This window comes from Columba livia, unplaced genomic scaffold (assembly GCF_036013475.1).
Source record: "Columba livia isolate bColLiv1 breed racing homer unplaced genomic scaffold, bColLiv1.pat.W.v2 Scaffold_132, whole genome shotgun sequence".
In the NCBI taxonomy this organism is placed as follows: Eukaryota; Metazoa; Chordata; class Aves; order Columbiformes; family Columbidae; genus Columba; species Columba livia.
In genome coordinates this window covers 829,387-899,765 of record NW_027043028.1, presented here as the reverse complement: position 1 = coordinate 899,765, position 70,379 = coordinate 829,387, and the positions used below count along the sequence as shown (strand labels likewise).

Genomic DNA, 70,379 nt, shown 5'->3' with positions numbered 1-70,379 from the left:
GAACAGGAGGAACAGGAGGAGGAACAGGAGGAGGAACAGGAGGAGGAGGAACAGGAGGAACAGGAGGAGGAACAGGAGGAACAGGAGGAACAGGAGGAACAGGAGGAGGAACAGGAGGAACAGGAGGAGGAGGAACAGGAGGAAGGGGGGGGGAGCGGAGGGGAGGGGAGAGAGGAGAGAGGAGGGGAGAGAGGAGAGAGGAGAGATCATCATCCTGTCATTCTATCATTCTATTGTTCTGTGGTCTTCTGGGAGGCATGACCAGCCTGTGGGCCGAGGAGCCAGGTCTCGCTCAAATGCTCAGGGAACAGCCGATCGCCAGTGTTGGGGTCAGGAAGGAATTTTCCCCCGGGGCAGACTGGCCCTGGTCCCCGGGGTTTTTTTGCCTTCCTCTGCAGCATTGAGCATGACCACCTGTCAGAGCTCCTCTGGGCCCTTTTGGCTCGGTTCATGCCCACTGCTCTTGCCCTCCAAGGCACCACTCGTGCCCTGGCTTTCTCGGGTTCTTTCTCCCAGGGCAAGTTTGCAGCAGGAGCCAGCTCTCCTCCTTCTCCTTCTTCTATTAACATTTGTAATTTTAATAAAATAAATATAAATAAAAAAATAAAATAAAATTATGTTTCCAGTTGTATCTGTATCTATGGCAGTTGTATCTGTCTCTGAGACCTACCAGGATAAACTCTATTTTGAGGCTCTGGACCTTGATCCTCGTTGCCCCTTTTGGGGGAAGCCAGGAGGGGTTGTACAGTTTCCTACACTTGGCCTTGCTCAAACTCACTCCCCACTGCTCCAGGAAGAGCCCTGAGCCACGCATGAGGGATCTGCCTTCCCAGGGCCTGGGGTCAGGGTTTGGCCTTTAGCTGGTAAAACAAACCAAGGATTTTCTCCATAGCAGAATGACCTGTACAGTGCCTTTTCCTACCTGCAATTACATCCTTCAATTATCTTCTCTAACGAGTCCATGGAGAGACTTTGTCAATAATGACTCTCAGTGGGGTCAATCAGTGTTTCAAGGTACTTCGAGTTGCGCTTCTGACTTCCACCTCCTGAGCGATTTGTTCAGTCTCCTCTCAGTATCTGTAGTTCATGGACTAAAGGCCAAATACACCATGGGGCTCATTAAAATACAGAAAGTATTAATGAACTATTTCCCTTCCTGTAATTTTCTTCAAGTCTTCAAGACACTACAACTAATTTGAGCTGTTTCATAATGTAGCTAAGAAGGAAGATTTCAAAATGCACCTAGCAGTAATTATTCTTTATTTTGAAGGGCATATTATGTTCCTTTTTAGTTCAGTGAAGAGGTGGTAGTAGCGTTCTCTCGTTGATAACGATCCAGAATGTCTCCTCAGTAGGTCTGGACAGGTAGGAAAAGCAGTCCCTTGAGGTCCAACATGGTATGGACAACGCTCCTCCTCACCTGCCCAACCTTACCCTTTCTCCCATTGCCCCCTGGGACTTGTTCTCACTTTTCCTTACATCAGATTTGTTCACGCATCTGCAGCTGGATGTTACAGCTCCTTTGCACCATCTCCCACCTGCTCTTCATAGAGAACTGGCTGCACACAGGCACTGAAGGATTTCTGCTAATGACAAACAAAGAAAAGTGAGGCACAATTAAGTTTCATAAATAATAAATGCACTCCTGCACCATAAGTTAAGTACAAGCTGTCTCTAATAAGGTTGTCTTTCAACAAGGGATAATCTTATGAGAAATGTTTTAGGTAAGCAGATAAAAGAATAAAGATACAAACATAATTAAAGAGTTGACTAAGGAGACAATTAGACTACTGCAAAACAGGCAAACATTTAACTACCTGAAGTTCAAAACAGCAGCTGGCAAGTTGAGAGCAATCTGAATGAATAAAGAGTAAGAGAAAAAGAAAACTGGAGAATAATGAAAAGGGTCTTTGTCTAGAGAGTCTGCAACTGAAAACGGGACTTTAGAAACAGTCATTATATCAGGACAGGTGAAAATAGGTGAAAGATCACAGAAATTAAAGACACCATATAACAGGCAGAACAGTGGCAAGGATGTTGCAGGAGATCAACACATCTTTGGAATATCCCCTTTGAAAGGTCACAGGATTGGTAGAGGTCTCTTGTGAGTGAAAACAAACCAATGTTGCAGCCAAAAGTGCCAGCCAGGGAACCGCAAGCTGCACAAGAACACTTTGGTGAGGAGTGACCTGTCCAATGAGTCCACTTGGGTGACATTTATGGGCACCTAATAGAGTGTCTGAAAAACATCAGCATGGACTTAGCAAGGGTAATTAATGTCTCACAAAGTTGATTGCCTTCATGATGAAGTAACTGCATTTCTGCATGAGGGCAGAACAGTGGATGTCATTTACCTCAGCTTCAGCAAGGCTCTTGGCATTGTGTCCCTCAATGTTCTTGAACCCGAGATAGGCCATTACAGTCGGATGGGCTGACAAACAGATGGGTGAAAAACAGTTGGATATCAGGCTGACAGAGCAGTGGTGAAGGGGTCTCATGCCCAACCTCGAGACCACTGGGACTTACTGGGGGCTTGTGGGGCAGCACAGGGGACTCTGCTGAGACCTGGGCAGTTTAATACTTCAACAATCTGTGACCTTGAGGAGACAACTCCCACCACATTTGTTGATGATGCTAAGTTGAGAAACCTCGTAGGCAGGAGGGCTGTCAGGAACATCAGGACAGAGAAGGACAAATGGCAGGTCCTGCACCTGGCATAGACGAACCCCTGAAGATGTTGATAACTGGGAGGGAGTTCAGTGGAGGGTTGCTAAGATGCTCAGGGACTGGGACACTTGTTGGGAGGAGAAACTGAGGGAAAGGGCCTTGTTCAGCCTGGAGAAGAGAAGGCTTTGGGCATCTTGTAACAGCCTCTCTGTCCCTGCGGGGAGGTTTTTCCAGAAGGTGGAGCCAGTCTTGCTTGGCAGGAGGATAATAGACAATAGTCAGATGTTGAAATAAGGAAGGTTCAGGCTGCAGATAAGGAAAATATTCTTCTCAGTGAAGGCATCAAAGCGTTGGAGCAGCTTCCCCAGCTTTGTTGTGCTGCCTCTGTCCTTGGATGTTTTCCAGCCCCCACATGGTAAAGCCTTGAGCAACGTGGTCTCACTCCACAGCTGAACGTGCTGTGAGGAGAGGTCAGACCTGAGACCTCCTGAACTCCCATTCAGGAGAGTGGAAACCCGAATGGTGTTGTGGTGTCTTCCCCTCTGAGTCTTCCCCTGACGACAGCAGGGAATGTTCTCAGGTTCCCCATGACCATGGAAGTCAGTCAGTATAGTCAGACCAGCTGGAGCTTGATTGTCCTCTTGTGATGCTCAGCAATAAAAGCCATAAGAAGGGCCGAGGTGTGCAGGGGGCATTAATAATTAAGACGTTTGATGTGTTCTGACGTATTTACTGTGTTGTGGTAGGTATGCTATCTTGTGGAGAGGATAATGGAACATATCTCCCTCTTCCCTTAGAATCACAGAATGGTTTGGGTTGGAAGAGACCTTAAAGATCATGTAGTTCCAGCCCCCCTGACCCACATCTTCCTCAAGAAAAGGTTGTTCAAATCTCATTGCATTGATTTGACTGAAACTGAGTTAATTTTCTTCATGCAGTTAGAAACTTTTTTGCAGCTAGGATTAGGAACGACGCATACCAGGACACAGACAGAAATTCACACAGAGGCAGAGATCTTGTTCAGGAAGGAACGCAGAGCCTGGCCAAGCAGAGAGCTGACCTAGGCCTGGGCTGCCTTCTTTGTTCATCATTGACAACTTATAGGATTTACAGGTACGGGCCTGGACTAAGATGTTTACAAAAGGTGTTTTTCCACTAATTGTTATTAAGAACACACTAAACTCATGTGATGTTTGTCTCACTTGTTTTCCCGCTCATTCACAGACCAGGCCCAAGGACATTCACACATCCCATGCACTTGGGGGCGGTTATCCGGCCCAAGATACCATTCTCACAAATCTGGGCTATAACTTTTTACAATTACGAGAAATGTACTTCAAAGTAATCTGTCTAAGGCCCTTTATATGTTATTATGTTAGTATTATGTCTTTGACCGTCCAGATGGTCATGTTAGTATTGATCTTCCTTTATCATCCAGGTGGCTGGAACCGCACATCTTGCTTTCCCACAGTTTACTTTCCAACAGCTTCATCAGTACCACTAACGGCATTCGTTCCTGATCAGCCAGCCAACTTCCCACCAATCGCATCATCCAAGTCTTCAGTTCAGACATCAGAAACCTGCTCTAGGACTTTAGGATACCACATTCAAGAAGTTGCAAAAGTCCAGGTACACAACATGTCCTTCTTTCTCCTCTCACGCGGTTTCAGCCGTCCCTTTCTTGTCCTTCAATGGCCTCAGCCATCCCTTTCGTGTCCTTCAAGGACCTGGAGATGGTTGCAAGAGCATTTGCCTCATCACCTTCCCAAGGAATGAGGTGAAGCTGATCTACATGTAATAGTCCCAGTCTTCTTTCTTGTCCTTCTGGAAGCTGGGTTTGTTATTTGCCTTTTCTGAGGATCTTGGAATCTCCCTGCTCTCTCTGGATTTTCCAAGATGTTTGAGAGAGATCTCACAATGACTGCAGCCAGCTCTAATAGCACCTCTCTGGCCCTTCCCACACCAAAAGTTTTCTCCATATCTCACAGTTCCAGGGGAGTGCCAGGGGCACAGTAAACACCTGTCTAGCCCATCAGGCACTGTTTGGAAGAGAATCAGAAGTGAATTCTTCCTGAGTGCCCATGACTCCAATGGGGCCTCTGTGCCACTCACAGCTTTCCTGAGCATGTTTTAAGTGTCTCCCTCTCTGCAAACTTTCTGGTCCTCAGGCTGTAGATGGGGGGATTGAAAAGGAGCGTGAGGATGGGCTTTGTTAAACTATTCAAAAGGGTTGTTCTGGGCATCACAGAGACCAGGATGAGGGTGTTGTGGAAAACAGCAGCATTGGTGAGGAGAGAGGAACAGGTGGAGAATGTCTTCTACCTACCCATGGAGATCTGATACACACAGAGGATACCCACGTGAACAGGAAGAGGAGAATGGGAATGGAGAGAGCCTGAGTGTCACGGTGTCACTGCATGAGAGCTCCAGCAATGCGGTAAATCACAGAAATGGTCAGCTCTGCTGGGACCACAGAACTGTACCCAGCACATGACTGAAACGATTCCTGTAGATGACAGAGGAGCCCCTAGTGTGTCTGCCCACTGGAGACAGATGTCCCAGGTCATGAGTCTTGTACAGGGCAGGGGATGACACACAGCCCAGTACTGATCGCAGGATGTGGTCACCAGTGGTGAGCGCTGTGTACAAGGACAAGGTGCAGGAAACAGCACTAACACAATGATGAGCAGGGATGGTGCTGTCCCCAGCCACAAAGCTGCCCATCAGCTGGGATAGGGGAGTGGATATGCAGGAGGACTCCAGGGAGAACAAATGTCCCAAGAGGAAGTCCACGGGTTGTGCAAATGCTGTTTTGCCACCACCTGCACAATAATGAGGGATTTCCCAAACAAAAACACCATGCAGGTCGTGAGGGAGAGAAGGATTTCCTAAGGGATGGGAACATTCCCCATTCCTGGTAGGAGGGCACCTCTACAACTGCCCCATTGCATTTTCGCCGTGGAAGGTTTTAGGTCCCTCTTTTCCCCTTGCACTTGGTAGGGAACTTGTGAGGAAGGACTTTTGGTTCTTTTGTAGATGCTTGGGTATCAGTTAGAAAGACAAGTCATCGCAGGTACATTTTTGGTTTTTAAACTAAAAACAGAATAGAGCCCCATGTTCACATAGTCACAGGGTCACACTAGCAAAGTAGATAATGAAGTTGAAATGGGCTGTCCACATTCCTCTGTGGATAACATTATTAAAGTTAAAAAAAAAGAGGCAGAACAGAGAGACAACACAAACACAAAACTAATGACAACAACAACAAACTAATGAGAAAGGATGGACCTGTAATGAGTTACATTATGAGTCATATACTGAAACAGATGGACACTCTAGAGCTTCTGGAAGTCATCCAGGCATCAGTTTCCACACTGCATTCTGGAGCTCCTGGTTTCTCAAGCTGTAGATGAGAGGGTTCAATGTTGGAGGCACCAATGAGTACAGAACTGCCAGCACTAGATCCAGGGATGGCAAAGAGATGGAAGGGGATTTCAGGAAAGCAAACAAGCCAGTGCTGATAAACAGGGAGACCACGGCCAGGTGAGGGAGGCAGGTGGAAAAGGCTTTGTGCCGACCCTGCTCAGAGGGGATCCTCAGCACGGCCCTGAAGATCTGCACATAGGACACCACAATGAACACAAAACATCCTAAAACGACAAAAGTACTGAAAACAAGAAGTTTAAATTCCCTGAGATAGGTATCTGGGCAGGAGAGCTTAAGGATCTGGGGAAGTTCACAGAAGAACTGTTCAACGGTATTACCTTGGCAAAGTGGCAGTGAAAATGTATTGGCCGTGTGCAGCAGAGAATAGAGGAACCCAGTGGCCCAGGCAGCTGCTGCCATGTGGACACAAGCTCTGCTGCCCAGGAGGGTCCCGTAGTGCAGGGGTTTGCAGATGGCAACATAGCGGTCATAGGCCATGATGGTGAGAAGAAAAAACTCTGCTGAAATGAAGAACACAAAGAGAAAGAGCTGTACAGCACATCCTGCATAGGAGATGGCCCTGGTCTGCCAAAGGGAGTTGCCCATGGCTTTAGGGACAGTGGTAGAGATGGAGCCCAGGTCAATGACAGAGAGGTTGAGGAGGAAGAAGTACATGGGGGTGTGGAGGTGCTGGTCCCAGGCTATGGTGGTGATGATGAGGCCGTTGCCCAGGAGGGCAGCCAGGTAGATGCCCAGGAAGAGCCAGAAGTGCAAGAGCTGCAGCTCCCGTGTGTCTGTGAACGGCAGGAGGAGGAACTGGCTGATGGAGCTGCTGTTGGACATTGGCTGCCTGTGGGCATGAGGACCTGTGCAAGGAGGAAAAGATAGTGAAGGTTTAGATGAGGCTTCTCTGGGAATAATCAAACCCATTTCTCACAGACGCTCCCACCCTGTCACACAAAGAGACACTTTTATTTTTCCAGGAGATCGTCCTGGCTGAGCCCTCGTTGGTGCTTGATGAGTGTGCAATGAAGAGCAGGGTCTCTGCCCAGGGGCTCCTGAGGAGTCAGCCTGGCCCTGTGTGATCGGGTGGGCAGGGGCCAGTCCTGGGGTTCAGCTTTGTCAGCTGGAACCGCTCCTGGTGCAGAAGGGACTGTCAGCATCTGTACCCCAGGGCTGAGAAACTGAGTTGGAGAGGTTTGGTGTTTCTACAGCTTCTTCTCCCCTCCCACCCTGGGGAGTGTTGTTGGGTGTCAGAAACCCTCAGCATTTCTGCTGCACTCAGGGAGAACAGAGCGAGTCCTGCGAGACCAGAGGATGCCTGTGGGTCAGTGCAGAGTGAGGGCAGCTGCTCTGTCCCTCTGTCTTGCTCCAGCTGCCCTGGGCTGGCACCTTTCTGAGATGGGGGCTGATCACACTCCCATGTTACCCTGAAAAGCCACCAGGCACTGCTGAGAGCAGAGGGATCCACCTCAGACCATGACAGGTCTCATCCTTTCCTAAGGTCTCAGCACCCCACATTTAGCCCAGGACACACACAGCTCATTCCCCAGCCCCACAGACTGCATTGCCCACACCCCACAGGTCAGAGCAAAGCTGGGACACGTGTGCCCATGCACACACCTGCAGGAAAGGACCCACAAGATCAGGCTGTGGCTCTGCAGCTGAAACTGCCATCCCCAGAGAGCCTGACAGCAAGAACAAGATCCCAACAGCAGTGACCCAGAGCAGGGGAGCAAGAAGGAGAATGCGGTGAGGGTGGGTGTGAGAGATGCCAGGGCAGAGGCAGCCGGCCACTCAGACAGCGTCACCTTCCCCAGCTGTGCAGCACCTCCCAGACACCAACACTGCCGGGCAGCTGCTCTCAGCCCCTGTGCTCTGCAGAGGAACTGGAGCTCTGGCTGCACAGGAGCTGCTTCATGCCCTGGAGCCCCCGGCCCTGAGGGCAGAGGCTTTGCTGGGTGGGACAGGAGGCCAGGGGGCTGCTCACAGGAGGGATCTGCACTGCAGGGGATCACAGGGACTTTTCTCTGTTCTCCCTCCCATAACCATTCCGGGTTCGGTTTCCTCTCATTTCTGATCATTTCCCTGCTGCCTGGAGATTCTCCCCTGGGAGGTGTTTCCCTGTCCATGTCTCTTCCCTGTCAGTGCTCACAGACCATCCCACCCTCTGTGCCCTCCCCCTGGCCCTACAGATCCTGCCTGTTCACAGGGCACTGCCTGGGGGCATCTTCCTGTTTGCAGGCTGGAAAACAGATTACAGATTAAGTGTAAGGTGTCCAGCAAAGGTGATGCTGGTTCTGCATAGGCAGAGGAGAGCCAAGGCATGCCAGGATTCTCTTGAAGACCTACTGCAGTTCATGTGTCTCAAGTATTTGTTTAAAATTAAGAACTGCCTTAATCACCACCCATTCCCCAGAGTAGGAGACTGAAAACACAGACTCAGGGAGGTTCCTTATCTTTGTAGTACTCTTTGTCTTCTTCTCCTTGAAACCTCCTCTTGTCAATATTCTGGAATGAGCTGGAGCTGTGAGCAGCCCCGACCCACGGAGAACCCAGCAGCAGAAGGACCCTGCCCTGCCGGGGGTCGCTCGTCCCCCCACATCTTCTCCCCTCGGTGTTGTTGGGATCTCCCGGGCAGGCTGAGCGCTGACCCTGGCAGGCGGCAGAGTCCCTGCCCGGCACAGCCCTGGGGTGCAGGGACCCTGCTCTGCAGGACAGCCCTGGGCACCCCTGCCTGCACATTTACATTTACACCCCACAGCCACCCTGGGGAGAACGCAGCATTCACGTCTTGTCACTCTGACAGTGCAGAAGGCAATCCCTGCTCTGCAGCACATCCTCCCCTCTGATCAGAGAACCTCTGAGAGCTGTACTTACATCTCTCGCAGGCTCTGCAATGTGACAGCTTTCTGAGATCCTACCAAGATATGCAGATTCAATGCCCTGCAGCCACAGGCTTCATATCTGAGAGGATTTCATTTCCAGTGACATCTCAGCATCCTCCCAGCCCAGACTGCGTTTCCCTCTCTGTGCCTGGCTCCTGTGCCCTCGGTGCTGCAGGCAGAGCCCTCAGCCCTGCTGCGTGTGCAGAGGAGCTGCTCCTGGGCAGAGCTGTCTCTCTGCAGCGCTGCCGCTGCCATGAGCTCCCTGTGTCCCAGGAGCCCAGCCCAGCTCAGCAGCACAGGAGCAGCCCTTGATGTCCCTTTCTCTGTCCCCTCTGGGCTCCTCCAGGTGTCCCTGGGGCTCCAATGGCACAGCTTCAAAGTTGAAGTAATCAGTGATGTTGATTCTCTCTCCTCTTCAGAGACACTTCTTTCCAGCATTGTTTTTTTCATTTTAAAAAATAAATCGGTAAATCATATTTTCTTGTCCCATCATTAGACAGTACACCAGGAATATTACAGAAAAGGGTCTAATTTCTCCAAGCTAGGGGAGTAATATCTTCAGTTGAATGAACTTAGGCATTTTGTTCTGGTTTTACACTCCTAGGTCTAGAGAGACATTCATCAGTCTTTGGCCATGTCATGTCTGTGCTCTGATTCAAAGCCTTTGCACACATGGGCTCTTGGACACTTGGTACCAGGTTTCCTGTGGCAGGTCAGAGCTGGGCTGGTGCCACAGCTGGGGTGGTTCAGCCCAGATGTGAGGCAATGTCCTCAGCCAGGGACCTGACTGGGGAGCTGGAGCTGTCAGTGCTGCAGACAGAGCTGTGACACGGATGGAATGAACTGCCAGGCAGGGTGGCAGGAGTGAGTTCATCTGGTCTCAAGGACAGCAGCCTCCAAGCACACCAACAGTCCAGATCAAAACTCAGTCTAGACCTATAAGGCAATTCAAGGGCCCCATAATGAGATGTTACTACTGCAGGAACAGTTAAAGGAGAAACAAAGACACTGTGTGGACACTTATGAATTTAATATGTGAAACAACTGATATTCTCTGTATCTCTTGTCCTCCACCTTCACCAGCAAGGTCTCCCAGGCTTCTGTGACTGGAGGCAGAACAAGCAGCAGTGCATGGGGATCAAGTCAGGGGTCCCCGGAACTAACACAATCCTTTCCAGTCTATGGGACAGCGGGGGCAGCATCCCAGGAGCTGGGACAGCAGGACAATGTCACAGTGAGGCCACTCTCCCCCATCTTGGAAAGCTCATGGAGCCTGGGGGGACTCCCTGACCACTGGCAGCTCTCACACAGTGTGTGCACTTTTCAAAATGGCCAATGGGTGAGCAGGGGAACTAAGGGCTGTGCCCCAGAGCATGTCCACTGGGACCCCATTTCTGGGTGTCTGCAAGAGAAGGTGACAGGGTTTGCCCAGGGCAGATTGTGTCTGTCCATCCTCTTTGCTTTCTGTGAGGAAAGGACAGGGTTGTGGACGTGGGGAGAACAATAATGGCCCGTTACCTGGAAGTCAGCAAGGCATTCAGCATCATCCCCCACAACATTCTTGTGCCCAGGGCAGTAAATTCTTGTTTGTGTCAGTGTGTAAGTAGATGGTAAAACCAATCTGGATGGTTGGGCTTGGAAAGGTGCTGTAGAAAGGGAGAAACTTTCCAGTCCTGAGGACAGTCCAGCACTGGAAGCTGTTTCCCAGGAGTGAGCACCCACTCTGTCCCAGAAAGTGACCAAGATGTGTTTGGATCAAGCCCTGAGCAATCTGGTCTGACCCTGCTGTGAGCAGGAGGTTGGTCAAGACACCTCCCAAGGTCCCCTTGAGCCTGAATGACACTGTCCTTCCTTCCCCTTCATGTTTTCAATTTAGGGACAGCTCTCAGGTTCTCCCAGACCACAGGAATAATTTACATGTGCAGGGCTGCTTTACAAGTGCCTCCAAACAGTCCTGACCACAACTTTTGCATTCCTTTTCATTTGCCCCAATCCAGGGTCTTTTTTACTCTCCTAATGCCCTTGCAGAAAGAACATCCCACCTTGTTAATCATTTTAGAGCAGGTTGTTCAAGAGGTGTCAGCATCCATGTACCTAGTCTGCACATCAGCCAGGCAGCAAAGCCACCGTTACAGAAATGAAGACGAGGCACTTGACCAGCTCCTTGCACCCAGATATCAGCGTGACATGTCTGCTGAGATTCCCGGGAACACCTGAACTGTAAGAGCAGAGCATGTGAGTCCTGGTTGGGTATCCTGGCTTGTCTCCTGACCCATGTGGTGCTTCAGGCTGTGAAGAGAATCAAAACCAGCCATTGGACTGGGGTAGTTCCATTTTACACGTGTCACACGGGGCAGATGAAGGGGGCTCAGAACTCCAGACTCTGCTGCACTGTTGGGACTGCAGAGACTGGAAATGCAGGTGACAGTGTGTGTCAGTGCACACACATAAAGATTCTGGATTCCTTTGGGCCTTTACACTGACCTGGGATCTGTTCCTTGGCCTTCTTTGTCTCAAAAAGAAACTATTCTATGCAACCTCCACATCACACCACATAAGAAATAATTAATAGGTAGAAAAATAATGAAAGAGCACAATTTGGCGGTAATTCTGTCCAAGAGGTGTACTCTTTAAATGACTATAACAAAAAAGAAGTGAGAGAAAAAGCACTGTTCTAAGAAATTCTTTCAAGACACAACTGCTGAGGTGTAGTAGATGCTTAGAAAAGCAAGAATGACTGTTAGGAATGAAATTAAAGAGCTTTAGTTCATCATAATCATCATTGAGAATAAGGAGTTCCCTGTTACTGTTACTAGTGCCAGCATCACTGTTCACAAACATCCTTCAGAGCATCTCCATTGTTCCTGGGCTCCAAAGCTCATCCTGCTCAGAGTTTGACAGGATTGCTGCAAACCCCTGTGACCCAAATCTCTACAACTGTCTCTGCTCAACAGCCTTTTACCCCAGGAAGGGGAAAACTGCCACTGCAGACACCAACCCAGTGCCCAACCTGCCTGGAGAGCCAGGACAGTTGTGCCACACAACAGCAGCCTCTGAGGGAACCTGGAGATGATGGGATTGGAACGGTATCAACCCAAATAATAGATTTATAGTGTCATAGAATCATTTAGGCTGGAAAAGACCCTTAACAACATGGAGTCCAACCGTAAGTCAAACACTGCCAAGTCCACCACCAAACTATTTCCCAAAGCGACACATCTCCACGTCTTTTAAACACGTCCAGCAATGGAAGCTCCAATCCTGAGCTGGCAGGACACCACTGGCTGCAGTTGGACATAAGATACTGGTCATGGCTGTGAGTTCAGCCCTCGCTGGCAGAATGTCTCACACCCTCACTGAGGAGGGCAGGGGGCTGGGAGATGGGAGCACGTTTCAGTTTCCAGATCCCAGCACAGAGCCCAAACCATCCTGCCCTTGGACTCTGGATCCCATTTCCTGAGATGCAAAGCTGGTGGGGCTTCTGTGGATAATCATGTTAAAAGGCATGAATAATCCTTCAGGTGTTTGTGTAACATGTCTAGGAATGTCAGTTGTATATGCTTATATTTAAATATCTGTAAAATAGTACTCTGCATCTGTGGTCGCCCCTCAGGCAATGACAATTAAATAGGCATTTGCACTATAAGGCTCCATACCCCATCCACAAGCACACATCTAAGTGGTTCAGATGAAGGGTGGTCTGGCAAACGTCACCATTTGTGTCCCCAGGTGATGGACACTGCTCATGTGCCTCTGCAGAGAGTGGCAGGAGCTGGATCCCCTTCTCGGGACAGACTCCTTCCAGGAGAGACACAGACACAGGGGGAACTCATCAGGGCTTTACGGCATTTCACTTGGCATCAGTTTTGACATACTGGGTGCTGTCCTGTGACTGCCCTTTCTGCACAAATGATCATACAAACACAACCATTTAGTAGGACATGGTCATAAAGGGGCTGTTATGGACAAGAAAGTTCACTGTGAACTCTGGCGAGAGTGAGGAAGTTTATAATAAGCACCAGGAAGAACCAAGAAGCTCGAGGCCTCTTCTGAAAAGCGGGAGCCTTGAGCAGCCGTGATTGGCCATTGTAGGTGTGGGAGAGGGTCAGGGCATGTCAGGGAGAAGCAATGAGATGGCTGATGGCTTCAGTGAACCCTTCCAGCCACGTCTGAGCCCAGAAATGGAAAGCAGTTGATGTCTGCAGGTGGAGGAGGAACAGGAGGAAGATTTTCCTGGGAATATGGAAGGAAGAAAGGCCTCTCTTGGGCTAATCATGTATGGCAGTGCCATTTGCATGCTGTGGGCATGGCTGTGCCTGGGAGATGGGGAACGGCTGCTGCTGGGGTGGCTGTGCTCAGTCATGGCCCATGAGCTGACCCTGCTCTGCTCCTCTCTTACACTGCCCACACTTGGATGGTCCTCAGGAATCATCCATGAACCTGGTGGATCCATGAACCTCCTGGAGTGATGGGTAAGGATCCAAATAGAGGATTCAAGCAAGTGTGGGATTGGGACATTGTGGTGATTGGTGACCATTGCCAGGTGTATGAAAGAAGCTGGATGAGTTATGAGGAATTCACGGGCATTTCCGACTCCACAGAACACCAGAGCCTTGCAGTTAAAGCAACAGCACTCGACATAAAACCCACCCCCAAAACACAAAACACTCACACTGACCACAGGAAAAGCCTTGAAAAACATTGGAGAAAGATCTACCAGGTCCCAGGGGTCAGGGCTCAGCCATTCTGGTGATGAACAAGCATCAAGGGCTGACATGGCACCAGAGCCACCTCCACATGGCCCTCACCACCTGGAACCAGTGTCTCCAAGTCTTTCCTTCAGCAGCCTGCAGGGACAGGGACCTGGACTGGTTGTTTCCTTCACAGCTGTGTCAGTGATGGCCCTTCATGGGGTCCAAACACCCTCAGAAACTTGGGGTTTGCTTCTGCCTTTCACTTCATTAGACGTTTGTTCATTCTCTCAGTAGCTGCAGTTCAGGATCATGGCAGCAGAGGGCTCACTAGCATATAAAATGCCCTTACAAGCCAAGGCTCTGTGCATCATTTTCATAAAGGCTTCAAGTCTGGTGTGGATGATTAGGGAGATTTCAGGAATAGCGAAACACAGAGCATTTCCATAATAAATAGGAGTAAAGCCAAATCTATTCTATATTTGTCCATGTTCACCCTTCCCTGCCTTTCCAGAACAGGTGGTATAACCACTCTCCTGTTCATATGGATGTGGAACGTGTCCTGAGAAGACTGAATAGGTCAGAAAAGTGGGTGCCTAAATCACCATGTGAGTGAGGAGATAGTCCAGGACACCTCAAGAGGAGTCACACTCCTCTGGACCAAGAGGTGGGTGTTCCTGGCAATCTCAGGTGCCACAGCACAGCGATACTCGTGTTCAGGAGCTGGTCAAGTGACCCATCTCCTGTTCTGTAACGGTGTCTGAGTTTGCTCAGGTCACCCCTGACTTGAGCCCCATCCACTGCTGGGTGTTCTCCAGACTCCTGCCTTCAGGAACAAAGGCCCAGGAGACCTTGCTGGTGAAGATGGAGGCAAAGAAGCCATGGAGAACCTCAGTCCTGTCTGATTCTATTCTTACAAAGTTTAGGAGCAGGTCTATGTTACCCTGGTCTTTTTCTGTAAGGAAGCTGTATCAGCTCATTTTGCTGCCCTCAGCCTCCCCTGCAGGTATCGATTCCAGGGCAGCTTTGGCATATTCTCTGCATCCATAGCCAAGGTTTCTAAATTCCCCCTTTTTAGCTTCCCCTGCTTCCACCTCCTGTGTGCTGCCTTTGTGCCCTGCAGCTCCATCGGTTCAGATCAGCAGCCTCATGAGTTAAATGCTTCTTTCCATGGGTACTTGGAGAGATCATTCTTGTGCTTGGAGCAGGCTGTCCTGTAAGGATTATCAGATTTCCTGAGCTCCTTCATCCTTCAGATCTACTTCCATGTCACCACTTTGCTCACCATCCCCCAGTATGTCCAAGTGTTCTCCTCTGGAGCCCACCAGCCTGTGCTCTGCTGCTGCCCTTCCTCCCTCCCCTCTGGCGCCTGGGACCCCACTGTGTCCTGGTCACAACAGCCAAGGTGGACACTGATGTTCACATCCCTCACCAGCTATTCCTTGTTTCTCAGTTCCAGATCCAGTTGAGCATCACTCTCATTGGCCCACAATGCAGACACGTTAAGCAGTTGGCCCAAGATCCTTTGGACTGATGGCACTTGCCACTTTGCCAGGCCAGTTAATGTCAGAGCAATTACAGTTCCCCATAGGAACCTGCTCATTGACTGGTGACTTCCTCCTTGAGTTGCTGACAGAAGATCTTGTCCATTTCTTCTACATGATCATGTAGTTTATAACACCCAACACATTGTCACTCTCTATTGGGTTTACATGACAAACTCTTGGAACTGGGGGTAGGTGTGGGTGTGCTACAGTTGTCACCTCTCTGGGAAGACAACAGGAGTTTGACCAATGTCAGACAGAGCCGATTTCAGCTGCTCCAAGATGGACCCACTCCTTGCCAAATCTGAGCCACTCAGTGATGCTGGCAGCACCTCTGGGATATTGTATTTGAGAAAGGGTAAAAAACGCTGCACAACAGCAGGTGGGAGAGAGGAGGGAGGAGATGGGAGAGAAAAGCTCTGCAGACACCAAGGTCATATCCCATAGGACCCAAGCAGGTCCCTCAGCAGGCCAAAGCTTGCTCTGCTGAAATCCTGCTCTTGGCCTTGTTCTCATCTCCCAGGAGCCTCAGCTCCACTTTCCATCCCTGACTGTTCCATCCTGACCAACTCTTTCTGGTTTGTAAGTGTGAAGTCCCACAGGGCACCTCACCCCACTGACTCCTCAGTCACCGATGTCAAGAAGATGTTGTCAATGGGTTCCAAACCCTCCTGGAATGCTGGTACCTTGCCGATATTGGGATATCTCAGGTCTGCCATGAGGACATGGCCTGGAAACATGAGGCTTCTTTCATTTGTCTGAAGGAGGCCTCATCTCATTCCTCTTCCTCATCAGTGAGTGTATAGGTGATGTCCAGTCACCACAACATTGCCCATGTTGTTCTGCCCTCTCATGCTGACTCCTCAACCTTCAGCTGACATTGTCTGTCCCCAGGCAGAGCTCCACGCATTCCTGCTGCTCTCTCATATGAAGGGAAACTTCCCCTCAAAGTCCAGACCTCTGGCACTATGAGCATCAGACGCCCAAGGCCCCACAGTTTCTCCAGAAGATGGTATTTGTAGTGCCCTTCAACTCCACATCCTGGTATCTTGGGAGAGACACCCTTATCAGGATAAGCCGTCTGCATGCAAACATTATGAGCTGAACAAATGGAGCTTCAGTCAAGGGAGAGTGCAGACCTTGAGAAAATCTGGTGTTCGCCCATCAGAAAGCTCTAAAGATTTAAAAAGGGAAGTGACCAGTTCTGTATAGGGGCAGGAGAACAACCCCATCGATCAGGACAGAGCAGGACCTGACACGCTGAGCAGTGACCCTGAGGAGAAGGGCCTGGGCACTACAAGGTCCCCACACCAGCCCGTGGTGCACGCTCACCATGAACAAGGCAGCTGCACACGGGGCTGCATGAGGAGGAGCGTGGGGACCCAGACACCTGCAGTTCTCATCCCATTCGGTTCAGCACTGGTGTGACCCACACACACGGGTGTGTGCCAGTGTGCGGCTTCCCAGTTTGGAGCAGCAGGGAGGAACTGCAGAGTGCAGGGCTGTGCCAAGGCAGGTTCAGCACCTTGTGCACATGGTGTGGGGTGCTGAGGGACCTGGGCTGCTTTGGCCCCGCAGCGCTGGGGAGGCTGCAGCAGTGCAGGAGTAGCCTGAGAGTGCTTGAAGGGTGGTTTCAGAGGTGGTGGAGGTTTCTGCATAGTGGGAAAGTGCATGAGAAAGAAATAATGGCCCAAAGTGCAGCTGGGGAGGTCCAGGCTGGACATGAGCAGAAAGGAATGTGAGTGGAAGGGCAGTGCTGTGGGGGAGCAGGTCAGCAGAGGGAGTCTGCATCAGCCCAAGGCTTTGTGCTTCAAGGACCAGCTGGGGAGGATGGAGAGATCTCAGCAAAGGAAGGAAGATGCTCAGACAAGAGCAAGGTGGGGCAGCAGGGGGGATGTCTCCAGCCTGCAGGGACAGAGGTGCAGGGGATGCCACAGCACAGGACAGGCTGTCGTGGAGATGATCACGGGATGTAAAGAGGCTGAAAGCCCCACCAGACATGAGCTCCTTCTCCCCTTGGCTGTGGCTGTTGTCTGCACCTCTGATGCCTGTGAGGAGACACCTTGTCCTTGCAGCACAGGGGCCTCATGGCCTCCTTGTCCCCAGACAGGAACCTGGGAGGTGTGGGGCCATAGTCCTGCCCTTGGCCTTGCACAGCCCCACATCACACTGTCCCAGGAAGGGCCCTGGGCAATGTGGGAAGGACAGGATCTGACTTCCCAGGGTTGGGGGTCAGGGCTTAGTTCTTTGGTTAATGAAACACATCCAGGTTTACTCAGCATCAGAGAGACCTTTACTTTGCTTTTCCTGACCTGTCATCACTGCCTCCAGTTTTCTGCTCTAACCGAACTCTGGGGTCAGTTCTTCAGCTGTGTCCCTCAGTGGGACCCATTAACATTACAAGAAACTTTGGAGTTTACATCTGACTTTGACTTCTTGAGAAGTTTCTTCAGCTTCCCCTCAGGGTCTGAGGTCCATGGACTCAGCACCAAACCCACCAGAGGGGTCATTAAAGCGCCTGGGGCTGCTCCTGTGCTGCTGAGCTGGGCTGGGCTCCTGGGACACAGGGAGCTCATGGCAGCGGCAGCGCTGCAGAGAGACAGCTCTGCCCAGGAGCAGCTCCTCTGCACACGCAGCAGGGCTGAGGGCTCTGCCTGGGGATCTCAGGAGACGAGCAAGGCAGAGAGAGATTAAAGGTGGTCAGGACTGGGAAGATGACTGAGAGCTCACTGGAGGAGAAACCTTTGCAGCCCTCGCCATGGTAAGTCTCTGGGTGCAGGGCAGTGCAGCTGTAGCTCCTGGAGGCATCTCCTAAAACTGGCACAGGCACAGCTTGTGGGGTCTGTAAGGACGGGGCTCTTGTCAGGCCATGTTGAACAGCTGTGAAGCCGGGGGAGCACCCAGGGGTGCCCAGGGCTGTCCTGCAGAGCAGGGTCCCTGCACCCCAGGGCTGTGCCGGGCAGGGACTCTGCCGCCTGCCAGGGTCAGCGCTCAGCCTGCCCGGGGAGATCCCAGCAAAAAGGAGGGGAGAAGCTGTGGGGGGAAGGAGTGATCCCGGGCAGGACAGGGTCATTCTGCCTTTGAGAGGGTGCTGTGTGGATCAGAGTTGCTGACAACTCACCCCCAGGGACATTCCAAGAGGCACAACAAGGCAGGGATTATCTGACAGGGAAGCAATTATTGCCTTTTGTCCTCTACTCTTGGCTGGCTGGCTAGGAAAGGTAAGGTGGAAATATGTCTTGCAGTTACGGAGAAAGTGCTGAAACTCCAAATATTGATTTTTCTCTGAGAGCGCAATTCAACGCTCTCTGGCTCACAGAGCAGCAACATCTCCTTTCCAGCCCCTTTAGGGCTGGTGTGATATTCTCAGCAGAATCCGCACACACATGGAGATGTTCCTGGGCAGTGCTGAGCTGCCAGGAGGTTTGTGCAGGGAAGAGCTGAGCACACAGGGGGTGGGACAGACTGACACTGAGAGCAGTGACAGGGAGTAGACATGGGGACAGAGAAACAGCTCCCGGCAGGAGATGTCTCTGTGGGAGCAAATTCCCTAAGCCCATCATGCCCTGTGGGGCTCTGGGATGTGCGACATGTGGGGCTGGGGAATGAGCCTATTCTGTCCCAGTCAGAACGGCTTTAGGACATCCCAGTTCTTCCCTGGCATGATATTGTGAATTATGATTACGATATAAGTAGATTATGCTTATGTATAAACACAAGAACTCCCCCCCTTTCCCAGGTCCCGGTGCTGTAGGGCAGGGTTGACTCCTTGGGAGCCCACAGGAAGAGGCCCTGATCCTCACAGCACAATCAGAAAGCACAAACCAGTGCTCCAGCCAGGGAGATGACCACAGGGGCTGCCAAAAAGGAGAGAACAATTCGCATTTCTGTATGCGGTGGCACAGGTGGGAGTAGAAGAGGGATGTTGGTTGAGGCGGGGAAGAGATTTTCTGGGAGAACTCTCTCCTGATTTGTCAACGTGCTCTCCTGTTTCCACAGTGCCCCATGCCCAGAGGCAGCAGATGTCCAACAGCAGCTCCATCACCCAGTTCCTCCTCCTGCCGTTCACAGACACACGGGAGCTGCAGCTCTTGCACTTCTGGCTCTTCCTGGGCATCTACCTGGCTGCCCTCCTGGGCAACGGCCTCATCATCACCACCATAGCCTGGGACCAGCACCTCCACACCCCCATGTACTTCTTCCTGCTCAACCTCGCCCTCCTCGACACGGGCTCCATCTCCACCATTGTCCCCAAATCCATGGCTAATTCTCTCTGGGATTCCAGGGCCATCTCATACTTGGGATGTGCAACACAGCTCTTTTTGTTTCTTTTCTTGATCACAGCAGAGTATTGTCTCCTCACCGTCATGTCGTACGACCGCTACGTTGCCATCTGCAAACCCCTGCACTACGGGACCCTCCTGGGCAGCAGAGCTTGTGTCCACATGGCAGCAGCTGCCTGGGCCACTGGGTTTCTCAATGCTCTGCTGCACACGGCCAATACATTTTCACTGCCCCTGTGCAAGGGCAATGCCCTGGGCCAGTTCTTCTGCGAAATCCCCCAGATCCTCAAGCTCTCCTGCTCACACTCCTACCTCAGGGAACTTGGCCTTATTGTGGTCAGTGCCTGTTTAGTTTTCATGTGTTTCATTTTCATTGTGGTGTCCTATGTGCAGATCTTGAGGGCCGTGCTGAGGATCCCCTCTGAGCAGGGACGGCACAAAGCCTTTTCCACCTGCCTCCCTCACCTGGCCGTGGTCTCCCTGTTTGTCAGCACTGCCATGTTTGTCTACCTGAAGCCCCCCTCCATCTCCTCCCCATCCCTGGACCTGGTGGTGTCTGTTCTGTACTCGGTGGTGCCTCCAGCACTGAACCCCCTCATCTACAGCATGAGGAACCAGGAGCTCAAGGAGTCCATTAGGAAAGTGATTTCATGGGTGTTTGTCAATACTGATCAGCTTTCCGTCACTGTCCACAAATGATGTCTATTTGTATCCCAGTGCAGGCCTGTACCTTGTTTTATCCCTCTTAATTTGTTAGCATTACCCATATTGTTGTTTATGGTTATTATGTTCGTACATAATTGTTTGTGTTTAGCTGACTATCCTGAAAAATGTACCCATTATTAATATTTTTAAAACACGTGAAACCTGTATAAATGTTTTCCTAACACTGTTTCAGAGCTTGGTCTTCCATAGCATCTCCGTAATAAAATGACATCTCCTCTCAGCAGTTCCTCAATATTTGGTTGTTGTTCTAAAGCTGATCTCAACAACAGGCCCAGGAATTTCACTCAAAAGGGCCTGAGGTCAAAGTTCGTTGTCACGTTGGTAGCTGATAGACAACAGAGTTGTGGTTTAAGACACAACCCTTGTTGTCTGTTGACAGCGGAGAAGGGGAGTGGTCATGAGATACAGTCAGACTGGGCTGTCCCAGAGCATGATGGGGCAGAGGACAATCCTCCAGGAGAGGAATCTGGAGCTGCCTGGAGAGCCCATGAGATACACATGTACCTGTGTGCCTGAGGTGGGCAGCCACTGGAGCCCACAGAGTGAGACATGGCCCAAGGTGGAGTCAACCCATGGCAAAGCACTAAATCCAGGTACCTGCAGGGAAACAAAGATGGAAACAGCCCACCCCACACAGACCCGTTCCAACAGGGAACAGCACCTTCACAGTCACCACACCAACAGCAGCACCTACACAACCATGAGCAACAGTACTGAGCGTGTCCTGTTCCTCCTCTCAGACTGAGCTGCTGTGAAGGTTGCACAAGTTGTCTGCACATCCCAGGTAGAACTTACCTGCAGTTTCACACACCCCTGTGGTCCCTCCAGTGTGGACCTGGGGTTTGGGTCAACCCAGACTCATACATATTGTCCACTTGGCCATTCCAGCCCCAGTTCTCTTCATATCCTGGTGTTCCCTCTTCCTTGCTAGCCTCACTTAGACCTGACCAAGAAAGCGTGTGCATACATTTACACCCAAACACACACACAACAGTGAACCCACTCACACAGTAAATAGCCAGGAACAGAGTTTAAGAAATATTGTAGTTTAACCCTGGTCATCAGCTCAGCACCACACTGTTGCTGTGGCAGGATGAGGGGAAGATCTTAAAAGTAAAAGAAAACTCGAGGGTTGAGATAAAGACAGTTTAATAGGTAAAGCAAAAGCTGTGTGCGCAATCAAAGAAATATAAGGAATCTGTCCCCTGCTTTGCATTGGCAGGTGGGTGTTCAGCCATCTCCAGAAAATCAGGGCTCCATCACACATAGCAGTTACTTGGGAAGACAAACGCCATCACTCTGAGTGTTCCCCCCTCACTTCTTCTCCCAGATTTATTGCTGAGCATGACTTCATGTGCTACAGAAGATCCCTTTGGTCAGCTGGGGTCAGCTGTCCCAGCTGTGTCTCCTCTCAGTTTCTTGGGCACCCCCAGCCTACTCTCACTTCTCAGTGTGAGAAGCAGAAAAGGCCTTGACTGTGTGCAAGCACCGCTCAGCGCTGACTGAAACATGGGCGTGCGATCAACACTGTTTCCATCACAGGTTTAAAACACAGTGCCATAGAGTTGCTACGAAGATAATTAACTCTACCCCAGCTGAAACCAGTCTAATAAGCAGGACAGACCATGGTGATCAGGCAGGGGGGGTGGCCAGAGCAGCACTGACCAGCCACCTCCCCATGAGCAGCTGGTCACTTGAATCCCTCTCCTCCCCACCCTTCCACAGGCTGCTTCTTCCACGATCCACCTTGATCCCTCCCTTTCTCTGCCCCGGTCTCCTCAACAATTCATAACCATCATCAGTTACTTTTTCCCCAATGGGCTCAGGTTTCCTCCACTTGCACTCAAATGTGATAGTTTGGATTCCATTGCCTTGGTCCTCTGGTCCCTTCTCACATCCCTCACTTTCTCATGCACGTCCCACAGTTTCCCATGGCACGTACAGGTGGCTTCACTCCAGGGCAGGGCCTCACCAGGGGCATGGTCATTTGTCTGCAGCCTTCCCATCTGGCGTCCTTGATGACCTCATGATACCTGCCTACCTCTGGCCAATCACATTGCTGTCATGAGGTGACCTCACAAGTAATAATGCATCCATGTTTGCTTGGCCTACATCTACCCCATGTATCTGCAATAGAAGTGGCATCACAACCCACCTCCAGCCGTGTCATCTTCCCCTTCTCCTGCATCTCCTGTCTCCCAGGCTCTCAGCACTGCTGGGTGTGTTTTCCAGCATCCAGGTGACATCACTAGGCCTGACTCACCACGTGCCCAGTTGGGTTGTTCTCAAAGATGGGACTTCAAAATCTACCTCCCTCACATGACCCCTCACCTTGCATCATCCTCTTCTGGCACCAGGGGTCACCTCACAGCCAACCTCCAGACACTTCCCCTGCACCTGCCTCTCCTTTCTCCCACCCAGCACTGTCGTTTCTGCTGGGCAGGCAGCACCGTGCTCCCCATGGGGACTGCAGAGCCCTGGTGGGACAGCTCAGTGGTGGGAGGGCAGCCAGGGGTGGTCAGGGCTCCTCGGGAAGGCAGGCGGGTGGATGAGGAGCTGGAGATGAGCTCTGTGCAGAGGGGAGCCTGGTGTGCACAGAGCCTTGCCTTGGAGGAAGCTTCATGGTCACAGGTCCTTGATTACATGGCAAGTTGGACCATGGCTTGGTCTGCTGGGAGGGCAGCAGCACTGGGCACAAGCAACCCAGGAGGCTCCTGCAGGTGTGGAATACAGCATTTTGAGACAAACATGGACGAGCTGACGAGGGCTGGTCTCCTACAAACAGACAAGGTGGATCAGGCTGGGGGTCTGAAGGATGAGAGCGGCCATGGCTGCAGTGACCATGAGATGGTGGAGAAGCAGGACAACTGCAGAACAAGAGTGCAGTCCTGCAGGAGAACTGATTTCATTACTGGAGGATCTGCTTTGGCTGTCCTGCAGAACAAACAGGCTGTGAGTCCCTGTTCAGGGGCGATGTCCTCAGAGCCCAGGAAGAAACCAACCTGATGGCCAGGGAGTCCAGCAGGGCCTGGCAAGAGGTCAGCATGGATGAACAGGGACCCCCTGACTTAGGAGATCAAACAGCAGAAGGACGTGCAGGGAGGCTGGAGGGGAACAGGCTGCCCAGGAGACAGACAGACTGACAGACACCTGGCCTGGGGGTGCAGGGATGGAGCCAGCAAAGCCAACGCTGAGCAGTGGCTGAAATGGCCGTGCAAGGGGAGGGCACCCAGGAGGGCTTCTCCAAAGATGTGGTCAGCACAAGGAAGGCGGCTGAGGGCACCCTGGTCCCAGTGGCCAGTGGGGCAGGGGATGGGTGACAAAGACAATATCAAACGAGCAATTTATCTGAAGAAAGATTCTTCCTTGGAGAGTGCTGGTAGGAAATGTAACTGGACACACTTATACATTTTACTATATATTTACCAACACATAAATATAATTTTTTCCTTATGATCACATAGAAAGACAGACAACACAGGTCTGTTGAGATCACTGTCAACATGGCCATCTAAAAAGAGAACAGTTCAATTAACCTTTTTATCCCTCTTTCCTCCATCAGTCAAGAGTGGCCAACAGCTTCCAGCATGACTCACTGTGTGCCAAGGGTTAAAAGTGGCACTGACAGCCCATGGCTGTGCATACTTTGGTGCCTTCAACTCTGAAAGACACAAGGATTATCTTTCTTAATGTTGTAGGGTTTGGTAGGATAGAAATCTAGAGAACATTTCTTAAAAATGGAGGGAAAAAGAAACCAATTGAAAGATGTAGAGTGAAGGAAATGTGTTCTTGCAACTTTAAACATCAAACACTGTTGGTGTTGTAATTCTCCTACCTTTGTTTTGAATACTTTAAATGTCAGTGTTTTCCCATTAGATCAAAATGAGACTTTTCAGGATGTGCATTAAGAACGAGATGAGAACTTCTGATCCTCCACTACATTTGCCTTCTCAGCACTCTCTCTGTTATCTGTGCATCTCATCTCCCTCATCCTCCAGGTATTTCCTCCTGCCCTGACTAAACTGACCGTGTCTGAAGTCCCATTTCCAGCAGCTGATCTGCACACAAGCACTCGCGATTGCTCTCTGGGTTTCCCTTCCTCTTACTCTTTGATCACTCACACACTTGTCAACAATCCAGTTGCTGCTTTCAGCTTCAAGGAGTTAAAAGCTTCCTTGCCTTTCAGTAGTCTGTCTATTCTGTCTTTAGCCAACTCTTTTATTGTGTTTATTTTATAATTTCCTTTCCGTCTAAAACATTTCTTGCATGGTTCTGCCTTGGAGAAGGTGAACCTCAGTGGTGGCAGCTTGTCCTTGGTGTACAGTTGAGGAGTGTGTTTTCTTTTAATCATGACTCTCATCAGTTGTGTTTTGTTTGTTCAAGGGTAAAGCAAAGTCCCTGTTTCCTGTGTGCACTTGGGTCTGCAAGGAGAGCAGGTGGGAGCTGGTGCAAAGGAGCTGGCACATCCAGCTGCAGACTGCAGTGAAGTCTGGTGTGAGGAAAAGGGATGCAAGGCCCAGGGGGCCAATGAGAGAAACGATGGGGTTGGGGAGGTGAGGAGCAAGGTTGTCCACACGGTGTGAGACCTCAAGGGACAGCTTCTCCAGCCAGTCCAGACCTCCTTAGGAGAGACCCTGGATCAACATCAGATAATGCTGCAATCGCATCCTCTCCAAACTGAAAAGGATTAAAATACACCCTTTACAATAGAAAGACTTTTTTATCAGAAGCTTTTTGAAATCTTTCTCCATAATTACACAAAGAAAACTCTCTAATTGACTGTACAAGATTGGAAGGACATAACAAGAAGAGACATGGTTTGTTAGAGCTTTCTTGAGTGTAATGAGCCCCATGGTGCATTGGGTGCTGAGTCCTTGAACATTACTCAGGTGCTGAGAGGAGACTGCACAAACCTTTCCAGAAGTCAAAGCCAGAAGAAAAAAGCACTAAGTTCCTTGAAGTATTAATGAGTTCCACTGAGGGCAAGTACCAGCAGAGCCTCCCCAGGGACTCGTTAGAGCAGAGAATTGGAGGCCATGATGGCAGATAAACAAAGGGAAACGTGCAGGCAGCTGAGGTGCTGAGAAAACCCTGGTTTAGTTGGATGAAGCAGAGAGGCCAAGGCCTGACCCCCAGCCCCTGGGAAGGCAGATCCTGTCCCTCACACATTGCTCAGGGCTCTTCCTGGGGCAGGGGGTGTGGGCTGTGTGGTGCTGAGTGAAGGACAATGGTGTGACCGTTCCCAGCCTTACTGGGGTGTGCAAGGAGGCCATGAGGTGCCCCAGTGCCTGAGGACAACACGTCTCCTCACAGGCCTTGGTGGCAGAGGCCATTGCCATAGCCAAGGGGACAAAGACTTGGGTTCTCTTGGTGACATCCAGCCTTGCCAGTGCCCTTTGCCATCTCCACCACAGGTTGTCCTACACTGTCCCTCAGCTGCTTCTGTTTCCCTGCAGGCTGTAGACACCCATCTCGCTTCCTCCCCTTGCTCTCACCCTGGTATTTCCATAGATTGACTGATGTGTCTCCACTCTCATGCTCTGTTCCTGGAAACACAAGTACATGGACTGATCTCCTGCTCCTTCTGGATGATTTCTCGTACCACAGCACTGCCCTTTGAGTGACATTTCTTCCTCCTCATGTCCAGTCTCCACGTTTTAACCTGCGATGTGTGGCAGTGTTTCTCTGCTGTAGAAAGGAGGATCCTGAAAACTACTGACCTGTCAGCCTCTTACCTGTGCCTGGGAAGATGATGGAACAGATCCTCCTAGAAGCTGTGCTAAAGAACAGAGAATGGTGACTCAACCACTTCCCTGGGCAGCCTGTTCCACTGCTTCACAACCCTTTCCATGACAAAATGTTTCCTAATATCAATTCTGAACTTTCTCTGGTACAAGCTGAGTCCATTTCCTCTCATCCTCTCACTTGCTACTCAGGAGAAGACCAACACCCTCCATGCTACAACCTCTTTTCAGATGGTTGTAGAGAGCAAAAAGGTCTCCTCTCAGCCTCCTTTTCTCCAGGATAAACAGCCTCAGAACCCCCAACTGCTCCTCAGCAGACTTGTGCTCCAGACCCTCAACAGCCTTGTCCCCCTCCTCTGCACTCACTCCAACACCCCAAGGTCTTTCCTATAGTGATGGGCCCAAAACTGAACCAAGGATTTGAGTTGTGGCCTCACCAGTGCCGAGTACAAGGGGATGATCGCTGCTCCGGTTCTGCCCACTACACTATTCTTGATGCACATCAAGCCATTGGCCTTTTTGGCAACCTGGGAACACGCTGGCTCATGTTCAGCTGTTGTCAATCAACAACCCCAGGTCCTTTTCCACCAGGCAGCTTTCCAGCTACTCTTCCCCAAGCCTGTAGTGTTGTAGGTGATTGTTATGACCAAAGTGCAGGACCTGACACTTGGCCTTGTTAAACCTCACACAAACGGCCTCAGCCTAATGAAGCAGCAGCTCCAGATCCCTCTGTAGAGCCTTCATACCCTCCAGCAGATCAACACTCCCACCCAATTTGGTGTCACCTGAAAACATAGTCAGGGTGCGCCTGATCCCCTCATCCAGATCATTGATAAAGAGATGAGAGAGAACTGGCCCCAATACTGAGCCCTGGGGACACCACTCATGACCGGCCACCAACTGGATTTGGCTCCGCTCACCACAACTCTTTGGGCCCGTCCCTCCAGCCAGTTCTTGATCCATCACAGATACACCATCCAGGCCATGAGCTGCAGCTTCTCCAGGAGATGCTGTGGGACACGGTGTCACAGGCTTTACTGCAGTCTAAGGACACAACACCCACAGCCCGTGTGGCGGATTCACTCCCCACGACAGACTTTCCCTCATCTGCTCAGCCGGTCACCTTGTCACAGAAGAGATCAGGGTGGTCAAGCAGGACCTGCCTTTCATCCAGCCATGCTGATTGGGCCCGATTGCTCGTCTGGTGTGTGTGACCTCACAGTCCTTTCCCAGCCCTGTTCCTGCTGTTGGCCAATCCCCTGCAGAGGCAGAAGTGACCTCACAGTGCCCTCCACAGCCATTGGTTCCTACTGGACTATGAGTTCCTGAGACACAGTGACCACATGGCATCGTACCCACCATCACCCCCCTTGTGGTCCAGTGTGTGAGCAGATCAAACTAAGCTGCTTTCATCAAATGTATCCAATAGATTTCCTATCAAGGGTTTGAGTGGAGAAACATTCCTCAGAGGAGCTGCTGCATTTACTCTGAGGCATTTTATATCTCTGCTTCTGCACCTAATTTTCTTCTTCTTCTTTCTCTGTCTTTTCTGATATGAAAAGCTCTCCAAGGCAAAGATTCATGGAATCCTACAATAACCCAGGTTGGAAGAGACCCCTGAACACCCTCTCTGTCCCACTGACCTTAATGGCACACCAAGGAACAGCTGATGGCATTTGTGCTCACTTGGGTTCATCTCACCACATGCACACAGTGGACATGCACATGATGTGTGTGTTTACATCTCATCTGTACAATGAAAACATGGACGTTTGACCTAGTATTTCATACAATCATAGAATGTCCTGAGTTGGAAGGACCCACAAGGATCATGGAGTCCAACTCCTGTCCCTGCACAGGACACCCCACAGGTCACCCCGTGTGTCTGAGGACGTTGTCCAATCTCTTCTTGAACACTGTCAGGTTGGGGCCGTGACACCTCCCTGGGGAGCCTGTTCAGTGTCCAGCACCTCTGGGTGAAGAACCTTTTCCTCATGTGCAACAGACCCTCCCCTGGCACATATTTCTTCCGTTCCCTTGGGTTCTCTCACTGGTCACCAGTGAGAAGAGATCAATAACTTCTCTTCCTTCTCCCCTTGTGAGGAAGCTGTAGCCACCATGAGGTCTCCTTTGAGTATTTTCTTCAGCTCTGATGCTCAGAAACCCCTTGGTTTGCTTTCTGAAGCAGAAAGGAGGAGCCATGACCTCCAGGCGATGGGAAGGGGGATCCTGTCCCTCACACACAGCTCAGGGCTCTTCCTGGGACCGTGGGATGTGGGTGTGCAAGGCCCAGGGAAGGACAACACTGGGACAACAACTTCCAGCTTCCCCATGGGGCTGCAAGGAGGCACCGAGGCCCCAGTGCCATGAGGACAACATGTCTTGTCCTGGGCCTCAGTGGCAGAGACAACTGCCCTGGCCAAGGGGACAGAGACCTGGGTTCTGTGGGTCCCTTCCAGCCTTACAGCGCCCTTTGCCATCTCCACCACAGGCTGTTCTACACGGTGCTACCCCTGCCCCTCTTACCCTGCAGGCTGCAGACACCCATCTCGCTTCCCCACCTGCTCTCACCCAGCATTTCTGCACCTTCACTGCTGTGTCTGCACCCTCACTGGCTGCTCTTTGGCACACAAACCATGGGCTGATCCAGCTCCCTCTGGGTCACCTCTTGCACCACAGCACTGCCCTTCCAGTGACATTTCTTACTCCTGATATCCAGTCTCCATCTTCCAAGTCACTTTGTGACTTTTTTTCCTCTTTCTTGCTTTTTTTCTGCTACTCAACCATCTCACAAACTGCCCTTCAAGCAGAGAACCCAACCCGTTAGGCTTCTTGTGGTCTTTCACCTCACCAGAGAGAAGTCACCTCACCATGATCTTCTAAATCCCGTGAGTGCTGCTGGCCTTTCAGCTTCTCTGACAGACACGACCACGTCCCTGCCGATGTCCCATCATGTTCTCAGGTGGGATGGACATGACAACCCGTCTCTCTTCCTGGGTAAGACCTGTGGGCCCTTGGGCAGAGGTTCTTTCCCAGCCATGTCCCTGCTGCTGGGCTGTCACCTCCAGACACAGAACTGACCCCACTGTCCCCTTCACAGCCTAAGTCTTTCCACTCAGTTATGAGTTCTGGAGACTCAACTGCCATCATAATCCCACACCCATCCATCCCCCTCCTTATGGGCTGTGACCTGACTAGATAAAGCTATGCTTGTTTTCTCAAACTGATCAAATCTATTTCCTGCTAAAGATCTGAGAGGAGAAGCATTCTTGACAGGAATGAGAAATGTTGAAACCTTTTCTATGTCCTCTCCTACCTCTTTTATTTCTTATTGTTTTCCTTCTTCCTGGTTCTCATGGTGAATTCGCTACCTGAAGTGCAAAGCCAATCCCACCCCCAGAGATGAGATCTTGTTTATTCCAGAGCTGTGCAAGTCTGGATGCTGGAATGAAACCAGCACAACAGATAGAGAAGGAACATCTATTATATCCAAAACCTTATCACTACATTCAGACCTTCCCGGCAGTCCTGAAGAAGCAAGTGTTCACACATTGGCATATTGGTTACATAACCATTTTATCACCACGCATGCTTGTTGAGAAAGGGCCCCGGGCTGACCCCGGTCTCCCATCCTAGGGATGCATATGGGCGCATAAGGAGCAAAGTTCAGCTAAAGGACACTTTATGTAACAGTCTTGAGACAGATGATAAAACAAGACTCAGCTAATAGTGCAGGCTCCAGAGTGTCTGTGCTGCAAGGACAGTATTCTTTGCAGGTTCTGATTAGGTGTTTTAAAAGTCACTTTTATCTTTGTTAGAACAGCAGACTGACCAAAACTGAGAGGATTTACATATTTTAGGTTAGCAATTTCAGACAGGATTCATTCTTTTAGCTGGTAAGGACATCTTCTGTCTTCAAACACCTCTCCAAGGTAAAGACTCATTGAATCATAGAATAAGTCAGGTTTGAAGAGAGCCCTGAACATCATCTTGTCTCACTCTCCTTCTCAAGGGAGGGGGCACCAGGTGAGGTTGTTCTAGGCCTTCTGCTGCCTGGAGATGGGTGCAGGAAAATGTGGTCCGGCCCCCTCCCAGGGACAGACGTAGGCTGAGCATCCTGTCATTCTCCCAGTTCTCCTTCCTGCCATTCCTGAAGATGGGTTTGACGTCTGACTGTCTGAGGGACCTCTGAACCTCTCTGATCACTCTGACATTTTGAGACCACAATCCAGAATTTCCCACAGGGATGGAGGGGCAGGTGTAGGACTGTGTAGAACAGCATGTGATGGGGATGGTAAAGGTGATGGAGCAAATAAGGACACTTGCAATGAGCCTGTCCAAGGCAGCTGAGATAAATCTCAATGGGCCACTGGGGTTTGTCATTGGAGTCACACAAAGAAATATCAGGGTTCTGTCAGACATCCACATCTGAGCTGGCCCTGTGGACTCTTAAAACAAATTGACATAATCAGGATCAGACACTTTCCCATTTACACACTAAGGCAGGAGTCACAGTGTCTCTCTGGCCTCCTGTTCCTATTCCCAAAGGTTGGGAGGCACCTCAGCCCCATGGTGTGTCACCATGTTCTGCACTCATCATTGATGTCCCTCATCATTAGGAATGGACATTCGTTAAAGGAAGCACATCCCAGTGCTGCTTTCTGGTGGTTTCCTATGGGATATTAGTCCCAACATGATGTGACCTCAAGGAACTGTCTGTCTCACAGGCCTTCATGGAACCCCAAGGAACAGCTGATGGTGTTCGTTCTGACTCACGTTCATCTTACCTCACATACATGATGTACATGCTCACATATCATCCGTACAATGTGAACATGAACTTCTGACCTACTCATTCAGTGTGATTCCATGGAGGGACAAAGATGTCTGAGTTGGTATGAGAGGCCAGTGCTGGAAATGATGGCTGTGAGGGGCCAGTCCATGGTGATTGACCTGAGGCTCCTTCTGTGGGGTGTCCAGTGCACAGGGGCACAGCCCAGCCCCTGCTCTGCTGGTCCTGCAGGTCTCTGGCAGAAGCCTGGCTGTGAGAGGACACTGCTGTGTGCCAGCCCTGCACACACACACTGTTCAGCTGTACAATGGTGTTTAATCTGTGGGTGACTTTTGTAGGAATATGCTTGAGAGAAACTTTTCAAGAAGATATAAACCATCATGCACTGCCCTGAGGAGATCACCTTTCTATCTGGAAAGGCTGTTGTGAGGCCAGCTCTGTCACAGCAGTGCCCATTGCCTGTCCCTGCCTGCGCCCACAGCACTGACACACAGCAGGACGGTGACCAAGCTGCCAGAGCACTCAGGCCTTGCACCAACACCAGGGATGAGAAGGAGAGTGTGGGAGTGGAACCAGAACAGCTCTGGAAGAGCAAGCGCTGCTGCTCCCTGGCAGGGCTGCCAGGATGGACTTTTTTACCCTTCACCCATCATAGGAACTGTCCCTGAACGTGCAAAAAGGCCTTGCAGGAAGGATATAGTGAAAAACAAGTCACTACAGGAATCTTTATTTTGGTTAGAGACAAGAAGTGTACTGTTCCTCATTTAAACAGCCAGTGGCTATAAAAGAAACGCAGACAGTGGATTAAAAAGGGGCTGAAAACATCATCGCAATAAGAAAACAACAAATAACAACAGAAAATCCAGATGACAGTTTGAGCCTGTAATTAGCTACATTAAAACTCCTGTGTAGAAGCAGATGGGCAGTACATTGCTTCAGAAAACACTAAGATATGAGTTTTCTCAGGGCATCCTTGATCTCCTTGTTCCTCATGCTGTTCATGAGGGGCTTCACTGCTGGAGGCACCAAAGAGCACAGAACAGACACCACCAGGTCCAGGGATGGGGAGGAGATGGAGGGGGGCTTCAGGTGGGCAAACACGCCAGTGCTGATGAAAAGGGAGACCACGGCCAGGTGAGGGAGGCAGGTGGAAAAGGCTTTGTGCCGTCCCTGCTCAGAGGGGATCCTCAGCACAGCCCTCAAGATCTGCACATAGGACACCACTATGAACATAAAACAGCCAAAACTGATTAACAGACTAAATACAAGAAGCCCAAGTTCCCTGAGGTAGGAGTGTGAGCAGGAGAGCTTGAGGATCTGGGGGATTTCACAGAAGAACTGGCCCAGGGCATTGCCCTTGCACAGGGGCAGTGAAAATGTATTGGCCGTGTGCAGCAGAGCATTGAGAAACCCAGTGGCCCAGGCAGCTGCTGCCATGTGGACACAAGCTCTGCTGCCCAGGAGGGTCCCGTAGTGCAGGGGTTTGCAGATGGCAACGTAGCGGTCGTACGACATGACGGTGAGGAGACAATATTCTGCTGTGATCAAGAAGAGAAACAAAAAGAGCTGTGCCGCACATCCCAAGTATGAGATGGCCCTGGAATCCCAGAGGGAATTGGCCATGGACTTGGGGAGAATGGTGGAGATGGCGCCCAGGTCGAGGAGGGCGAGGTTGAGCAGGAAGAAGTACATGGGGGTGTGGAGGTGCTGGTCCCAGGCTATGGTGGTGATGATGAGGCCGTTGCCCAGGAGGGCAGCCAGGTAGATGCCCAGGAAGAGCCAGAAGTGCAAGAGCTGCAGCTCCCGTGTGTCTGTGAACGGCAGGAGGAGGAACTGGGTGATGGAGCTGCTGTTGGACATTGGCTGCCTGTGGGCATGAGGACCTGTGCAAGGAGGAAAAGGCAGTGACAGTTTAGGAGAGACTTCTCTGAGGAAAATAAACATGTTGCTTCTCATGGAAAACGCCCTCCCTGATGGAGGGATGTTTCAGCTCATTCTCTCTTTCTACCAGCTGAGAAAAAACAGTTTATCACAGTTAAAAATGCAGCTTGGGCATCTGGTTTCCATGAACACACCTACGGGTCAAGACCCCCTGTGTTGGTGTCAGAACAAAAACTGACCCACACTCCCACCCCAACCCCAGAGAGCAAGAGCACCAGGGACAGGTGGAGAAACAGGGAAGGACACTGCAGTGCTACCAGAAAATAAAGCAAGGACAGAAAGGCAGACGGGCATGCTGTGGAACCTTCTCCTGACCCGGCTGTGCTGCTGCCACTCACATGACACTGGAGAGCAAGTACTTTTAGCACCGTTTTTGAGTACCACGTTCCAGGAACCCTTCACCTGGAGGTCCAGCTGCTGAGGTGGAGACTCGTGACCTGGACCCCATGGCTTTGGGGCAGAGGGTCTGCTGGGGAGGAGAGGAGACCAGGGGTTGCACTGGGAAATGTGTCTGCACTGCAGGGGATTGCAGGGGGTTCCTAAATCCCATCCCTGGCATATCTGGTAGGAGCTCCTTCTCCCTGCCCATGTCTGTGCTGCCTGCAGCTGTGTGTCTGTCCCTGGTCTGCTCCCTGTCAGTGTCACAGACCCCGTCCCACCCGCTGTGTGCTCAGCTCTGTCCTGCTCACACCTCCTGGCACTGCCCAGGGGCAGCTCTGTGTGTGCAGGGGCTCAGGAGCAGCTCAGACAAGTCCTAATGAGAACTGGGGTCTCAGTGTCTGCTCCAAAGAGAGAAATAAATCCCCATCTCCCACTGCACACCCAGACGAGCAAGAGTGGAAAACCGGAAGCACAGACTCCTTCCCTTGCAGCTGTTGCTGTATCAATGTCCTTGTTCAGAAGGACCCTCTGCCATGTCTGTGGGGGGATCTGGAGCTCTGAGCAGCCCTGACCCACACAGCCCCCTTCAACCCCACAAGCTCCCTGCCTGCCCTGCCGGGGGTCGCTCCTTCCACCCACAGCTGCTGCCATGGGATCTCCCGGGCAGGCTGAGCGCTGACCCTGGCAGGCGGCAGAGTCCCTGCCCGGCACAGCCCTGGGGTGCAGGGACCCTGCTCTGCAGGACAGCCCTGGGCACCCCTGGGTGCTCCCCCGGCTTCACAGCTGTTCAACATGGCCTGACAAGAGCCCCGTCCTTACAGATCCCACAAGCTGTGCCTGTGCCAGTTTCAGGAGTTGCCTCCAGGAGCTACAGCTGCACTGCCCTGCACCCAGAGACTTACCATGGCAAGGGCTGCAAAGGTTTCTCCTCCAGTGAGCTCTCAGTCATCCTCCCAGTCCTGACCACCTTTAATCTCTCTCTGCCTTGCTCGTCTCCTGAGATCCCCAGGCAGAGCCCTCAGCCCTGCTGCGTGTGCAGAGGAGCTGCTCCTGGGCAGAGCTGTCTCTCTGCAGCGCTGCCGCTGCCATGAGCTCCCTGTGTCCCAGGAGCCCAGCCCAGCTCAGCAGCACAGGAGCAGCCCCAGGCGCTTTAATGACCCCTCTGGTGGGTTTGGTGCTGAGTCCGTGGACCTCAGACCCTGAGGGGAAGCCGAAGAATCTTCTGAAGAAGTCAAACTCAGATGTAAACTCCAAAGTTTCTTGTAGCATTAATGGGTCACACTGAGGGACACAACTGAGAAACTGTTCCTAGGATCTCGTTAGAGCAGAAAACTGGAGGCAGAATGACAGGTCAGAAAAGCAAGGTGACGGTCTCTCTGATAACCAGTAAACCTGGATGTGTTTCATTAACCAAAGGGCCAAGATCTGACCCCCAGCCCTGGGAACACAGATCCTGTCCCTCCCACGTTGCCCAGGGCCCTTCCTGGGACAGTGTGATGTGGGGCTGTGCAAGGCCAAGGGCAGGACTATGGTCCCACACCTCCCAGGTTCCTGGCTGGGGACAAGGAGGCCATGAGGCCCCTGTGCTGGAAGGACAAGGTGTCTCCTCACAGGCATCAGAGGTGCAGACAACAGCCACAGCCAAGGAGAGAAGGAGCTCATGTCTGGTGGGGCTTTCAGCCTCTTTACATCCCGTGATCATCTCCAGGACAGCCTGTCCTGTGCTGTGGCATCCCCTGCACCTCTGTCCCTGCAGGCTGGAGACATCCCCCCTGCTGCCCCACCTTGCTCTTGTCTGAGCATCTTCCTTCCTTTGCTGAGATCTCTCCATCCTCCCCGGCTGGTCCTTGAAGCACAAAGCCTTGGGCTGATACAGACTCCCTCTGCTGACCTGCTCCCCCACAGCACTGCCCTTCCATCACATTCCTTTCTGCTCATCCCTCTCATGCTCTTTCCCACTATGAAGAAACCTCCACCACCTCTGAAACCACCCCTCAGGCACTCTCAGGCTACTCCTGCACTGCTGCAGCCTCCCCAGCGCTGCTGGGCCAAAGCAGCCCAGGTCCCTCAGCACCCCACACCATGTGCACAAGGTGCTGAACCTGCCTTGGCACAGCCCTGCACTCTCCAGTTCCTCCCTGCTGCTCCAAACTGGGAAGCCGCACACTGGCACACACCCGTGTGTGTGGGTCACACCAGTGCTGAACCGAATGGGATGAGAACTGCAGGTGTCTGGGTCCCCACGCTCCTCCTCATGCAGCCCCGTGTGCAGCTGCCTTGTTCATGGTGAGCGTGCACCACGGGCTGGTGTGGGGACCTTGTAGTGCCCAGGCCCTTCTCCTCAGGGTCACTGCTCAGCGTGTCAGGTCCTGCTCTGTCCTGATGGATGGGGTTGTTCTCCTGCCCTGATACAGAACTGGTTACTTCCCTTTTTAAATCTTTAGAGCTTTCTGATGGGTGAACACCAAATTTCATCAAGGTCTGCACTCTCCCTTGACTGAAGCTCCATTTGTTCAGCTCATAATGTTTGCGTGCAGACGGCTTATCCTGATAAGGGTGTCTCTCCCAAGATACCAGGATGTGGAGTTGAAGGGCACTACAAATACCATCTCCTGCAGAAACTGTGGGGCCTTGGGCGTCTGATGCTCATAATGCCAGAGGTCTGGACTTTGAGGGGAAGTTTCCCTTCATATGAGAGAGCAGCAGGAATGCGTGGAGCTCTGCCTGGGGACAGACGATGTCAGCTGAATGTTGAGGAGTCAGCATGAGAGGGCAGAACAACATGGGCAATGTTGAGGTGACTGGACATCACCTATACACTCACTGATGAGGAAGAGGAATGAGATGAGGCCTCCTTCAGACACATGAAAGAAGCCTCATGTTTCCAGGGCCGTGTCCTCGTGGCAGATCTGAGATACCCCAATATCTGCAAGGTACCGGCCATCCAGGAGGGTTTGGAGCTCATTGACAACATCTTCCTGACACGGGTGACTGAGGAGTCAGTGGGGTGAGGTGCCCTGTGGGACTTCACACTTACAAACCAGAAAGAGTTGGTCAGGATGGAACAGTCAGGGATGGAAAGTGAAGCTGAGGCTCCTGGGAGATGAGAACAAGGCCAAGAGCAGGATTTCAGCAGAGCAAGCTTTGGCCTGCTGAGGGACCTGCTTGGGTCCTATGGGATATGACCTTGGTGTCTGCAGAGCTTTTCTCTCCCATCTCCTCCCTCCTCTCTCCCACCTGCTGTTGTGCAGCGTTTTTTACCCTTTCTCAAATACAATATCCCAGAGGTGCTGCCAGCATCACTGAGTGGCTCAGATTTGGCAAGGAGTGGGTCCATCTTGGAGCAGCTGAAATCGGCTCTGACTGACATTGGTCAAACTCCTGTTGTCTTCCCGGAGAGGTGACAGCTGTAGCACACCCACACCTACCCCCAGTTCCAAGAGTATGTCATGTAAACCCAATAGAGAGTGACAATGTGTTGGGTGTTGCAAACTACATGATCATGTAGTTTGGAGGAGGAATGGACAAGATCTTCTGTCAGCAACATGAGGAAGTCACCAGGCAATGAGCAGGTTCCTATGGGGAACTGTTATTGCTCTGACATTAACTGGCCTGGCAAAGTGGCAAGTGCCATCAGTCCAAAGGATCTTGGGCCAGCTGCTTAACGTGTCTGCATTGTGGGCCAATGAGAGTGATGCTCAACTGGATCTGGAACTGGGAAACAAGGAATAGCTGGTGAGGGATGTGAACATCAGTGTCCACCTTGGCTGTTGTGACCAGGACACAGTGGGGTCCCAGGCACCAGAGGGGAGGGAGGAAGGCCAGCAGCAGAGCACAGGCTGGTGGGCTCCAGAGGAGAAGACTTTGTCAAACTGGGGGTGCTGATTCAGGTGGTGCCATGGGAAGCAGCTCAGAAGGGTGAAGGAGCTCAGGAAATCTGATAATCCTTACAGGACATCCTGCTCCAAGCACAAGAATGATCTCTCCAAGTGCCCATGAACAGAAGCATTTATCTCGTGAGGCTGCCCATCTGAACTGTTGGAGCTGCAGGGCACAAAGGCAGCACACAGGAGGTGGGAGCAGGGGGAGCTGCAAAGGAGGAATTTAGAAACCTTGTCCATGGATGTGGGGATGATGACAAAGCTGCCCTGGAATTCATACCTGAAGGAGAGACTGAGGGCAGAAAGATGAGCTGACACTTCTTTACTTGCAGTGAAAGAACAGACAGGGAGAATGTGGGCCTGCTGCTGAACTTCGTAAGAGTAGAATCAGACAGGACTGAGGTTCTTCATGGCTTCTTTGCCTCCATCTTCACCAGCAAGGTCTCCTGGACTTTGTTCCTGAAGGCAGGAGTCTGGAGAACACCCAGCAGTGGATGGGGCTCAAGTCAGGGGTGACCTGAGCAAACTCAGACACCGTTACAGAACAGGAGATGGGTCACTTGACCAGCTCCCTGAACACAAGTATCGCTGTGCTGTGGCACCTGAGATTGCCAGGAACACCCACCTCTTGGTCCAGAGGAGTGTGACTCCTCTTGAGGTGTCCTGGCCTGTCTCCTGATTCACATGCTAATTTAGGCACCCACTTTTCTGACATATTCTGTCTTTATCAGGAGACGCTCCATACGGATACGAACTGGATTCTGCCGATACCCCCTGTTCTGGAAAGGGAGGGAAGGGTGAGAAGGGAAGGAAATAGAAGAAATTTGGCTTTATTGCTATTTATTTTGCAAATGCTCTCTGTTTGGCTATTCCTGAAATCTCCCTAATCATCCACACCAGACTTGAAGCCTTTAGGATAATGATGCACAGAGCCTTGGCTTGTAAGAGCATTTTAGATGTTAGTGAGCCCTCTGCTGCCATGATCCTGAATTGCAGCTACTGAAACAATGAACAAACCTCTAGTGAAGTGAAAGGCAGAAGCAAACCCCAAGTTTCTGAGGGTGTTTGGGACCCCATGAAGGGCCATCACTGACACAGCTGTGAAGGAAACAACCAGTGCAGGTCCCTGTCCCTGGAGGCTGCTGAAGGAAAGACTTGGAGACACTGGTTCCAGGTGGTGAGGGCCATGTGGAGGTGGCTCTGATGCCATGTCAGCCCTTGATGCTTGTTCATCACCAGAATGGCTGAGCCCTGACCCCTGGGACCTGGTCGATCTTTCTCCAATGTTTTTCAAGGCTTTTCCTGTGGTCAGTGTGAGTGTTTTGTGTTTTGGGGTGGGTTTTATGTCAAGTGCTGTTGCTTTAACTGCAAGGTTCTGGTTTTCTGTGGAGCTGGAAATGCCTGTGAGCTCCTCACAACTAATCCAGCTTCTTTCATACACCTGGCAATGGTCACCAATCACCTCAATGTGCCTGTCTCACACTTGCTTGAATCCTCTATTTGGATCCACAGCCATCACTCCAGGAGGTTCATGGATCCACCAGACTCAGGATGATTCCTGAGGACCATCCAAGTGTGGGCAGTGTAAGAGAGGAGCAGAGCAGGGTCAGCTCATGGGCCATGACTGAGCACAGCCACCCCAGCAGCAGCCGTTCCCCATCTCCCAGGCACAGCCATGCCCACAGCATGCAAATGGCACTGCCATACATGATTAGCCCAAGAGAGGCCTTTCTTCCTTCTGTATTCCCAGGAAAACCCTCCTGTTCCTCCTCCACCTGCAGACATCAACTGCTTTCCATTTCTGGGCTCAGACATGGCTGGAAGGGTTCACTGAAGCCATCAGCCATCTCATTGCTTCTCCCTGACATGCTCTGACCTTCTCCCACACCTACAATGGCCAGTCACGGCTGCTCATGGGTCCTGCTCTTCACAAGAGACCTTGAGCTTCTTGGTTCTTCCTGGTGTTATTATGAACTTCCTCACTCTCTCCAGAGTTCATGGTGAGCTTTCTTGTCCATAACAGCCCCTTTATGACCACGTCTCACTAAATGGTTGTGTTTGTATGATCATTTGTGCAGAAAGGGCAGTCACAGGACAGCACCCAATATGTCAAACTGATGCCCAGTGAAATGCCGTAAAGCCCTGATGAGTTCCCCCTGTGTCTGTGTCTCTCCTGGAAGGAGTCTGTCCCGAGAAGGGGATCCAGCTCCTGCCACTCTCTGCAGAGGCACATGAGCAGTGTCCATCACCTGGGGACACAAAGGGTGACGTTTGCCAGACCACCCTTCATCTGAACCACTTAGATGTGTGCTTGTGGATGAGGTATGGAGCCTTATAGTGCAAATACCTATTTAATTGTCATTGCCAGAGGGGCGACCACAGATGCAGTGTACTATTTTATAGATATGTCAATAGAAGCATATACAACTGACATTCCTAGACAAATTACACAAACACCTAAAGGATTATTCATGCCTTTAACATGATTATCCTCAGAAGGCCACCAGCTTTCATCTCAGGAAATGGGATCCAGAGTCCAAGGGCAGGATGGTTTGGGCTCTGTGCTGCGATCTGGAAACTGAAACGTGCTCCCATCTCCCAGCCCCCTGCCCTCCTCAGTGAGGGTGTGAGACATTCTGCCAGCGAGGGCTGAACTCACAGCCATGACCAGTATCTTATGTCCGACTGCAGCCAGTGGTGTCCTGCCAGCTCAGGATTGGAGCTTCCATTGTGGGAGGTGTTTAAAAGATTTTGAGATGTGTCGCTTTGGGAAATAGTTTGGTGGTTGACTTGGCAGTGTTTGACTTACGGTTGGACTCCATGTTGTTAAGGGTCTTTTCCAGCCTAAATGATTCTATGACACTATAAATCTATTATTTGGGTTGATACCGTTTCAATCCCATCACCTCCAGGTTCCCTCAGAGGCGGCTGTTGTGTGGCACAACCGTCCCGGCTCTCCAGGCAGGTTGGGCACTGGGTTGGTGTCTGCATTGGCAGTTTTCCCCTTCCTGGGGTAAAAGGCTGTTGAGCAGAGACAGTTGTAGAGATTTGGGTCACAGGGGTTTGCAGCAATCCTGTCAAACTCTGAGCAGGATGAGCTTTGGAGCCCAGGAACAATGGAGATGCTCTGAAGGATGTTTGTGAACAGAGATACTGTCACTGATAACAGTAACAGGGAACTCCTTATTCTCACTGATGATGGCAATAAACTAAAGCTCTTTAATTTCATTCCTAACAGTCATTCTTGCTTTTCAAAACATCTACTACACCTCAGTAGCTGTGTCTTCAGAGAAGCTCTTAGAACAATGATTTTTCTCTCACTTTTTTTTTTTAAATCATTTAAAGACTACCACTCTTGGACAGAATTACCCCAAAATCAACCTTCTTTCATAACTTTTCTCCTTTTTTTATCCTGGTGTGCAGTGGAGGTGGTGTAGGGGAATAGTTTCTTTTTGAGACAAAGAAGGCCAGGGAACAGATCCCAGGTCAGTGCAAAGGCACAAAGGAGGCCAGAACCTTTATGTGTGTGCACTGACACACACTGTCACCTGCATTTCCAGTCTCTGCAGTCCCAACCGTGCAGCAGAGTCTGGAGTTCTGAGCTCCCTTCATCTGCCCTGCGTGACACGTGTAAAATGGAACTACCCCAGTGCAATGGCTGGTTTTGATTCTCTTCACAGCCTGAAGCACCACATGGGTCAGGAGACAAGCCAGGATACCCAACCAGGACTCACATGCTTTTCAATTCAAGTTCAGGTGTTCCTGGGAATCTCAGGTGACAAGGCGTGCTGATTCCTGGGTTTCAGGAGCTGGTCAAGAGCCTCATCTCCATTTCTGTAATGATGGCTTTGCTGCCTGGCTGCTGTGCAGACTCCGTACATGGATGCTGACACCTGTTGAGCAACCTGCTCTGAAAGGATTAAAAAGGCAGGCATGAGGATAGAACCTGGGTGGGGGCAAATGAAAAGGGATGCACAAGATGTGGTCAGGGCTGTTTGGGGGCAATTGTAAAGCAGCCCTGCACGTCAGGTGGATTATTCCTGTGGTCAGGGAGAACCTGAGAGTTCTCGCTAAATTTAAAACATGAAGGAGATGAAGGGACAGCATCATTCAAGCTGAATGGAACCCCAGAAGGAGTCGTGACCAACCTCCTTCTCAAAGCAGGGTCAGACCAGATTACTCAGGGCTTTATCCAAACATAGTTTGGACGTATTCTGGGGTAGAGTGAATGCGCACTCCTGGGAAACAGCTTCCAGTGCTTGACTGTCCTCATGATGGGAAACTTTCTCCCTTTGTAGCACCTTTCCAAGCCCAACCACCCAAATTGGTGTTTACCCATCTACTGACAAAGACTGTGATATCTTTCCTTTGACACAAGAATATTGTGGGGTATGATGCTGAATGCCTTGCTGACTTCCAGGTAACAGACCACCACTGCTCTGCCCATGTCCAGCAACCCTGTCCTTTCCTCGCAAAAAGCAAAGAGGATGGACAGACGCAACATATCCTGGGTAAACCCCATCACTTTCTCTTCCAGACACCCAGAAATGGGGTCCCAGTGGACATGCTCTGGGGCACAGCCCTTAGTTCCCTGCTCACCCAGTGGCCATTTTGAGAAGTGCACACACTGTGTGAGAGCTGCCAGTGGTCAGGGAGTCCCCCCAGTCCCCATGAGCTTTCCAAGATGGTGGAGAGTGGCCTCACTGTGACATCGTCCTGCTGTCCCAGCTCCTGGGATGCTGCCCCTGCTGTCCCATAGACTGGAGAGGATTGTGTTAGTTCCAGTGACCCCTGACTTGATCCACATCCACTGCTGGTTGTTCTCCACATTCCCGTCTCAAGTCACAGAGGCTTGGGACACATTGCTGGTGAAGAGGGAGGACAAGAGAACACAGGGATTCTCATCTCTTTCCCTTATTATATTCATCAGTAGCTACAAACTGTCTTTGTTTCACCTTTAAGTGTTCCTGCAGTAGTAACAGCTCATTATGGGGCCCTTGAATTGCCTTACAGGTCTGGACTGAGTTCTGATCTGTACTGTTGCTGTGCTTGGAGGCTGCTGTCCTTGAGACCAGAGGAACTCACTCCTGCCACCCTGCCTGGCAGTTCATTCCATCCGTGTCACAGCTCTGTCTGCAGCACTGACAGCTCCAGCTCCCCAGTCAGGTCCCTGGCTGAGGACATTGCCTCACATCTGGGCTGAGCCACCCCAGCTGTGGCACCAGCCCAGCTCTGACCTGCCACAAGAAACCTGGTACCAAGTGTCCAAGAGCCCATGTGTGCAAAGGCTTTGAATCAGAGCACAGACATGACATGGCCAGAGAATGATGAATGTCTCTCTAGACCTAGGAGTATAAAACCAGAATAAAATGCCTAAACTCATTCAACTGAAGATATTCCTCCCCTGGCTTGGAGGAATTAGATCCTTTGCTGTAACATTCCTGGTGTCCTGTCTAATGATGGGACAAGAAAGATGCTTGCAATACCAATTTATTTTTTAAAATGAAAAATACAATGCTGGAAAGAAGTGTCTCTGAAGAGGAGAGAGAATCAACATCACTGATTACTTCAACTTCAAACTTGTGCCCCTGGAGCCCCAGGGACACCTGGAGGAGCCCGGAGGGGACAGAGAAAGGGACATCATGGGCTGCTCCTGTGCTGCTGAGCTGGGCTGGGCTCCTGGGACACAGGGAGCTCATGGCAGCGGCAGCGCTGCAGAGAGACAGCTCTGCCCAGGAGCAGCTCCTCTGCACACGCAGCAGGGCTGAGGGCTCTGCCTGCAGCACCGAGGGCACAGGAGCCAGGCACAGAGAGGGAAACGCAGTCTGGGCTGGGAGGATGCTGAGAGGTCACTGGAAATGAAATCCTCTCAGATATGAAGCCTGTGGCTGCAGGGCATTGAACCTGCAAATCTTGGTAGGATCTCAGAAAGCTGTCACATTGCAGAGCCTGCGAGAGATGTAAGTACAGCTCTCAGAGATTCTCTGATCAGAGGAGAGGATGTGCTGCAGAGCAGGGATTGCCTTCTGCACTGTCAGAGTGACAAGACGTGAATGCTGCGTTCTCCCCAGGGTGGCTGTGGGGTGTAAATGTAAATGTGCAGGCAGGGGTGCCCAGGGCTGTCCTGCAGAGCAGGGTCCCTGCACCCCAGGGCTGTGCCGGGCAGGGACTCTGCCGCCTGCCAGGGTCAGCGCTCAGCCTGCCGGGAGAGCCCAACAACACTGAGGGGAGAAGCTGTGGTGGAGGAGCAAACCCTATTGGGCAGGAAAGGTGCCTCTGCTGTGGAGAGGGTGCTGTGTGGGTCAGGGTTGCTCACACATCCAGATCACCCCCAGCATTTTTCCAAGGGGATGCCTCAAGGAGAAGATCAATGCAAGGATTGCCAGACAGATAAGGAGCTTTCCTGAGCCTGTCTTTTCAGTTTCCTCTCCCAAGGGCTGGGGGGTGCAGAAAAGGATAAAATGAAAATGAGCTCTCATGCTTAAACACGTCACTGAGACTCCTGAACCGCAGCTCTGAGTGATCAGTACATCTGCCAGAAGGCTCATGACATCCCTTCCCCACCCCTCTGCCTGTGCACAGCACCTGCATCACCTTGGCTGGACCCGTCAGCCTTAGTCTGACCTGTCCTGTTTTCCAGCCTGCAAACAGGAAGATGCCCCCAGGCAGTGCCCTGTGAACAGGCAGGATCTGTAGGGCCAGGGGGAGGGCACAGAGGGTGGGATGGTCTGTGAGCACTGACAGGGAAGAGACATGGACAGGGAAACACCTCCCAGGGGAGAATCTCCAGGCAGCAGGGAAATGATCAGAAATGAGAGGAAACCAAACCCGGAATGGTTATGGGAGGGAGAACAGAGAAAAGTCCTGTGACCCCCTGCAGTGCAGATCCCTCCTGTGAGCAGCCCCCTGGGCTCCTGTCCCACCCAGCAAAGCCTCTGCCCTCAGGGCCGGGGGCTCCAAGGCATGAAGCAGCTCCTGTGCAGCCAGAGCTCCAGTTCCTCTGCAGAGCACAGGGGCTGAGAGCAGCTGCCCGGCAGTGTTGGTGTCTGGGAGGTGCTGCACAGCTGGGGAAGGGTGACGCTGTCTGAGTGCCCGGCTGCCTCTGCCCTGGCCTCTCTCACACCCACCCTCACCGCATTTTCCTTCTTGCTCCCCTGCTCTGGGTCACTGCTGTTGGGATCTTGTTCTTGCTGTCAGGCTCTCTGGGGATGGCAGTTTCAGCTGCAGAGTCACAGCCTGATCTTGTGGGTCCTTTCCTGAAGGTGTGTCCATGGGCACAGGTGTCCCAGCTTTGCTCTGACCTGTGGGCTGTGGGCAATGCAGTCTGTGGGGCTGGGGAATGAGCTGTGTGTGTCCTGGGCTAAACGTTGGGTGCTGAGACCTTAGGAAAGGGTGAGACCTGTCATGGTCTGAGGTGGATCCCTCTGCTCTCAGCAGCGCCTGGTGGCTTTTCAGGGTAACATGGGAGTGTGATCAGCCCCCATCTCAGAAAGGTGCCAGCCCAGGGCAGCTGGAGCAAGACAGAGGGACAGAGCAGCTGCCCTCACTCTGCACTGACCCACAGGCATCCTCTGGTCTCGCAGGACTCGCTCTGTTCTCCCTGAGTGCAGCAGAAATGCTGAGGGTTTCTGACACCCAACAACACTCCCCAGGGTGGGAGGGGAGAAGCAGCTGTAGAAACACCAAACCTCTCCAACTCAGTTTCTCAGTCCTGGGGGTACAGATGCTGACAGTCCCTTCTGCACCAGGAGCGGTTCCAGCTGACAAAGCTGAACCCCAGGACTGGCCCCTGCCCACCCGATCACACAGGGTCAGGCTGACTCCTCAGGAGCCCCAGGGCAGAGACCCTGCTCTTCATTGCACACTCATCAAGCACCGACGAGGGCTCAGCCAGGACGTTCTCCTGGAAAAAGAAAAGTGTCTCTTTGTGTGACAGGGTGGGAGGGTCTGTGGGAAATGGTTTTGATGATTCCCAGAGAAGCCTCATCTAAACCTTCACTATCTTTTCCTCCTATGACAGGTCCTCATGCCCACAGGCAGCCAATGTCCAACAGCAGCTCCATCACCCAGTTCCTCCTCCTGCCGTTCACAGACACACGGGAGCTGCAGCTCTTGCACTTCTGGCTCTTCCTGGGCATCTACCTGGCTGCCCTCCTGGGCAACGGCCTCATCATCACCACCATAGCCTGGGACCAGCACCTCCACACCCCCATGTACTTCTTCCTGCTCAACCTCGCCCTCCTTGACCTGGGCTCCATCTCCACCATTGTCCCCAAATCCATGGCCAATTCCCTCTGGAACACCAGGGCCATCTCCTACACAGGATGTGCTGCCCAAGTGTTTCTGTTTCTCTTTTTAGCTTCAGCAGAATACTGGCTCCTCACTATCATGTCGTACGACCGCTACGTTGCCATCTGCAAACCCCTGCACTACGGGACCCTCCTGGGCAGCAGAGCTTGTGTCCACATGGCAGCAGCTGCCTGGGCCACTGGGTTTCTCAATGCTCTGCTGCACACGGCCAATACATTTTCACTGCCCCTGTGCAAGGGCAATGCCCTGGGCCAGTTCTTCTGTGAAATCCCCCAGATCCTCAAGCTCTCCTGCTCACACTCCTACCTCAGGGAACTTGGGCTTCTTGTGGTCAGTGTCTGTTTAGCATTTGGCTGTTTTGTGTTCATCGTGGTGTCCTATGTGCAGATCTTGAGTGCCGTGCTGAGGATCCCCTCTGAGCAGGGTCGGCACAAAGCCTTTTCCACCTGCCTCCCTCACCTGGCCGTGGTCTCCCTGTTTGTCAGCACTGCCATGTTTGCCTACCTGAAGCCCCCCTCCATTTCTTCCCCATCCCTGGACCTGGTGGTGTCTGTTCTGTACTCAGTGGTTCCTCCAGCAGTGAACCCCCTCATCTACAGCATGAGGAACCAGGAGCTCAAGGATGCCTTGTGGAAACTCATATCTTACAATTTCCTGAAGTATTAAACTGCCCATCTGCTTCTACGTAGGAGTTTTAGAGTAACTAATTACAGGCCCAGCCTGTCATCTGGATTTTCTGTTGTTGTTGGTAGTTTTTTTATTGTGATAATGTTGTTGTCATCCCATTTCTTAATTCACTGTCTGCTTTTCTGTTATAACCACTGACTGTAAATGAGGAGCCGTGCTCTTTTTGTCTCTAAACAAAATAAAGGGTTCTTTAGTGACTTGTTTTTCACTATATCCTTCCTGCAAGGCCTTATGGAACTGCAGTTCCTGTGTTCATGGGAGGAGGGAAAAGAGTCCATCCTGGCAGCCCTGCCAGGGAGCAGCAGCGCTTGTTCTTCCAGAGCTGTTCTGGTTCCACTCCCACACTCTCCTTCTCATCCCTGGTGTTGGTGCAAGGCCTGAGTGCTCTGGCAGCTTGGTCACCGTCCTGCTGTGTGTCAGTGCTGTGGGCGCAGGCAGGGACAGGCAATGGGCACTGCTGTGACAGAGCTGGCCTCAGTAACAGTACTTGCACAGGGAAAAGTGACCTTCTTTGGGTGGTGCATGATGGTTTATATCTTCTTGCAATGTTTCTCTCAAGCTTATTCCTACAAAAGTCACCCACTTATAAAACGCCATTGTGTATCTGAACAGTGTGTGTGTGCAGGGCTGGCACACAGCAGTGTCCTCTCACAGCCAGGCTCCTGCCAGAGACCTGCAGGACCAGCAGAGCAGGGGCTGGGCTGTGCCCCTGTGCACTGGAAACACTTCAGAAGCTGCCCCAGGGCATCATCATGGACTGGCCCCTCACAACCACCATTTCCAGCACTGGCCTCTCTCCCCAGCTCACCGAGGTTGTTCTTCCCTCCATGGAGGGACACTGAATGAGCAGGTCAGCAGTCCATGTTTGCATTGTACATATGAGATGTGAGCATGCACATCAATTGCGTGAGATGGCATGAACCTGAGTGAGCAGAAACACCATCAGCTACTCCTGGGAGTTCCCTGAAGGCCTGTGGGACAGACAGTGTCTCGAGGTCACTTCACATTGGGAGTAACAGCCCATGGGAAATCACCCACTGGGATCTTCTTCCTTGAACTGAGGTCCCCGTGTCCATTCCTCATGATGTGGGGCTGAGGCGCCTCCCATCCCCTTGGGGTAGCAACAGGAGGCCAGAGGTACAATGTGATTCCTGTCTCTGTGAGTAAAAGGGACAGACTCTGTCTCTGAACATCCCTGGGTGCATAAGGAGTCCATGAGGCCAGCTCTGATGGAACCCTGGCATTTCTGTGTGTGACTCCAGGAACAACCCCACTGGCCCAGTGACATTCATCTCAGCTGCTGGGACGGCTCATTGCAAGTGCTCCTGTCTGCTACGTCACCCTTGCCTGTGATTTTGGATTGTGCTTTCAAAAGTGACAGCAGAATCAGAGAAGTTCTGAGGTCCTTGGGGAAGGAAGATGTCAAGCCCATCTTCAAGAAGGGCCTGAAGGAGGATTTGAAGAATTAAGGGCTGGTCGGCCTACCTCTGTCCCTGGGAAGGGGATAGGCAGCATCTTCCTGCACCAGTTTCCGGGAACCTGAAGGACAAGGAAGGTGTTGCTGAACTGAAACGAGCGGAAAACCCACTGGGTCCCAAGAAATGCTCTGGATCCATTCCAGAGCTTTAGACCCCCAGGAAAGAGCTCAGTGACAGTGCAGCCCATCCAGTTGCATCTGTGTCCCTCACTGAGCAGCACAACCAGTGTGCTGTCACCCCATGGTCCTGCAGCCAACCTGCTCTGCTGAGCATCAGTGCCAGGTTGGGGCCCTGTGCGGAGCACAGGATGGGGCCAGGAGCACCAGAGAGAGAAAAATGCCGGTCCTTATGCTCTGGTACTTCAGTCCTGGTGCTCATCACATGTCCTTAAGACAAACTTATGCACCCCTCTTGTCAACCTTACCCAAGAAGTCGCCACAGGACAAGGCTCCTGAGCTGGGGCTGAGCTGGAGAACTGGGGTCCAGCTGTGACCACAGGAAGGACAAGGCCTGTCCTGGGTCTTCTAAAGGGCTGGCAGCCTCTGTGATCTCCACCAGAAAAGGCAGCGTGCAGGAAACTATAGATCATCCCCATGCCCATTGGAGGCCCTTAGGAAGAGTTCCTCTCTCCAAATATCCAGCCCAGCTTGTTGCTGCATGAATAACCAGGAGAAACTGCCCCTGGACCCTCATGCCACACCCCATCTCCTCCACCCATACAGGCAGTGCTCTCCCCCTTGGCACTGAGGTGGTTCCAGGGACCCAAGAGGGGAGGAGATGTTGGGTGGGGATATGGTGTCCTTCAGTGCTCCTCATGGTACCTCCTGCTGGGCTTTGTGCCACTGGTCACAACCCTCTGAGCCTGGATGTTCAGCCAGTTCCCAGTGGTGCTAAACAGGAACATGCCCATGAGCACATTGGGTTGCACTGGGAGGAGCGTGGCCACCCAGACAAGGGCAGTTATTGCCCATCATGACTCAGCACTGGTGTGGTCACATCTGGAGCCGTGTGTCCCAGTGTGAGGTTCCCCATTCTGGAGGAACGGGAGGAGCTGTTGTGTGGCCAGAGAAAGTCTGGGTCATGTGTCGAGATGTTGAGAGACACAAACTTCTTTAGCCTGGTGAAGGGGAGCCTGAGGAAACGTGCTGGTTTTACTGAAATTGAGTTAATTTTCTCCATGCATTTTGAACCTCTCTCCTTCACAAATAGTACAGTCTTTTGTTTAGATTTACTATGAGAATAATGAGATAACGCTGTTTCTTCCCTGGAATACAGTTAATTTTTCCTTTTAGCAGCTTTACAGTGTTTGCCATTTGCTATGAAAGGAATGTCAGAACTCACTGAGATCTTGGCTGTTGTCAGGGAAACCAAGGACTTCTTTGGCCATCCAGACACAGATGGAAATTGGCAGGAGGGGACACAGACAGGACAGCACCTGGATTGACACGCAGGCTTATCAATGAAATATTCCCTATGATTAGCGCCATGCTCAGTCTAAAGCTGCAGCCAGCTTTTAGGGCTTGTTACATCCGTTACTTTGGGTTTTCCAGCTGGTTTGGTCAGTTCCATTCAGAAGTTTCATTCTGTCAGGAGTTTGATGTCCGTTCGGCCTTTTGCCGTTCTGCCATTTTGCCGTTGGCCTTTGGGCCTTTCTGCCTGTTGCCCTTTTGCTCTCTCTTGCTGGGATGGGCTGTTCAGGACCAAGGTGCTCCCTTCTGCAGGACTGGCTGCTCCGTGTGACTGGAGTTACACGGGGGATGGCACTGAGTATATTTTCTTAATTTAATTTATCTATTTCTATTTAACTTATCTTGACTATTGTCAATGAAACCAAGGACTTCTCTGGAGTGCAGCTGCAGGTGCAAATTGGCAGGAGAGGGCACAGACAGGACAGCACCTTGATTGACATCCAGGTCAATCAATGAGCTATTCTCTACCATTAGTGTCATGCTCGGTATAAAGCTGGAGATGCCTTTTCCAGCCAGTTAGTTTTGGTTTTCTGGCTACTTTGCTTAGCTCTGTTCAGAAGTTCCATTCTATTGGGAGTTCAGGGTTAGTTCAGTTTTATGATGTTTTGCTGTTTTTCAGTTGGCCCTTGGGCCTCTCTGCCTTTTGCACTTGTACTTTCTCTTGCTGGGATCAGCTGTTCAGGACCAGGGTGCTCTCTTCTTTTGGGCTGCCTGTTCAGCACAACTGGAGTTCTGTGGGGGATTGCACTGAGTGTCATATATTTTACTTTATGTATATCTTACTATAAGTATATTACTAGTAGTAGTGTATTATTTTTATTGTCTTGTTAATTTTTTGTCTAAACCCACAAGCTTCTCCCTTCCCATTCACTTCTCTCCCTTCTCCCACCTGGGGACTGGGAGCAGGATGTGAGCAGCTCTCATGGTCTTGGTTGGTGTTTGTGGTAAAACCATGACAAGAAAGGGCAGTAGTAGCTTCAGAAAACTTGAAAATCACTTTCCAATATGGTGTCAATTTTTAATTTTTTTTTTTTGTTTTTGTTGGGAAACAGCAAGAGAAAGGAAAACCATCAGAAACTGCAGCTCTGGATGTCCAGAGTGGAGCTCAGGATAAAGAAATGTCATTCTGAGCACAGTGCTGTGGTCATTCAGAGGGACTCTGGATCAGCCATGACTTTGTGTTTCAAGAACAGCTGGTGAGGATGGAGAGACAGCAGCACAGGTGGGGACACACTGGGCTGAGAACAAGGTGGGGAAACAACAACAGGCCTGGGACAATGTAGGATGGACTGTGGTGGACATGACCAAGGGTGAGGCTGGATGTCCCTGAAAGAGCCAAGGTCTTTGTCCCCTTGGTTATGGCTGGTGCCTCTGCCAATGAGGCCTAAGAAAAGACACAGTCGTCATGGCCATGGGGCTTCTTTGCCTCCTTGCACCCCCCCAGGGAGACAGGGAGGTATGACACCATTGTCCTTCACTTGGCATCGCACTCCCCACATCCCCAGGAAGAACCTGAGCCACCTGTGAGGGACAGGATCTCCCTTCCCAGGGGCAGGGGCTCAAGGCTTGGCCATTGTCCTTCATCAGACAAACCAAGGGCTTTCTCAGCATCAGAGCTGCTGCACTTTGCCTTTGCCTGATGCAATCACTGCCTCCAATTATCTGCTCTAACGAGTCCCTGGGGAGGCTTTGTCAGTAACAGCCCTCAGTGGGGCCCATTAAAGCTTCAAGGTACTTTGGAGTTTGCTTCTGGCTTGGACTCTTGAGCAGATTCTTCAGTCTGTCCTTGCTATCTGAGGTTCATGGACTCAGCACCAAATACGCCATGGGGCTAATTAAAACACAGAAAGCCCTAACGAGTGATGTTTCTTTCCCTAATTTTCTTCAAATCTTCAAGACTTGTAGAACTAACTGGAGAGGTTTCAATGGGACACTTGCTGATGAAGATTTCAAAGAAGATTTCATAAAGGAGGGTTTTTTCTTTCCAGGGTATTTTCTATCATTTTTCAGTGTATGGAAGAAGTGACAGCAGCATTCTACACTGGACATTGATCCCGAGGGTCTCCTGAAGACATCTGGACAGGCAGGAGAACAGTCCTTGAGGCTGGACACTGTATGGACAACCTGGCTCCTCACCCCCACCCCCAGTCTGCCGGTTCCCTCATTGGCCACCACAGATTGCATCACTTTTCCTACATCAGTTTAATAAACAGCAAAACACTTTCCTCAGCTGTGTGTGTAAGCTGGATCTGGTGAGGTCCAGCATCCACAAGGGACACCCACACAAGAACTGGTTTAGACAGAGAGACAGGAGAGGATAGAAATAAACACAATGAACGTGTTGACTGCCATGTTAATTAGAGCTCTGAAGAATGGGGCAAGTTTGTAACTCCCTGAAGCTCAAAGCAGAAACCAGACAGCTGAGAGGCCACTGAATGACCAAAGAGCAAGTGGAGGAGAAACCTGAGAGCACTGGGAAGGGCAAACGTCCAGACAGTGCTGGAAAGTTGTCCTTGGACAGGGACATTTAATCAGGAGAGGTGGGAACTCCTGAATGACGAGGGAGATGAAATAATAGAGTGTTGGTAATAGAAGTACAGGGGAAGACCAGTGTTTCTTCTCCAATCCTTAGTACACTTCCAGACAGACATCAGTCATCAGCTGTCTCACCATAAACAGCCAGGGCCGTTTTAGGGGCCCAGTGTACCTGAGGTGCTGGCCTGGGATCGGCATCTATCACACAGGACCTGGGGAGACCAGAGCACCTTGCAGTGCAGGTGGAGCCTGGGCAGGGGTTCCCGGGGCATCTACACTGGCACCAGGTGTTTGTGTCCCTGGAGCTGAAGACATTTGTGTCCTAAACCCATGCGCAGTTCTGGAGAACTCTTTCCTTTCCAAAGAAAAGAAACTCCCCTACAAAGACTTTTAAATAAGTAAGTAAGTAAGTAAGTAAGTAAGTAAGTAAGTAAGCAAGTAAATAAGTAAATAAATAAGTAAATAAAAAAGTAAGTAAATACGTGAATAAATAAATAAATATAAGCAAGTAAATAAGTAAATAAATACATAAATAAATAAATACATACATACATAAATACATACATAAAAAGAAAATAGGAAAGAAAGAAAGAAAGAAAGAAAGAAAGAAAGAAAGAAAGAAAGAAAGAAAGAAAGAAAGAAAGAAAGAAAGAAAAGAAAGAAAGAAAGAAAGAAAGAAAGAAAGAAAGAAAGAAAGAAAGAAAGAAAGAAAGAAAGAAAGAAAGAAAGAAAGAAAGAAGAAAGAAAGAAATAAAGAAAGAAAGAAAGAAAGAAAGAAAGAAAGAAAGTATGTTGACACCTTCCTTTGCTTTGGATCTTTGTCTTCAGTTCTTCTTATTTTAATATCCATTGACATCAACTGACATCTGATGGGCCTGCAGGCATGAACCAAGATCATGTTGTGTCTTGCACAGCGCCCCATGCCCTCTGAACCTTCCCTGCCCAGGACTCCTCACACGTTGCCCAGAGCGAGTCACACTGAGGGGTTGGCTGGTTCACCTGCTGAGATGTTGGTTTAGATGGTCACCTACAGCACAGGTGGATCCTGCCCCATCATCGCCTGCTCTGCTCCAGCCTGAAACAGAGCCAAACATCACAATGGGATCATGAGAGAACTGAGGTTGAAGGGACCTCAGGAGTCTGCAGTCCAACCTGTCACCAACTGGTCACACCAAGGTGTTCAAGCCTTGATTCAATCAGAGCTTTAGCAGGACTAGAGAAGTGATCATCCCTTTGTACTGGGCACTGGTGAGGCTGCACCTTGAATCCTGGGGGCAGTTTTAGGCCCCTCATGGCAAGGAAGACATTGAGGTGCTGGAGAGAGTTCAGAGGAGGGTGACAAGGCTGGCGAAGGGTCTGGAGCACCAGTCTGACGAGGAGCGGTTGAGGGAGCTGGGGCTGTTCAGCCTTGAGAACAGGAGGCTGAGGAGAGACCTTATTACTCTCTACAGCTGCCTGAAAGGAGGTTTTATCATGGAGGGTGTTGGTCTCTTGTCCCAAGTAGCAAGTGATAGGACAAGACGAAATGGCCTCAAGTTGCACACGGAGAGGTTTAGATTGGATATGAGGAAAAAATTTTTCAGGGAAGCCACCAGTGATGTTCCTCAGGACTCAGTCGTAGGGCCAGGTCTGTCCAATATTTTTATCAATAATCTGGATGCAGGAATTTAATGCACCATTAGCAAATTTTCTGATAATACCATCCTCGGAGGTGCTGATGACTATCCTGAGGGACAAGGAGACTTGCGGAACGATCTAGATAGATTGGAGCATTAGGCAATGATCAACGGCATAAAATCTAACAAGTCCACATGCCAGATTCTGCACCTGAGATAAAGTAATGCCAAGCACAAGTCTAAGTGGGGAGAGGATTGGCTGGAGAGCAGCCCTGCAGAAAGGAGCCTTGGGGCGCTGGTTGACAGGAGGCTCAACAAGAGTCAGCAGTGTGTGCCCTGGCAGCCAAGAGTGCAAATCCCATCCTGGGGTACATCAGACAGAGCAGAACCAACCGCTCAAAGGAGGTGATTATCCTGCTGTATTCAGAGTTGCTGTGGCCTCACCTTGAGTGCTGTGTGCAGTTCTGGGCCCCACGATTTGACAAGGATGTTGAAGTATTCCAATGTGTCCAGAGAGCAACAAAGCTGGTGACCGACCGGAAGGCATGTCCTCTGAGGAGTGGCTGAGCAATCTGGATTTCTCTAGTTTGGAGAGAAGGAAGCTGATGAGCAAGCTCATTGCCCTCTAAAAGCTCCTGAGGAGGGAAGTGTATAGGGAAGTGCTGGTCTCTTGTCCCTGGTATCCAGTGACAGGACATGTGGGAATGGTGCAAACCTGGGTCAGAGGAAGTTCAGACTTGACCCTCTGCTGAGAGTGTGGTCAGATACTGGAACAGCCTTCTGAACGAAAGGATTAGGGGCAACGGGCACAGCATAGGAGATCCCATCTGAATATTAGGAAAAACCTCTTTACTGTGAGGGTGCCTGATCACTGGAACAGGCTGTCCAGAGAGGTTGTGGAGTGTCCTCCTCTGGAGACATTCAAAACCCGCCTGGACACCTTCCTGTGCCATCTGCTCTGGGCGAACCTGCTTTAGCAGGTGGGTTGGGCTAGATGATCTCCAGAGGTCCCTTTCAAGCCCAACCGTTCTGTGATTCTGTGACAGCTGGTTGATGCCCCAAGCCTCAGCATTCAAGAGGCATTTGGCCAATGCACTTACTACCCTGTTTTAACTTTAGATCAGCCTTGAATTGGTCATGCAGTGGGACTAGATGGTCGTTATAGGTCCCTTACAGCTGAACTATACCTCACTTCCCTTCTTCCCTTTCTCCTCCTTTCCCTAGCAGGGGGAAGCTGCAAAGCCCCCCCACCACAGCCCCACCCAGCACCCTTTGCAGGAAGCCTTTGGGGTGCTGGCCCCAAGGCAGTCCCGGTGCCCAGGAGTTCCGGGGGGCTGTCCCTGCCCTTGGTGTCCACGTGCTGGGCACAGCTGCTGGCTGTCCCTGGTGCCTTCTCTGCCCTTTCGCTCTCCAGGACAAAGCTCCTGCTCTTCTCTCCAGTCATGGCAGAAACCAGCCCTGCAACCAAGAGAAGAGCCCTGGTAGCTGTCCCCTCTCTGCACCAGAGCTGATGTCCATGAGGCCCCACAGCGAGGAGGACCAGGCTCACAAAGCCTTTTCTGAGGGGATAACAGGATGGTTTCAACCACTGCAGCGTGGAGAAAATCCCCAGTGTGACCAGAGCCATAGGCTGCGCTGGACAGTGCCAACAGACCGCCATGGAAATAAGACTCGCTTTGAATCCGTTCCCAAAGCACAGCCAGGCAAATGATGACTCTTCCCAAATGAGCAAAAAGAGTCCATTGCTGCTACTGCAGTCATGTTTCCTTTTCTACCCAAACCAAGATCCACAGTTGGCCATCTGTACAGGGGATGCAAAATGCACTTCAGCCGCAGGGTAAACCTTCCACACCTCCTGTGTGACTTGCACCTTTCTCGGAGTTATTTGCCTACCTTGAGTGGTGGGAAGAGGTTCAGAACTTATGGAAAGCCTTTAAGAGATACTCTTTGGAGCACTGAAAGAGTAAGGAAGCTGCTGCCATTTTGGACATTTGCGTCAAAACTCATACACACATAGGATAGTGTGTGGTGTGTGACATGGATTTCTTTTTATCCTTGCTCTCCTTTTTAGTAATGCCTGAGATCTTTGCTTTGGAAAAAACATACCTAAACGAAAGAATCTGAGAACAAAAGTCCTGATCAGAGAGAAGGTCCATCTGGGCCAAGACTCAGTCTCCAAAGCTGCCAGCCATCCGTGTCTACAGGGTCTTGGGGTGCTCAAAGGCCCCAGTGGCTGGGACCGGCCTCCCTGGGGACCATCTCGTGCAGGGGCCCAGGGGCCGTGTCTCAGCTCAGCCTGGGACCTCTGGTGCCTGCCTGAGCCATGTTGTAGGTGTGTGTGCCTGTCTCTGCCCCATCTCCTGGACGGGCCTGGGCCCTGCCCTGCAGAGAGCGGCTCTCCTGGATGGAGTCCTCAGGCCTGGCTCAGAGCTCATCGTGCTCCAGGCACAGCTACTGAGCACAACCATGCTGTGCTGTGCTGTGCTGTGCTGCTCTATTCTGTACGCTCACAAGGAGTCCAATAAAGATGGGACTGTTCGACTGAAATGCCAGAGAGGTTTTAGATCCAAAAACAGTTTTGGGGACACATACGCAAAGGATACAACTGGAAACAGATTTTTTTTTTTTTTTTAATATTTATATTTATTTTATTAAAATTACAGTTTTTAATAGAAGAAGGAGAAGGAGGAGAGCTGGCTCCTGCTGCAAGCTTGCCCTTGGAGAAAGAACCCGAGAAAGCCAGGGCACGAGTGGTGCCTTGGAGGGCAAGAGCAGTGGGCATGAACCGAGCCAAAAGGGCCCAGAGGAGCTCTGACAGGTGGTCATGCTCAATGCTGCAGAGGAAGGCAAAAAAACCCCGGGGACCAGGGCCAGTCTGCCCCGGGGGAAAATTCCTTCCTGACCCCAACACTGGCGATCGGCTGTTCCCTGAGCATTTGAGCAAGACCTGGCTCCTCGGCCCACAGGCTGGTCATGCCTCCCAGAAGACCACAGAATAATAGAAGGATAGAATGATAGGATGATGATGTCTTCTCTTCTCTTCTCTTCTCTTCTCTTCTCTTCTCTTCTCTCCTCTCCTCTCCTCTCCTCTCCTCTCCTCTCCTCTCCTCTCCTCTCCTCTCCTCTCCTCTCCTCTCCTCTCCTCTCCTCTCCTCTCCTCTCCTCTCCTCTCCTGTCCTCTCCTCCTTTCTTCACCTCTTCCGTCTCCCTCTTCTCTCTCCTTCTTCTCCTTCTCCCTCCTTTTACTAGCACTACATGCTGAGGAAATTGCTGACAAACACTTGTAACCTTGCCCAGATTAGCCATTCGCTCCATCACCTTGTGCAAAGGACGCATGTACCTTCTGGTGGCCGGGAGAGCACCGGGCCCCCTCAAACCACTCTGCATTCCACTTCCTACAGCTGCTGACCCTAGCTCCCCACTCCATCAGGACGGTGAGCTCTGCAGTGCTCCTCAAGAAGGCATTCCATTCATTTTGCTGCTGCTATTCCGCTGAAAAGGATGTTCCTCTTCCTCTTCCTCCTCCTCCTCCTCCTCCTCTTCCTCCTCCTCTTCCTCCTCCTCTTCCTCTTCCTCTTCCTCCTCCTCCTCCTTCTCCTTCTCCTCCTTCTCCTCTTCATCTTCCTCCTCTTCCTTTCTTCTCTCTTCTCTCTTCTCTCTCTTGTCCTCTTGCTTCACCTCTTCCCTCTCTCTCTCTCCCTCTCCCTCTTCTTCTCTCTCCCTCTTTTCCTTCCCCCTCCTTTCACTACCAGTGCATGCTGGGGAAATCCCTGACAAACACTTGGAACCTTGCCCAGCTTACCCATTCGCTCCATCACCTTATGCCAACCACGCATCTACCTTCTGGTGGCCGGGAGAGCACCGGGCCCCCTTCAAACCACTCTGCATTCCACTTCCTACAGCTGCTGACCCTAGCTCCCCACTCCATCAGGACAGTGAGCTCTGCAGTGCTCCTCAAGAAGGCATTCCCTTCATTTGGCTACTGCTATCCAGCTGAAAAGGATGATCATCCATCAGATGAACCTGGAAGGTTGTCCTGCTGGGAGATGGCCTTGCAGCGGAGAAACTCCAGCTGCCTCGTCCAGCTCTTCCTCCTTCAGCCCCTGTCAAGGGATTCCACCGGCTCCTCAAGGACTTCCTCTCCGATGTCTTCAGGCTGCCTCCAGGCCAGCTCTGGCAGCAGACACGGAACGCTGCTCCCTTTTATACTGCCCCGGGGCATTGTGACATCAGCATTGCCCCGTGGTCGCATTGTGACACGGAGGTGACATGGGCCCCCAGTGTCCCACCCCACCCACTGCCCATGCACCCAGCACTCCTTGGAGGAAGGACTTCGGGGTGCTGCTGGCCCCGAGGCTGTCCTTGTGCCCAGGAGGCCCAGGGCGCTGTCCCTGCTCTTGGTGGTCACGCACTGGGCATGGCTGAAACCACCTGGGAATGGCGGTGGCATGAAATTACTGAGCAGGTTATTCACATACAAAGGAACTTCTTCTCTTTGCCTTTAAAGTTACTAAAAGAAACTATGAAAAACAATCCTCTAGTACATGATGGTAATGAATTGCTCTGCGAAAGTGCTGCCATGGGTGCAGGAACCTGCCAGCCTACGTCTATTCCATTAAAGAATCTCAACCTTTTGGTGCCGGCTCCATGTGTTTGGCATGTGGCCTCTCTCACCTCCTAGATGTCCAGGTAGGAAAACAGGCGGGGGAGCAGGTCTCAGCTAAACCCCAGGGCACCTGCTATGGAAAGCATAGGTGTGAAAGCGTAGGCATAGCCTCTGGGCTCAGGCACCAGGTTCTGTGGGCTGGCAGATGGCTGCCTGACAGCTCAGACATGGTAATTATCCCTAATTCAAGCACTCGGGGTAATGCAAGGTGGTGCCGTGTTGGAAGCGCTTCATTAACTGCAGAAGAGTAAAGACAGGCCCATGGGCAGATCCTCTGCTGCAAAGGGGCATTGTTCCTGTTGTAGCAAAAACAAGCCCAGCGATAATCTTTAGCCCATATTGGCATCAGTAGCTGGTTGTAAGAAGCGGCTAAGAAGAGTAATCGGGCTGCAGATGATGGCGAGGGGCTGCATTCATCCCCAGGGGCATCATCAGGGGAGGAAGTGACCATTACCCGGTCTTTTTCTCCAAGTGATCTGAGAGAGTTGCGAAAAGACTATACTCGTAAAGATGGTGAGAATGTGTTAACCTGGATGCTCCGATGCTGGGATAACCGGGCTGACACAAGAGAACTGGAGGGCGGAGAAGCCAAGCAGTTGGGATCTCTGTCAAGGGATTCCACCCTTGATGGGGCAATTGCCAGTGAGCCCAACCCCACGGCCCTCTGGACCCGACTCTTGACAGCCATGAAAACAAGATTTCGTAACAAGGATGACTGTCAATGCACATCAAGGAAATGGAATGCTATGGAGCGAGGTATCCAGTTCCTGAGAGAGTTAGCTGTGCGAGAGATTATCTGTTTTGGGCCAGATAGCCAGGAGGGGGTGAATCCAGATAGAGTTGAGTGTACACGGTCTATGTGGCGCAGATTCTCACAGAGTGCACCAGCTCCATATTCTAAGATATTGGCAGGAACGTTCGTGTCAACTGGCGGTAGACAAAGTGTTAATGACATGACTGAGCGGCTCCGGGAATTTGAGGAAAACCTTTCTGATCCCCTAGGGGCTTATGTCTCTAGGGTGGAGAAACTGAGTGAAACGACTGTTGACTGTTTTGAAAAGCTGTTGAGAGAAATGAAAGCACTCAGGGAACACACACGTGGCTCTCGATTTGTACGAACAAATGCTTCAGCTATTAGGAGAAAGCATTTCCAATATCCAGAGAGAGAGAGAAAGCGTTTCCAGTCCCCAGAGAGAGAGAGAAGGCGTTCCCAATCTCCAGAGAGAGAACACAGGCAGGCCACCAGCAGAGGTTTGCTGTGGTCCTTCCTACGTGAGCAGGGAGAAGATACGAGTAAGTGGCACAGTAAACCTACTGGGGAACTTCAAGAACAAGTGCATGAGTTAACAGGGCAGGCTTCTAGGAAAAGGGCTGCCTGGGTTACAAAAGAGATTCTGGTGCTCGTGAAGGAACCTCTAATTCACAGCGAGTGACCGTGGAAGACCGAGATTAGAGGTGCCCTGCCTCCAGCCAGGCGGAGGAAAGGGATAACAGAGTTTACTGGACGGTACAGATAGGATGGCCTGGTACAACACACCCCCAGGAGTACAAGGCTTTGGTGGACACTGCTGCTCAGTGCACAATAATTCCTTCAGGCTGTAAGGGGACACAACTCATCAGTATTTTTGGAGTGACTGGGGGATCCCAAGAGCTGACTGTTGTAGAGGCTGAAATGAGCCTAGCTGGAAAAACCTGGCAAAAGCATCCCATTGTGACTGGCCCAGATGCTCCGTGCATCCTTGGCATAGACTACCTCAGGAGAGGGTATTTTAAGGACCCAAAAGGTTGTAGGTGGGCATTTGGTACAGCATCTGTGGACACTGCGAGAATTGAACAGCTGTCTGATTTGCCTGGTCTTTCAGATGACCCTTCTGTTGTAGGACTGCTGATGGTTGATGATCAGCAGGTGCCAATTGCTACCACAACGGTGCATCGTCGACAGTATCGCACCAATCGGGACTCTTGGATTCCTATTCAGAAATTGATTGGTCAACTGGAAAGCCGGGGTGTGATCAGTAAGACTCGCTCACCTTTCAATAGCCCAGTTTGCCAGTGCGTAAGTCTAGCGATGAGTGGAGATTAACTGTAGACTACTGTGGCCTGAAGGGGGAAGGGGGAAAAAGGGTGAAGGGAAACCTTCTCCCACAGTTTTGATTGTCTCCCCGTGATCAAACCACGACAAAAACAAAGAATCAGCGTGGTGAGGCTGTCGAGTGGCCCTTGGTTTGCCCTGCAAACAACCTCTGAATGCGGATTCTTGCAGGTGCAGCGGAGCAGGCAGCAGCATCTGAGCAAAGCTCAGGGGGACGGGGTCCTGTGTGCTGGGGACAGCTTCCCTCGCCATTCTCTGCTCCCTCCTCCTCCAAGCAGGGGCTGCCCCACGCCGCGCACAGCCAGTCCCAGCCGGGCCCGGAGGTGGGTGTCTCCATGACAACCGCCTGGTCTCTGTGACGTCATAACCAGAGGCCATTGTGACACGGGGTCGACATCACCAGAGGCCATTGTGACACGGGGGTCCCCGCCCTGACCGTGGGGGTATTTAAGGAGCGAGAGCCCTGGGGTGCTCACTCCCAGGAGAGCAGCTTCTCAGGAGCAGCAGCTTCTCAGGAGCAGCAGCTTCTCACGAGGCAGCATCTCCCCTGGGTGCCCGTTGCGGCTCTTTGATAGAGGAGACCCAAGATGCCAACTGACAAGGAGGTGTCCTGCTCCTCCTCCTGCCCGCAGATCGGCCACAGCCTGGGCCAGCACACCCTCCAGAGCACCTGGGTCACCCCCTCGGTCCAGGAGCGCTTGCAGGACCACCATAAAGGTCCCCAGGAGGGGTCTGGCTGGCCTCGCAGCACCAACAGCGAGGCAGCAGCAGAGGCAGAGTGCCCGGCACCTGCCCCACAGGGCGCCACAGCCGACGACGCGGCTCTGTGGGACACAGCCCAGCGCATCGTCAGTGAGGCCGTGCGCAGGGCTGTGGCTCAGATCGTGGCAGCTGGCCAGGAACCAGAGGAACAGCAGGACCTGGCCCAGCACATGGACTTGCAAGATGAGAACAGCAAAGAGGGGTGCCAGGGCGGAGACACCATCCACAGCACCTGGATCAACCCCTCGGTCCAGGAGCACCTGCAGGACGCCCCTGCAGGTCCCCAGGAGGGGTCTGGCTTGACCAGCACAGACACGGAGGCGGCAGCAGAGGCAGAGCGCCCGGCACCTGCCCAGCACAGCCCCACAGAGGACGATGTGGACCTGTCAGACATTGTGGAGTACATCGTCAGTGAGGCGGTGCGCAGGGCTGAGGCTGAGATCCAGGGACCTGGCCAGCAACCGGTAGAACAGCAGGACCTGGCCCAATGCACGGATGTTCCAATGGCAGCAGCAGCACCTGCAGGACTTGAAGCCATTGAGGCTCATTTGGCAGGAGAGGATGAGGGACAGGCCAGCACAGCCCCTCTCGTCCCAGCTGCAAAGGAGGAAGAAGAGAACACGGTTTCTCCAATGTCTGCAGAGCATGGGGGAGAGACCAGCGCAGACATCGCCTGCCCAGCGCAGGGCCCGGCTCCACGGCGACGGCCTTCCCGGTTCAGGAGGGCGCTCCGGGCTCTGCGCAGGGCTTTCCGCTGCAGCTGCACCGCGGGACAGCAAGAGGAGTAGAGCCGCGACCGCGGCGTTCACCTGCCCTGAGGACATGGTGCTGCCAGCCTCTGCCCGGCCTTGGATTGTTTTCAAAATCAATAAAGCCAATTAAAAAAAATGACAAGTTTTCCCCCTGTGCTCCTCTGTTCCTGCTCCACCTCGGGACAAAGAAGGCTGCAGGAAATCTCTGTCCTCGGGGTGTCCCGGCCTTGGTTGCCGGAAGCCCTGGGCTGGTGCTGCCGCAAGCCGGCAGTCTGGCTGGATCCCCCTCAAGCTCCCTTCCCACCCGCCTGTCTCCAGTTCCAGTCCAGGACTTGGAACATTTGAGATCTATTGCCGACTTGGCCTGGTTGACCTGCACCGTACGGCATCCCCTTCGTCTCACAAGGAACCTCCCCATTTCGGGGGTGTTTCGGAGCACCTGCATGAGCTGATACAGGCGAGACCCTCCAAACCCGCATGTGGTCCCTCTCCTCCACCGAGGGTCTTCCAAGTCAGGAAGAGCCGGCTGCTCGCTCCCTTGCTGGAAATCTGAGCCATGACCCATCTCTGCACAAGGCTCTGATGCACAAGGCTGCCAGCGTCACAAGAGCACGTTCAGGCCTGAGACACCGGGGAGAAGCGCCGCAAACAGTGCTGGTCTTGACAAGAAATCCACCCGCTCAGAGCTTCGTCTCAGATGTGAGTTACTCTGCCCTGGGTTTCTGGGGCCCAGAAATGGAGGGAGGCTCAGGTATAAACCCAGTCAGCCAAGAGCCGCAGCAGCTGCTGATCCCTGTGTGGCGCATTGCAAACCAGCCATGGCTGTCTGTGGCTGCTGCATGCCCCGGGCTGCAGCCTTCGCAGCATCCTCCTCTTCCCCAGCACCCCCGTGCACTGCACAGACCCAGAGCTGATTGCAATGGCTGGGGCAGCACCGGGCAGCAGCAGCATCTCTCTCCCCAGCCTCCAGCTGCCCAGTTGCCCTGCAGGGAATTTCTGCCTGGGAAGGGCAGAGTTGTATTGCGATCGGCCGGGGGCTCAGGACAAAGCACAGCACCGCCACGTCCCCGGAGCAGAGCCCTTCTTTTCCTGGCTTGGACTGGTGTATTCCTCCTGCTCACAGCGCGGTCCTTCTCTGGGAGAAGGTGACGCCAGCACTTTCAGGGAAATTGGAACGTCATGATGGAGTGGACGTGAAACAGCCTCACTTCCCGAAAAGCCAAAGGAGTAAAACTGACATGGAACAAAGCAAGTAACTTGCCACAGCTGTCCAACCTGCGCTCCTCAGGCGGGAGGTGACCGGCGACATGTTCTGGTGCTGCGGGGCTGTGCCGCAACAAGTCAGTTGGGGCCGTGGCCAGAAAGGTAGTGATGTCCATCTAGAGATACCCACATCGTTCTGTGGGAAGCATCTGTTTCCTCAGCACGATTTGGAACAGTTTTGACACACGGGACTTGCTGGGCCCTAAATCACAGCTGCGTTGGCTCCTCTAAGCCTCCCAGTTCCAATTCAGCAGGTGCCCAGTTCAAGGTGTTGACTCAGCAATGTGTACTTCACTTTAATCTGTATTATGTATTATGTATTATGTGTTATGTATTATGTATTATGTATTATGTATCATGTATTATGTATTATGTATTATGTATTATGTATTATGTATTATGTATTATGTATTATGCAATATGTATTATGTATTATGTATTAATTATGTATTAATTATGTATTATCTATTATCTATTATCTATTATCTATTATTAATTATGTATTATGTATCATGTATTATGTATTATGTATTAATTATGTATTAATTATGTATTATGTATTATCTATTATCTATTATCTATTATTAATTATGTATTATGTATTATGTATTATGTATTATGTATTATGTATTATCTATTATCTATTATCTATTATGTATTATGTATTATGTATTATGTATTAATTATGTATTATGTATTAATTATGTATTATGTATTATGTATTATGTATTATGTATTATCTATTATCTATTATCTATTATGTATTATGTATTATGTATTATGTATTATGTATTATGTATTATGTATTATGTATTATGTATTATGTATTACCAACAGTACTTTGCCAACAGGAGGAGTTCTTGCTAAATTAACAGCAAAAGCCATGCTGACAAATGCAAGGGAGCAATGAGGGAGGGCTGGAGTCGTGCTCGGGAGCTGTGTCCGTGCGGGAAGGTTCATGTGTCTCGCTGGGTAGTGCCCAGAGAGTTGGTCTGATCGCACCGCAGAGCTCCCGGAGACATCAATCTGTTTGCTTCTTTCCTACACCAAGCTTTAAAGGCTGGTTTGGATAGTCAAATGGGATTCAAACGTAACGTTCCTCCAAGAAGGCCTTGGGTAAGTCATTTCCCAAAATTCCAACTTCTTTTCCAGGGAGGCTGAATTTCCTCCATAGCAATCAAATGATCAGGTTTTGCACAGAAGAGTTGCTGTGGTTCTAAGCGTCTTTATTTTGTCTATGCTGCCTTAAAGAAGCAGCTGGTCTGCCTTTTGCTTTTGGTGATGGAAGTCGGGAATGGCCAGCGCTGTGCTTCATGTCAGGATGGTTTCATTCTCCAATTATTGAAACTGAACTTTTGCCGGATGCAACTCCAAGAAAAGGCCTCAGCCTCTTCCAGGGCCCTGGAAGGAAGGAAACTTTAAAAATTTCAACATTAATTTTAAGAATTGCAACTGGAATTTTAGAAATTTTGGCATGAAATTGTAAAAATTTTGACGGGGATTAGGGAAATTTTAGTGAGAATTTTAAAAGGTTGTTGGCAGAGGTTGTTCTCAGCTGCTGCTCTGTGCAGCTTGGTTCAAGAGCCAGCTGGGGGCTTCTTTGGAAGGGAGGTTTCTTGTTCTGTGCTCACTGCTCCTCGGGACCCTGCACAGGAGCGCTGTTGGGGTCTGCAGGGACGGGTGGGACCTGCTGTGACTCCTGGTGAATGTGAACTCAACTTGTCCTGATGGCCTCGAATGAAACCAGACTGACTGTAGATGGTTTTCTTCCCTGTTTCAGTTCCAAACTACACGTTTGGCACTAAAAAACATGAGACTTTGTGCTGTTTTTCGGACGTCAGTGGCCGCGAATCAGCTGAGAACATCACTGCCTTAGGTACCAGGGCAGGTGGTCTGTGATCAGGGCTGTGGACTTGCATGGCAGCGCTTTTATGAACATTTTATGGTGTTGCCACTTCAAAGCCCTTCATTTTCCTAGAAATTTTAAGACGATATTTCTTATTTGGAGGTTCAGACTCTGGTTGGACTTGATGTCGAATGGTCTATATAATGGGGTCCATAAAATAAGAATCTCACTTCCTTGTTGTTTTCTAACACTGTCTGAATTTGGTAAGTGAGAGCAAGAGTGGTTGACAGTGTCTGCTTTTGAGAGTAACGTATTCCTGACTCTCCTCTCTGTATGGTGAAGGTTTCTGCCTGCACTGTGATTTTGCTGGGCTGTGAGGCTGTGTTGGAGCAGCAGAGGTAAGAAGTGGTGGCTTTAAAGGCATTGAAGCTGTGGTAAAACCAGCAGCTAAAGCTCGTTTCTTCCTAGAGAGCTGCCTGACAAAAATAGTTACAAGGAAAGACCCTTGAAGTTGGCTTTGTTTTTCTAACTTAGTCTTAATATGGAGCTTTTGGTATTGATTGACTGATTGATTTCTGGGAAGCAAGAAGTGAGAGCCTGTGCGCTCCCATAGGCAGCGCTGCCTCCCAAATAGGTGCACCCTTCTCCACTTGTGTTCCTTCCCTGCTCGTGCAGAACAAGGCCATGCAGTAGTGTGCAGATGTGGTGATTCCAATGTGACTATGAGGTCACAGCCCCACGGTGACGTGCTGTGCTGTGTCTTGGCAGCAGCAGCAGCAGCATCATGGTGCGAGCGTGGGGGCCATGGTCCTCACCCTCCTCCTCCTCCTGGTGTCCCTGCCAGCCCGGGACGCCCAGGCTGCTCCAGCCGAGCGCAGGGAGCAGGTGGGCGGGCAGGGGCAGCACCCAGCCCCGAGCAGCTCAGCAGGGCAGCAGTGGGGCCAGGGCTGGGGCTGGGGCCGGGAGAGCAGCCGGGCTGGGCCGGGCAGGGCGAGCCAGGCAGCACCAGGGTGTGGGCAGGGGGCAGACGCCCCGCAGGGAGGGGAGAGGGGCTGCGGCTGCTTCAGGGGCAAGTGCTGGGCAAGCAGGGGCTGGGAGTGGTGGCCCAGGGGCAGAAACCAGCACTGAGTCCCTGTGGGGCCCTCGCTGCCCCCCAGCCTCGTGCCACACGGCCCCATCCCAGGGCACGCTTGGAGCCTTTGGGCCTGTTTCAAATCCAAGCTGGGATTGCTTTGGCCCTTTGGGCCAGTTTTGAGCTCAATCTGGGCACATTTGTGCCCTTTGGGGTCGTTTCTGCCTAGATCTGGGAGTTCTTTGGCTTTGCACTCCAGTTTCTACCCAAATCTGGGGGTGTTTGGGCCGCTTTTGGCCATTTTTTACTCAAATCTGGGCATACTTTGACTTTTTGGTCCAATTTCACCCCATATCTGGGGATGTTATACCCCTTTTTGGCCATTTTTGATCCAAATCTAGTGGTGCTTTGGTTTTTCTGGCTCTTTTTACCCGATATACTCAGGTGCTTTTGCCCATTTTTTCCCCTAATGGAGGCGCTGTGATCCCAAATATGGGATGTTTTCACCTTTGCTGACAGTTTTGCACTCAAATGTGGACGTTTTTGCCTCTTTTGTCCACTTTTTGCCCAAATGCTCAGATACTTTTGCCTGTATTGGCCAATTTAGCCCCCAAATATTTGGAATATTTTGTCATTTTGCCAGTTTTTTCCCCAAATACGGCTATTTCTCTGCAATATATGGGCATTGTTGTCCTAAATATGTTGTGCTGTGCTTTGTTTTGTTTTTCTCTCTTCTTTATGTCCTCTTTCACCCGAAATGCAGGAGTATTGCTCTGTGAGCCTGGAAACCTCTCTGCTCTGTGCTGACTCCAGGCCATGGCATTGGCAGAGTTGATGGAGCTTCTCAGCTGGATCCTGGTTATGAGCCTTGGGCTGTCCCAGAGGTACGTTGGCACTGTCTGTCTGCTGGAGGGAATAAACACTCACGTTTTAATAGGTTATTCACGTGTGATTGTACCCAGGATCATCTCAGAGGCTTTTCAAAAGCTTTTTGTGCCTTGGTGGTGTTACACAGACAAGTCATAAATACTATTTGCCTGCAAACCTGATAGGTCTCAGCACAAAGGTCACCCATGTTCCATTTCTAGCTCTGGGAACGTACACCTTTGTATGTGTCCTGTGTCATTGCCTCACCCCCTCCCGTCACTGCAGGTGACTGAGGAAGAAGGAGATCACAACATGCCATGGAAGCTCCTCACCCGTGTTTGACTCCCTGTTTGGTTCCTGCAGTCCATGCTGATCAAGCCTCTTGGTGTAATCCTGTTCCTGAGCCTGGGGGCAATCCCAGGGTAAGTGTTCAGTCTTCATTGGTCACTGGCCTTTTGCATTTGTTAATATTTGGTTTATTATTTGTTAACATTTTCCTGCAATAGTTGTCCTTGCAGTAGCCAGCAGGCTCTTTGCTAGAAGAAACATGGCTGATCATTTTTTGCCCTGGTGCTCCATGCTCCCACCTTAGTGTGGGTTTTCTTTTGTGTGTGTGAGAGGTGTCCTGGTCAGAAGGCCCTGAGAGCCCCATGTTTGTCCATCTGGTCCTTGAGGGGTGTTGCATGTGGCCTGGTCACAGTAGTTTGGAAGCTGCCAGGTCCCATTCAAGGGATCTGCATAGAGTGGGCGGTTTCTAGGACCCTGGGTGTTCCCCGGGAGGGTTTTAGGACCCTGGGTGTTCCCTGGGAGGTTTTTAGGACCCTGGGGGTTCCCAGAGAAGGTTTTAGGACCCTGGGGGTTCCATAGAGATTCATAGAGCCCTATAGGGACCCATAGGGACCTGTAGGGGCCCAAGGAGCCCTATAGTGCCCCATGGAGACCCATAGAGCCCCATAGAGACCGTAGAAAGGGAGTATTAAAGCTCTTTGCCAACTGCTCCATCTCTGCGCTGCTCGCAGTGCCGGCTGCCAAGGGTTCTGCAGCCCCTCTGCAGCTTTGGCAATTTCAGCATGCGTCTGGGTCCCGTGTTGTTGCCTGACCCCCGTCCAGGCACTGCAGGTCACTGAGGACAAGGTAGATCACAACGTGAAATGGAAACACTTTTCCTTTCTCCTTGATTCCAGCCGTCCCTGTAGGCAGCGGCTACTTGACTTCTTGACTTGAGTCTGTCCGTGAGCCTCGGGGCGATCCCACAGGTACGACCTCAGAACAAATGAGCGTTTACATGTTAATTTTCTGTTCCTGTGAAATTTAGCTTGCTACTTTCTTGGCTGACGCTGGGTCACGCAGAGGGGAAGTGGGTCCGCCTCAGTGCTGTGCCCCAGAGGGCTCTGCCTTGCAAAGCTCTTTGCCAACTGCTCCATCTCTGCGCTGCTCGCAGTGCCGGCTGCCGAGCCAGCGGCAGGTTGGGGCTGAGTTTAGAGCTGGGTGAGCTCCAGGGAGTCCTTTCTCCCGACAGCTCCAGGCCTGGTTAGTGGCCACTGCAAGTGCTGGATAAATGTTGGCAAGCTGCTCCTGACGGGAAGGGAGAGAGGAGCTGCCGCTGGGATGGGTTTGGATCCTGAGGACACAGCGGTGGGTGACAGGGGTGGCCATTGCGGAGGGGCAGTGTGAGCTCTGGTGCTGCTGTCTCCAGGTTGGATCACCAGGCCCAGGCCACCATGCTGGTTCACCAAGTCCTTGGCAGATCCCTGTGGTCCATGGTGAGCGCTGGCTGCCAGGTCCTGGGCCTGTGACTCTCAGGGCAGCGGTTTCCCTGAGAGCCTTGCAGTAAAGATCTTTTGGGAAAACTGCTGAGTGTGTGTAACTTACCCAGAGGTGCAGCTGGCCAGTCTTGTGGTTCCTGTGGGTTGTGGCGTGTGTTGTAGTGATGGAAAAAGCTGTTGGCTGGGGGCCCCCAGCTCTTTGCCACCAGCTGAGGAGCCCATGTTGGCAGTGATGTACCAGCACTTGCTGTCCCAGCACACAGTGGAATTGCACGCTGTGAATCCTGGTGCCGACATCCCAGAGCCCAAAGCTGGAGAGGGGGAACACGGCAGCTGCCTGTGCTGTGCTGGGGTGGTGTTGGGTGCAGGTGTTGTGCCAGGGTGTGCTTACTGCTCTTGCTTTTGCAGTGAAGTTCTCAGCGTGCAAGAGCATCTGGGAGACCTCTGACCCTTTCCTGGGCCTGGTGCTGGAGATCAGGTAGTGGGGCAGGGTGTGGGTGGGGGAGCTCTGCTCTCACAGGGGATGTTCCTGCAGCTGCACCGTTCCTGCTCTCCAGGCTGCTTAACTGCCAGTGTCAGGCAGGGTGCAGGAAAGAGGGAAGCAGCTTCTGTTGTGCTGCCTCTGTGTGGCACAGCAGAGCCTGTTGCCTGAGCATGAGCCACGACTCCTCCATTGAGGCTCCGTGGGACTGGGGACAGTCCAGCCGTCCCTCATGGCATGCTGGCCAGTGCCTGGCTGGGGGCAGGCTCAGGGCTTTGGTGCAGTCTGTGGCCCTGTGCTCATGCTCTGTTTTATCTCTCGGGGCCAGCGTCTCTGATCAGGTGAAAAAAGCTGTGACCAACAGACCCGTGTGTTCACCAGTGACAGGCCAGGTGAGTCCTGAAGGCTGTTCTGGGCCAGAGCTGCAGGGAGCTGCTGCCCCTCTGCCTGCTCTGCGAGGGCAGGTGGGCTGCAGCTTGGCAGGGAGGCAGGCACTGCACCCCATGGACAGGTGTGAGGGAGGATGGCTTGCAGGAAGGATCCTGCTCAGTTAAGGGTTGCTGTGTGAGCTTGGAGGGGATGGGATTGCAGTATCACCCTGTGTCCTTGGCACAGTGATTCAGCCTGGAGGCCCAAAAAGCTGCTCGCCCTCCTGCAGCTGCCTCCTGTGCCCAGAACAGTTCAGAGCTCCTGCAACACCAGCAACACAAGTGGGGCCAAAGCAGAGCTGTCCTGGCAGAGCTCCTGGGAGAGCATCAGCCACCCACCTCACCCAAGCTGCTGCTGGAGCCCGTCCCCAGCCAGGAGCCCAGGGGCAGTGGGGAGAATGCTGAGACCCTGGAGAGGGACTCCTGCAGCAGCGGTGCTGCCAGCCCAGTGCACGGCACAGCGGGGATCTGCCCAAAGCGTCCCAGAAGGCCCAGGGCGGAACCAGCAGCTTCTGCACCTCTCAGGAATCAGGCTGTGGCATGGACCTCCCTACTGGCTCCAGCACCAAGGTGGCTGCACCCAGAGACTCCAAACCGGCAACATCGAAATCCTCCCTGTTGGCCAGTGCTGCTCTGGAGCTGAACATCACCATGTCACCTCCACCAGCCATAGAGCTGGTGCTTTCTGCCAAAAGGTGAGTCTGAGCTTCTGCCTGGAGTCTTCGACAGGTGCCTTGTGTCTTCTGAGCTGGAGATTGTGTTGGAGATAGCACAGACCGGATGCTGGGTGTCTTGCTAAGCTGGAGGCAGACAGGGAGAGCCCCTCAGCCCCAGGGCTGCAGCAGTTGCTCTGGTTTGGGGTACAGGGCCAGGTCCCCAATGTTGTTCCCATCCCTGATTAAGGCTGGAGAGACGCCTCCTGTCGTCTTGCTCAGAACAGAGGGGCGGCTGTGCCAGTCCCTGGAGCGGGGTGGCCTCCCCAATCTTCTCTGAGTGTCTTGTCCCCTGGGGCGATGGGCGCAGGTGACTCCCCAGCTGGAGGCTGCAGAGTCTCTTCCTCCCCAGGCAGGGGCTGGGACCGGCCCTCTGGGCGCCGCTGTGCAACCAGGGCTCAGGACAGCGCGCTGGCGTTTCTGTTGTTTAAATTTCCCTCCTTCCTTCCTTCCTTTCTGCTTCTAAGAGAAAACACTTCTGATTTGTTGACCACCCCCCACTTTCCTCTCACCTTCTGTGTCTTTTCCCTTCCTTTTTCTCTGGGATCACCTTCTTATTTTCTTCTCTCGGCTCATGGAAACCTCTTTTCTTTAGATCACCAAGTTTGTTGG

General features: G+C 51.6%; 4 protein-coding genes across 4 annotated transcripts; 2 read left to right on the top strand and 2 right to left on the bottom strand.

Moving 5' to 3' along the window:
• Positions 1-6,018: 6,018 nt before the first annotated feature.
• On the bottom strand, positions 6,019-6,936 carry LOC135577630 (olfactory receptor 14I1-like). The gene has a single exon (XM_065047760.1). It carries the CDS (start codon positions 6,934-6,936, stop codon positions 6,019-6,021), a length of 918 nt encoding a protein of 305 aa, XP_064903832.1.
• Positions 6,937-19,238: 12,302 nt separating this feature from the next.
• Positions 19,239-20,198, top strand: LOC135577629 (olfactory receptor 14J1-like). Its single transcript, XM_065047759.1, has one exon. It carries the CDS (start codon positions 19,239-19,241, stop codon positions 20,196-20,198), a length of 960 nt encoding a protein of 319 aa, XP_064903831.1.
• Positions 20,199-31,706: 11,508 nt separating this feature from the next.
• LOC135577650 (olfactory receptor 14J1-like) lies at positions 31,707-32,240 on the bottom strand (the record flags this gene model as incomplete). The annotated part of the gene is made up of 1 exon (XM_065047781.1): positions 31,707-32,240. A coding segment is annotated over one exon (534 nt), but the record flags the coding sequence as incomplete, so codon positions are not given.
• Positions 32,241-45,007: 12,767 nt separating this feature from the next.
• On the top strand, positions 45,008-45,940 carry LOC135577649 (olfactory receptor 14J1-like). Its single transcript, XM_065047780.1, has one exon. It carries the CDS (start codon positions 45,008-45,010, stop codon positions 45,938-45,940), a length of 933 nt encoding a protein of 310 aa, XP_064903852.1.
• The last annotated feature ends 24,439 nt before the right edge of the window (positions 45,941-70,379 follow it).

Excerpts from the sequence above, each read along its gene's own strand:
- LOC135577630 (XM_065047760.1), bottom strand. The coding sequence starts at position 6,936 with ATGTCCAACAGCAGCTCCATCAGCCAGTTCCTCCTCCTGCCGTTCACA.
- LOC135577629 (XM_065047759.1), top strand. The coding sequence starts at position 19,239 with ATGTCCAACAGCAGCTCCATCACCCAGTTCCTCCTCCTGCCGTTCACA.
- LOC135577649 (XM_065047780.1), top strand. The coding sequence starts at position 45,008 with ATGTCCAACAGCAGCTCCATCACCCAGTTCCTCCTCCTGCCGTTCACA.